This window comes from Uloborus diversus, chromosome 4, assembly GCF_026930045.1.
Source record: "Uloborus diversus isolate 005 chromosome 4, Udiv.v.3.1, whole genome shotgun sequence".
Taxonomy (NCBI): Eukaryota; Metazoa; Arthropoda; class Arachnida; order Araneae; family Uloboridae; genus Uloborus; species Uloborus diversus.
In genome coordinates, this window is record NC_072734.1 from 17,640,421 (window position 1) to 17,712,509 (window position 72,089).

A 72,089-nucleotide genomic window follows, 5' to 3' on the forward strand; every position below is an offset into this window, starting at 1 on the left:
CTATTTATTTTTTTTAATAAGGCACTTAGCGTAAAATGAAAAGAAAATTCTTATCAAAAACATTCTGCTCTGTTTTATTCAAATACTCATGCTTCCTAATGCTTGTTTTTTTATCCGTTCTCATAATTAGCAAAATTAAATAGCAAATTATTTTTCAGTGCTGTTTCTGATTATGAGCCCAAAAATATTTTTAGAAAAGATCATTACTGCTCTTTCCAACTTAATATAAATAAATAAAAAGGTAAATGGACCACCAGAAACTAGTGCTGCTTGGGAAATTACTAACTAGGTTAGTCTTTATTTAGCAATCATCAAACAACCCGTAGTTCGCACTATAATTTCCGCTCTTTCAAGAATTTTTTTTATAAAAGCTGATTAATGACTTCAAAAAAGTAATTTTGGCAAAAACTCTACCAAAAAGGAAGGGAAAAAAAACAGATATTTATCAGTCTAAATGTAACCAATATGAAATGGACAATTATGTAAAAAAAAAAATAAGTAATTTAAATTCTTTTTTAGAAACTGTTACTGTTCTAGAAATGGACCTTTAGGGGGGGGGGAACAGATTGCTCTTAGATACTAGAAAAAGCAGTTATGCAAACCATGACGGACAATATTTCCCCAGAAGTTACCCGCAATTTTCATAAGGAAAAAAATATAAAAACTTACAAATTTCATTTTGATCCTCATAAGTTTTTCAATTTCTATGGATACCTGGTTTCCTATCCAATACATGGTTAAAACTTCAGAACAGGAAGCAAAAAATTTAAAAAGAGCGCCAAGAATGAAAAGAAACAGTGGCGTCATCTATCGTGCACGCAAGAAACCTTACGCGAATTACCGCTTGTAAGCGCTAACAAGTAATTTCTGTTTACTTTTTCCCCCGGTCATCACGAACGGGACTTCCCCTTCGTGATGTCGTGATCGTTGGGTGTTTCGGTGTTTGTTCCGCTGCTATAGAAAAGATTGTCGCACTGCGGATGAGGCAAGTGTATTATTGTTCATAAGGCAGGTTGCGTTTCAAGTTTAAAATAAATTTGAGAAATATTTTTTTAGTAAATTTATTTACTTATAAAATTTGAAGAACTTTTCCTCGTACAACCCTAAAGTTTTATTCCAAAAAGTAAAGATAAGGACAGCTGTCTCACCTTATAGATGGCAGCACTATATAGGTATCTGACCAATGGAAATTAATATGATGTTATTAAAACTAAACTAAAACTATTTTGAGATAAAAAAAGAATTATTCTTAATCAAGTGATTTTGGTCGTATTCGCAACTCCAACGAACTATAGGGGGCACTGCAGTCACTGTCTAATGGCGGAATTGAAAACTAAAACAAACGCATGTGGTAACGAAGAAAATGCTAAAAGTGTTGTGATTTTTGTTCGTATGTATGATTTTTTCGCTTTATTCATTTGAAAAGATTTTTCAAAGTCTTTTGGTTATTCTGACCCATATAGAAAGAGATTAGAAACCAAAAAGTATTACGAAAGTAAACAATTAATGCAGAACACACAGTAAGTTGTTCTGAAGCAGCCATTTTCACGATGTTGAATTCGGAATTCATAAATTTTTGGTTCGCTTCGAACGGCATTTTCATTTTGTACCATTTTTTCTATACATTAGTACATATTAAGTTCAGTTTCGTGACATTTCCAGCATTTGTTGACATTTTTGTCACATAGTGCACATACGTGGCAGACTGTCAAGAGTAACGTTTAACACTAGATAATTTATTTCTATGACTATATGATTGGATATCCAAAGAAATCATGCATTTAATTCATTCGTCATGGAAATGATTTACCTGATATGCGAAATCTTGTCAAGATACATTATTCTTTCACACAATTTTAAAACCATAAGCCTATAAACAGATTTTTGGCGAACTTTTATTTTTTATTGTTCAAATTCTTAACGTTCTTTCTGGATTTTTCAATCTGTTCTGCGATAAATATTTTCAAGAAAATTTATTTGCATACTGGCTATTTCAGTAGGATACTGTAGTAACAAAGGTTATTTAAATCATTTATGTGGAATTAGGTTAAGGAAAAGTGTCCAGTCAATGTTGTTAAGTTCGTTTTTTTTTTTTCCATCGAATTGAAAAACTGATTCAAATTCACTCAGAACAAAATAAATAAAATGTGTACTCACAGTTTATATATGGTGGTAGTTTTCTTTTCAGTTGATTGACCATTATTTCTTTTTGCTTATCGAATTCTGTAATCTTACTATCATTTTATTCCACTCATGATAAAAATTAAAAATGGTTTAACTAAAAATGCGAAAACTCGCCAAGGCTACTTTGCTTGCACAATACTAAAACTACTATAACCCTAAACAAATTTGGCGAAACCTTTCAGCTGAGAATAAAAGGAATAAAGTAAATTCTTTCTCGGTTAAACATTTTTCATTTTGTTCTACGATAATAAATTCAAGAAAATATTTTGCATACTGTCAATTCCAACTAAATGCTGCTGTAAAATATGATTAGTTAAATTAATTTAAGATTAAAAAAAACTCATATTCTTACAAATTCATACAAAACAATAAAAAATTTTACCTGGTATTACGTTATCCAATTTTGTTAATCCAGACTTTTCTTGTTTACGCTTCCACCATTTAATACTTTTTTGAAAGAAATAAGAAAAACTAACATTATTTTGAGAAGCTCGAGAATACTACTAAGGGACGAATTAATTTCTGTAGCTGAAAGCAAACTAAGACACATCGATTGCGTTAATAAATACTCAGAACAAACTGCCTGTGTTTACGTCAACAGACACACGTGATGCGCAACGTGGCAATGTTTTAGGTGCAGACGCAGTTTTATAAATCACCGCAAGGTAGCGTATTCGAGCGCTGGAGTTCCGAATTGTATTTGCACTACTTTGAGTCATGTACGCGGGGTTTTTTCTGTCGAAGAATTGAGAAGCATAAAACGGATTGATCCAATTCAATCAGGTAAAAATTATTCTTATTTGCTCATTTTTAAATATACATGTGAAAATATTGTTGTAATATACGCTCCATTATCCGGGAAGGTCCCAAAAATGTTACCGATTAATGAAACAAACACCCATAATTTCATTTCTCCAAACAAAGTAAACTAAATTTCTATTAAATGTAGTTTGTAGAAGTAGATCGAGATGAACATTAAATGTTCTTAATGTTTTTGAAAACAATTCTTTTGTGAAATTCTTCTTTTGTATTGATACTTTATTTTGCATTTTATATCTTTTTAAAAAATATTTCGTCATAAATGGATTCTCCACTGTATTCAGTAGCAAAGATACCTCTGAATGGAATTTTATTCTTAGTCTGCATTTCGATGCTTTCATTTGATTTCAGTAGGGGGGGGGGGGGGTATCGAAACAATTATTTGCAATAAAAATCTGATTTCATGAAGGTCGTCTTACTTTTTCGACAGAAACTATAGCTATACGACTTAAAAGCAGTAGTAAGAAATGACAATATAAGTCAAGTTTCCTTCTCTGCATATATTTTCAAATTTCTTCCAATTTGCCACAATTAAAGAATTTATAGTAAGTTACAGCGAAATATTTAAGATAGGGGGAAGGGGGTTCATGCTGTCCCCATATGTGGATTTAAGACGGAGTTCCAGAAGGGGGGGGGGTGATTTTTTTTCTTTATTTTTTTTTTTTTCTTTTCTTTTTGTTTCAGCAGTTCCCAACCTTTTCCCCTTGCGAACCCCTTTCAAACTTCGAAAGAAGTTGGCGAACTCCTTGGGAACTAGCTAATAAGTAACAAGCAAAAAAGAAAGCGTGCACACGCACATAGACAATAAAATTTGGGAGATTTTTTTTTAGTTTGATGCTGCTCCATAGTGAACAACAGAAGAACGAAAACATAATTACAAAATGTAGAATTACAAATATTGCTACGAACCGAAATGATCGCTAAAAATATTTTGCAAAACAAATTCACCAAAAAAAAAAATTTTTTAAACGGAAGTTTTGTGGAACAAAGAGGCTCAAAGTTTGGCTGAAATTTTTCTGACACAAGGTTGTATTTATCTCTATCACTAAATCAGAAGTCATTTAAAGAATGATCTTTAAAGTACTTTTCAGGGAGCTGCCCCAGGGACTCTACCCCAGATTAACTAAATGAACTTCTTTTCTTACAGTAAAATAAGAAAGATCTGTAGGTTTAAGTCTTCCAGGAATTTTTTTTGGGTAGCGGCCCGGATTCGCTCATTGAACTAACACACACATATACAGGGTGTTCCGTTTTATCCTGCAAGACTTATTTTCACAACCGTTTGTCCTAGATGTATACTTCCAATGGCAAAAATGTTCAAAATCAGATGCAGAGTTAAGATATTGAAATTTTGAAATAAAAATATAAATAAGTCAAAAAATACAAAATTTAACTTTTTATACGGGCCCCAGGTCCCCTTACTTATATTTAGGGAAATTTTTTCCCTTGAAAATCATTCCAACAGAAAAAGTTTGACATTAGTACGACCAATATTCACCGAGTTATGAAACGCAGCGTTTTGTGACTTACACCACTTTACATTCCCATCAATAACACCTTTTGGGGGAAAATATAGCAGTTAACAAGGATTTAAAATTATATGTGTGCATATGTGAGATTTTTCATATTGTTCGAGGTTTCGTAGTGTGCTTTTGCTTATCATGGCATAACATTTGCATTTATTTTGGACTAGTGGTATCCGCACGGCTTTGCCCGTAAGAAAAAAATTAAAAGATCTTTTGGTTCGCCTGTACATTTACAAATAATGTATGGTGAATTTTCTCGCCAATTGGCTTGTACCCATGTTACGGTTCCACGTTATGATCATTTCGTATCTCGCCAATCGGCTTGTGCCCATGTTACGTTTCCACGTTAAGATAATTTCGTAATTTACTCGTCCATCTTATGATATTTTTGTTCTTAAAATTGGAATAGAGAAAAAGCCACATCGAATTTTCGAAAAATCGCTTCGAGGTGCACACCCCCATGCTACAAAATAACTTTGTGCCTAATATCATGAAAATCGGCCGAACGGTCTAGGCCAGTGATTCCCAACCTGGGGGCGATCGAACTCTTCTAGGGGGCGATAAATTTCTGGGGGGCGACCGGTATTCGGATACCTGGTAATGGGAAATTCTTGACCTTTTAAAAACTATATTTATTAAAACAAATCGGTGCACAATTCAGAAATATCTTTCAGAATACCTATGTTGTGTAATACCGAAACAAGCATATGGCACTTCAAATCAAAGGAAGTCGTTCCCAGAAAATAAGGCATGTATGATTTACAGCTCAATCAAATCTGTTCGGATTTAAAAAAAAATCCCAAAAGCGAAAAATAATATCTTTTATTGTATTGCCGTTTTCACGAGGAAGAAAAAAAATCTTGTAAGCGCTGTCTGACCATTGGCGCCAGCATATATTTAACGCATGAAAAGTGGATGGATATGTGTAGGAATGGATTTTTGCATTTACTTATCAGTTGTCATTCAGAATCTTGCAATCAGCGCATAAACCTCCTTACGTAGTTTCTATTGTTTGATTTAATTTAGTGAATTTCTGTTTAACTGTGCATGTTTCGTAGTGTAGAAGCTCGATATGAATTCGAAAAAGAAGTGCTGGCAGTATTCAGCAGAGTATTTAAAATTTGGTTTTGTCACGTCACAGCAAAATATGCAGTTTCCGCATTGTCTTTTGTGCGATAAAATATTTTTTAGCAATGAAGCGATGAAGCCCTCGCGAATGAAAGAGCATTTGTCAAGAGTACACGGTGACAAAGTAAATAAATCTCTTAGTTATTTTCAAGATCTCAAAACAAAAGCGGATAAACGGCCAAAGGTGGGTGAATTACTTAGAAGACAAGTAACAGATCTTGACAAAGGGCTTCTTGCTTCTTACGAAGTGTCTCTTTTGATGGCAAAATGTGGTAAGCCTCATACGATTGGCGAATCCCTTATTCTACCGGCTGCCAAAAAAATAGTTGAAATTTTGCTTGGTGAGGGCTCCGATAAGTCATCTCTGATTAACAACACAGTTTCCCGGAGAACGGATGAAATGGCTGCTGACGTTGAGTGCAAACTCATAAATGTTTTGAAACAAAGTAAATTTGCACTACAAATTGATGAATCAACTGTGACAGATAACAGAGGTATTTTATTAGCTTACGTGAGGTTTATTAATGAGCTGAAAGAGATAACTGAGGAAATGTTCGCCAGAACTTTGATTACTGATACAAAGGGATCGTCGATTTTTAAAGTGGTGAAGGATTATTTTGAAGAAAAAGAAATTCCATTGACAAATGCAGCAGATGGTGCCCCTGCCATGGCGGGTCGTCATATTGGGTTTTTTGCACACCTTAAAAAAGGAGTGCCAGAAGTGATTACCATCCATTGTGTCATTCATCGTCAACACTTGGCTGCAAAAAAATTGAGTGGTGTTTTACATGAAACCTTACAATTAGTTATTACTGGTATTAACAAGATCAAAGCTAATTCTCTCAATGATAGCCTGTTTCGAGAGTTTTGCCATGAAAATGATGAAAAATTCGAACGCTTGCTTTTACATACATCTGTGAGATGGCTTTCCAAAGGAAATGGTGTGCGCCGTTTCTTTGAATTATTCGATTCTGTAGCTGAGTTTCTCGACTTGCATGATCTTGCTTTAAGTGATAATTTGAAACAGCGCAAATTGGAACTTGCGTATCTCACAGATATTTTTGAAAAAATGAACGAATACAACATTAAGCTTCAAGGAAACAAGATGAACCTCATCAAGGCCAAAAGCATAATTTCAGCATTCATTGCCAAATTCGAAATCCACAAGGCAAATATTGGCCGTAAAGAATTTATCCTGTTTCCGACTCTAAAAAAAAAGTTTAATCGTGGATGATGAACTTCCTGAAGAAAAATTTTTAATTTTTTTTGATCACCTTGATCAGTTGTAAAAGAACATGGAATCAAGTTTTGCAGCTTTGATCAACTTACAAATTCCTGACTGAATTTTAGACCCATTTTTGAAGATGTGGATGAACTGGAAAACTCTCTGCAGACAGAGTTTATGGATTTGAAATTTGATTGTGAATCAAAAATTACTTTCAAGCAATACGGTTACGAACTTGCCTGGGTGAAGCTTATGGGTACTTACCTACAACTTTGGAAAAAAGTTGAACAGCTCCTGATCTCATTCCCCTCAACATATTTAGTTGAAAGAGGATTTAGCTCTGTAGTGCAGCTTCTCACGAAGCAAAGAAATAGATTGGACATCTGCCTCAAAGGGGACCTCAGATTAAATCTCACTAATATATAAAGCCAGACATCAAAGCTTTAACGGAGTTCCATCAAGCACAAGGCAGCCATTAAAAAGGTAAAAAAGAACAAATCTTAAGTTAAAATTTTCAATTTTTTCCGCATTTGAATTTAAAAAAAAGCATGTTACTGAAAAATGTAGTAGTCTTATTTTTACTAAGTATGTAAATGACGTTGGTTAATTAAAGCCCTTCAAATTACATTTTTTCTTTTTTTTGGGGGGGGAGGGGTTAAGAGTAAGAATTTAGTTTTAAAGCTAATTATTGCTTTATTATGCACTTTTTGAAGCTTTAAACTAAAATTAGGCGTTCAGTAACATTTATCTTCACTAAAATCAGCGCCATCTAATTTGTGTTTTTAAGGGAAGAACGTGGGGGGCGATAGGTGTAATGTAACTTCCGAAAGGGGCGATGGGCCAAAAAAGGTTGGGAAACACTGGTCTAGGCGCTATGCGCGTCACAGATATCCAGACATCCTCCGGACAGAGAGACTTTCAGCTTTATTTATTAGTAAAGAATAGCAATGAAAAATATAAATACCTATTTTATTAAGCTCGACAACCTGACATTCCTCTGAAAAGGCGATAAATTCCAATCTCATCTTTTGTATGGTCTCGTAAAACTTTGAACTCGAATATCTCCTTGAGTTTTTGTCGAACAAATGTCAATTTTTTTGTGCACTAATAGTTTTCAATGGAGATTATTTCTCTGAATATTATTTAGGGGACCTGGGGCCCGTATAAAAAGTTATATTTTTGAGCAATCACGATTGCTTATTGTTCTCATTTGACATTTTTTGATGTTACGGTTCCTTTTTCAGCTTGGACCAGGGCCTCTGCAGCACCACCGCCCGCCGTCCTCCAGGCGCGGCTGTCCCGCGGTCTTGAGCTATCCGCTTCTCCTGGTCGGAGGCGTCCATATCCTACGCACACAGGAATACACACATACGCCTACACACACATACACACACTCATGCCTGCACACAGACACAAACACATATGCCTACATACACACACACGCGCGTACACACAAAGCTCTGCATACACAACTACGCACACACATGCATACATACACACACACGCGCACCCACACACATGCGCCTACACAAACACACACGCAAATTCATACACACACACGCTCGTGATTGCGAAAACCAATTTGAATTCAAGATGTCAAAAATTCAAATTATTATTTTTATTTTTCTATTTGGATTTTTTGACTTATTTTTATTTTCCCTTCCGACATTCAATATCTTCACTCTGCATCTGATTTTGAACATTTTTGCAATTGAAAGTATACATCTAGAACTAACGGTAGCGAAAATAAAGGTCTTGCAGGTTAAAACAGAACACCCTGTATACATATAGACACACATACACGCATAAAAATATTTAACATAGAAGATGTTTTTTGTCTTGATTTTTAATTTTTCCACTGTTAGACTGTTGTTATTTTTATTTATTACTAGTGGTACCCGCACGGCTTTGCCCGTAGTAGAAAATTAAAAGGTCATTTGGTTCGCCTGTATATTTACAAATAATGGATGATGAATTTCTCGCCAATTGGCTATGTTTATTCGCTCTCCCATTCCACGTCATGATAATTCCGTAATGTTCTTAAAATTGAAATAGAAAAAGAACAAAATCGAATTTTCGAAAAATCGCTTACTGCGAAATTTTCGGATTTTTTTAGTTTTTCCTTCATAACTCCTAAACTTTTCAACTTTTGATGCTAAATGTGAAAACCAGTTTTAAAGCACATTAAATTTTGAACACTAAGCTCAAGTGGGGTTCTGTACGACCAATAGTTTATTAGATATCGTACTTCAAAACCTGGTCATTTTTGGCAAAAAATGAAAAAATTATGCTTCGATCACATTCTACGCCGAATATGGACATGAATTCCCACTTAAATCGAAAAAAAACCTGGATACACTGTTATAGGACATTTAATTCACTTTCATTTAAGCCAAAAAAGAAGTCTGTAGATGCAATAGTTTTTTTACAATCGCAAAACAAACAAAAATAATCGGAAAATTCGATTTTTTGAAGAAGTGAGACAAAACACATTTCAATACAATATGGAAGATCCTATTCTAAAAAGGGGGCAACGAATGATATAATAAGATTCTAATGTGTGTTTAAGTTATGTGTGCTGGCAAAACAGGGTGGTTATAAAAAAATTAAATAGGCCAATAGTTGACAGTCGTCCTATGCAGGTAACGCAAACATTCCTTCCCTTACTTATCTATGCCTTTCACATTGATGAATTTTCGGCCGTAATTCGTTTTTCGACTGGAAAAATATCTACCGAGTTTGGTTTTGAATACATAATATTTTTGAACAAAAGATTTTCAAAGTACAAAACACTTTCCATTAGAACAGGAGAGATATGGACAAAAGAAAAAAAAAACAGAATGGTTTCAAAAGGGTGAAACTATTTACGTGTTAGTTTTATCATTAAAACGCATCTTAAAAATTAACTACACATAATGTCTTGATTGGATGGTGTCTTTGATAGGTACGATCGTACTCTGGAACTGGAAAAAAGAAGATTTTTTTTTCATTTTATCATTTTTCTTTTTTCATTTTTGTTGGTTAGAATGGCAAAGATGTTGTGTGCAGTCTTTTCAAATGGCAGATTGCACAAAGCTGAGCAGCTAAGATCAGTTCTACAACAACAGCATACTCCCATATATCCCTTCTTGCACTAAAATGAGAAAAATTTGAAAAGGACGGGTGAGGCTGAATTGTTTAATGAAGTGGTTGGGGTGACGAACCAATATCAAAGTTTATGTTAGTCTTCAACAAAACTCCGTTCTGAGGCTTCCTTCTCCTCTGCCAACCATTTGTTTACTTGTCGGTACCTGCGATACGAATGGAATGAAGCTACTCTTTTGGTTGAAGACTAACAAAGACTGTTCACAGTTGCATTACATGCTGTTTTGAGGAACATATGGAACTGAATACTGTCGCGGAATATCGGGGGATGCCTCATTTCCATACAGAGCAACCAGCTCCATCTCTACAGCTTCGGCTAAAGCTTCGGGACCAAGGGCGGACTGGCCACGTGTGAGATGTGGAAAATTCCACATGGGCCGTCCTTAACTCTGGCCGTTTTCTGTGCATTCAATGTGTACGTGCCGTTTTTCTCAATTTTATTTTAAAAAAAAGTTTTCAGCTAGGCCGGCCGTTCTTGTGTCGAGGGCTGCAGCCAGAACAGCTCTTTTTTGGGTTGGGGGGGGGGGGAGGGAGAGGAGAACGGCCGCTCCTTTTCCAACGGTCACTCTCAGGACGTTACTCTGTTCTTGCCTAACTATTACCGTATCTTGTTACGTAGAGGACAATGTCTTTGTTGGGTGGTCTTCGTCCGAAGCGAAGCCTTCAGGGTCCATGGGTGTCTCTCGTATCTGTTCGGGATTGATGTTTCCTGGAATTCTGGTAAGGAGTTTTATTGGGGGTGGGGATCTTTTTTTGTGGCCACCTGAGACGATCTGATCCGAGACTGTCTGGGAAAAGATTACATTGAACCTTTTTCAAATGAAATAAGAGAAAGGCGCCATCCTAAGAATAGAATGAATAGGAGCAAAACGTCTGCTAAAAAGCTTTTTTTTTTTCCTTTTCATCCTTCGTTTTTTTTTTCTTCTGTTTCCCAGCACTTTGCAATAGATAGATCCACGACTTTCTCAACCAATTAGATAATTTTGAGAACTCCACAATTTTGTCTCCGAGGAAAAAAACGAGTCATTTGTTATACACCGTGTTGACTGCTCAATGGGATTGCATGTGTTTTAAATTCAAGGGTGACAAGAATTTTTTTTAGGTAAGTTTAATATTTTTAATCATCATGTGTTTTTTAATTTTTTTTTTGTCATCAGCACTTTAAATAATAAGAACTTGAACTGTCAGTTATAATTATAACAAATTGACGGTGTTACACAAAAATGGGTCAACCCACCAAGCAGTACTTTTGAGTAAATTGAGTTCTAAACTATCTTCATAGATGGCATATTAATAGAAATCGTCTTTGTATCCCCGTAGTGTATCAGTTTATCTGCCAAGCTATGTGAATAACTCATTATTTTTTTGAAAATTTTTGTTGGATAACTCATTTTTGTATAACACCGTCCAATTCATCTATTTTCGTTTAGCAAAGATAAAATTTATAAAAGAACAAACAGTATAAATATTTAAAACAGTGATTTCCAACATTTTTTTATCCGTCGCCCCCTTACCTTTTTCCTTGAAAAAAGCAAATTTTAGAGGAACGTAAAATCGGTATTAGGTATTTTTTGCATACAGTGAAACCTGTGTAAGTTGACCACTCGCGGTGCAGTACTTTGGTGGTCAACTTTATAAAGGGCAGTAATGATTTTTTGAAATATTTTTTGTCATTTCTCGCACCGTGTATTCATTTTTCGAGGAATTCACCCTTATTACTCTTTCTGTTCAACTAACTTTCATTGTTTAACATTATTGAAAGTGAAACCATAATTAAAAATACTATTCAAATAGTTTTATTATTTTTTCCTTGTTTTAAACTATATTAGACGCCGTAGTTTTAGAAATTCCATATGTGCCAGCTAATTTTCTCTGGCTTTCTCCTTTTTGAATTCATTTTAATATTTCATAGTTCTTATTAATTTCAAATTCAAAACTTTCTTTTTGGAGCCTTCAATTCATAATCTATTACTTTTAAGGAAAAAAATATAAGTTACATGCTTTGAAAGAAATTTTTTGATAAAATTAAAAAGGAATGTTGAAAAATTTAAGTAATTATTATGTCTTAAATACTGTAAAATTTTGTTTCCCTATCTTTTAAAGGGATACACAGAGTTATAGAAGAAAAAAAAAATTAGGTTCTTTAACCATATTTTAAGTATTTAATAATATTTCATCAAATAATCTTTATTTTTGAAGTTTTTTTTCCTGTTAACTGATTTGTAATGCTTGTTTATAGATTTTTCTTTCTTAGCTAGATTGATAAGTGTAATTGCTTTAAGTGTTTTTGCCCATTTTAATCATAAATAATGTATCTATTTTTACTTATATTTTTAATGTTACAATCTTAAAAGCAAATCTAAAATTTCCGAATCTAAAATGCAGTATTCCCAGAAACTATTAGTTTTTAATTTATTAGTAGCACTACCATATTGCAACTAGTACGAAAAGTACATTTTTAAAAATCCTATCATCATATACTTTTCAATTTTAATGTTATTATTCAGTGTCAAATTGATAAATGCAATGTTGAAATTCGTTAAATAGCATACTTTCAAATTTCGGATAAAATTTTTCCGGATAAAATGATAAGATTTAGCACTAATTTGAAATTTACAAAGTTATTATTAGATTTTTCAGTTTGACGAAATTAGGGCCTTGTATGAAAACATTTTCACTGATTCTTGAAGAGTAATATTAATTTTGTCATTTTTAGTTTATTACTCTTGAGTAACTTTTTTCAAATATTATTTCGTTTTCATTCATTTCGTTTAATTTATGTCATTAAAAAGGTTTAAGTCGGACCATTTCTGTGTTGTGCTTTCTTTTGTTACTCGATTATTATTTATTTTCAGCAAGCATGTAAACTCGTACAATAGAAGTATAAATTGTTATATTTTTGGTTTAAGCGGTTGAGTTTCACTTTGTTGAACATCTTCGTAGGTTAAACTCTAGTTGAACATATTTACTTACGAAAAAGAATACGCACATCTTATTGCTTTTCCCAATCCATTTCTTCGTTTTCATTTTAAATCTTGGAAGCTGATAAATAAATTGTTCTTACTTGAAAACGTTGTGTCAGTGGAATATTATTATTAAAGGCAAGTTAATATGTAGCATAGGCCACACATATACCATAAAGCACAAGCACTGCCAGAACTTGCTTTCTGTGGAGAGGGGAGTGGAGTTTGGTCATAACCATCTTTACATGCATATAAACTACCGTATTAAAATTATTGGCAATATAAATCTACGTTAAAACCAAGGACCTTGGGAGGAGACCGCAATCCCCCCACCCCAAGTGTATATCCCATGATTTTCACTTTAGTTCTTAGAACCTGACAAATAAATTTCACTCACTAGATAACATTTTGAGAGATACCTTTGAAAATCAGTTTTCTCACTGAGACAAATGGCGACTTTTTCGGACGAAATTCTTTTTTTTTTTTTTTTTTTTTTTTTTTTTTTTTTTTTTTTGTAGATTAATTCGGGCTTATCCGATATTTCCGATCAGTTCTCACTGTCTCATGATCTGTGATGTATTCATTCTGAACGGATATATTACGTTTGGTTTACATGAAAATTTTCATTAGTTTGAATACGTACAATACAATTTTAAGAAAAGACTTAAAAAAAAAAAAAAAAAAAGAATTTTTTTTAAGGGTAAATAGTACCGCTCATGGCCATATGAGATAGGGAGAAGCAAGGGATGAAAGAGGAAAATTTGGAGATAACCAGTACAAATGGTAGGTGGAGCCCTCCTCTGTCTTGGGGCAAGAGATAGTACCAGCAGCATAGGCGGATTTAGGACTAACTCCTGGGGGGGGGGCAGGATTTCTTTTTTTTTTTTTTTTTTTTTTTTTGAGCAACATTTTTATAGCCCCCACCCCCATGTTTTTGTCTGTTTTCTGTGATGCATGTCCATGCTTTACTTTTTTGTGTGTTGTTTTCATTAATATGTGTTTTCATGCTGTCCTTTTTGTATTGACCTTAAGAGAGGGGGCTGGTATTAAGAGAGTGACGCAGGGCTCCCTTTTAAGTGGGAAATAGAATATCTCCAATTTTAGGGGTCCCGGGGGTTTCTACCCCGGAGGAAATTTTGTAAAATGGATATAAAATTCTGCATTTTAAAGCCTTATAAAGGTTAATGGTACAGACATAGAAATTGATAACTAGATTATACAGTTGTACAGTATTGTTCAAACTTTGTAAGAAACAGCCATTTTAAGTTTGAAAGAAAAAATAAACTATAGATTTCTCATTTCAAAAACTTTTTTTAATTATAAGTAGTGCAGAAAACGAAAAGGAATAGAGTTAGTGTATCATTTTTTTTTTCGGGCTGAACAGATTAACAATATGCAGTAGAAGTAAGATAAAAGCAATCAATGCAAAAGAATTTCCAAAATACTGCATTCGGAATTGAATATATAGCAAGATATGAAGCATGTGAATCACAAAAATTTATTTCGAATAATATGTTACAAACGTGAGAACCATGATTTTTACATTTTTAATGCAGGATGTGGCAAGACGCTGATTTTGACAAATTTTAGCATTCTTCTCCCTCTACCATTTGTTAGAAATTTTAAAATTTAAGGTTTGTAGCCACATGTTTCCAAATATTCAACGTTTTCAAGCACTTGAAAATGAAATTAGTTTTTTCAACCAATTTCCATTTTTTAAGGAACGAATCATGCAATTATTTTGGGAGTTAGGGACCCACTTCAAAGCAAGGGCCCTAAGCAATAGCTTGTTTATCTTATAGGCAAATTCAGCCCTGTTTGTAATTCACTCTTACCTGCAGATTTTTGCTTCATTTTTTTGTAATTTTTACAAAAATTCGTCAGTTTTTACGATTAAAGGATTTTTACGCGATTTTACCTATCTTTGTTAAGTTTTTATAGATTTTATAAAATTTTAGCAAATTTTTCCAAAACTTTTGATGACTCAATTATTTAGATTTCAATAATGACAAGGACTGACTCACTTAGACTTAGATGATTATGACTTATCTTACTTTTTAAACAGTATTTATAAAGTAAGTAAAATTGTACTTTCCCTCTAAGTAAAAAGATTCAGTTAATCAGAACACTCAGATAACTGAAGTTTATTCAGTTTGTGATAGAATTTAATTTCTCTCTCTCTCTCTCAAAAAGAAAAAGGAAAAAAACTATTTTTTAGAATCTCTCAAAAAGCCAATTAATCTACTAAGAACATAAATATTATGGACAATTATACTTTAAATGTGGACACAAATCATAACTAGTAGATCGTTCTGTTAGCGCGAATGGGGGGGGGGAGTTTTCCTCCCTTTGTTTTAGGTTCTAATTTGTTAAAATAATCGTCAATTATTATAAGTGTTGCATCTTAAGGTATAGCTTGTTTAGCCTATAGTTTCATACACTTGCCTAAATGGTTTTCAGTCCGAAATAGTGAATTTAGACACATTTTCAGCACCCCAGTGACAGCTGCACTATTTGTATTTAATGTTCGTTTTTTTTTTCCTTTTATTTTCTCCTATCAGAAAAGGACATTCGCTATTCTCTTTATTTTCACTAAACTATTCAAAAAAGAAAAAATAATGATTTTTTTTTTATTTTTGGAAGATGTGTTGTTACTATATAAAGTTCTCTCAAAACTGGGGGGCATTGCCCCCCTCTGCCCCCCCATAAATCCGCCCATGACCAGCAGCCCTGGTAGGTGCCGCTGTACAGCATGATTTAGAAAAAAATTCAATGAAAGCCTACCTAGGATGTAATCTTTATACGAATTTTACTCAAAACTTGAAAATGTCTGCTTACACCCCTTTGCTTCTCACTGCCTCAAATGTATTACGTTTTGTTTTAAATAAGATTTTTATTCACTTTTACATAAACGAAATATACTCTTAAATGCGGCTTTTCAAAGAAGCCACACAGTTTTCACAGTGGTTTTTTTATTGCGTAGAGCAATTTAAGCTTGCAAATATTTTTGAGAAAGTTAGATCCTTGAAATATCATCTGTATATTATGGGCGTTTGCTGTATGCTTAGTTTAAATCAATCTGCCCACTAGTTTGCTTGAAATGAAAAGTTAAAGAAGGATTTCTGAAAAAAAAAAAAAAATCTAGGTATTTCAGCGGGGGGAAAGAGGTGAGGGCTGCTGGGAGGAACCTTTTTTTTTTTTTTTAAACACACTAGAAACTTTTTAGGTTTGGAAAACTACAGCCAAACGTTTTTGGATGGGGCCGGCATGAATTTTTTTTTTCCACATTAAAAGTTTAGGGCCAGTCCGCCCCTGTTCGGGACTCACATCAAGAAGAAAGCTATGGTGGCCTGGTCAACCTTATGGCAGTTCGTTTGAATAACATCGCGCAGTTTTGCTTTTCTTAGCCAGACATGGGAAAATGTGGTATTACATCCACTAACTGCGTGAAGAAAAAGTACGTCTCTGAGAGTTATTCCATTTTTCCTCTGTTGAAAAAAAAAGTATAAAACTGAATACAAATTAATCGGATGGCACTTTTCATCTTGAATGTTTGAGACAAAAACAGCAACAAAAAAAAAAAGTAGATCCACATCCTCTTCATTATCGATTACAATCTGTTGAGATGTACTTTATTCAATGGTGGTTCAGTTTTTCTAATTGTTTTTATCTTCTATGCCCTCAAGTCCAAACCTAGGGAGCAACTTATCATTGATGTGTCGTTTATTACACAAATTGGAAAAGCGTTTCCTCAGGATCACTCTGATGTTGAGAAGTCAAATATAATCATAATCCGCTAGCGCGCAGTTGTTTTGTTGTATCCGAAAGCACGTCCCTGAGTCATTCCAGCTCTTCAAAATAATTTAACATGAACATAATTCATTAAATTCACCGTAAAAGCACACAACTGAATTGTTTAATATGTTACAATTATGGATTAGTCCTTTCAGGCTCTCCTTTAGTTTCATTACAAGAAGTTCTGTCTAGAACTAGGCGAGCCTACTTTCCAGTATACCCATACTACTTTCTAGTACCTGATCAATATTCTCAAAAATAGCTAAAATCGCAAATGTTTTCAAACATATTTTTAAAATACTTTAAGCTGATTTCTAGGAATAAAATATTCCTCACTCATCTAAAAAAATTAGACGCGTAAAAAAAAAATACTGAACAAATAAAATAGCAGCAACTTTTAAACAAAGCAGCTAATACACTTTTTTCCATTAAAAAAATATTAAACAGCTTTCAAAACTAAAAAATAATAATTAAAATTAATAAGCTCATTAAAATAAAAACATCATATCAAAAAAAAAAAAATCCTCCGGGAGTCGGAGTCAAGTGCCTCTAAATTCTCGGAGTAAAATTTTGAAAACGACTCTATTAGCACAAAAATATCGATCGACGTGTAAACGACATAGGCCGACGTTTGAATATCGAACAATAACGGATAAGGTTCAGTAACATCGTATAGAAATTGGAAGCAAAATAGAAAATTGCAAGCATTGGAAAGCGTCGTTTTGTGTTAGAAAAAAATATTGAAACACTGAGACGTACTTTTTCTACGTTAATCGTTATGTTGTGCAACCTGCCGACAGCAGGACGATGTGGTGTCATCTATTGGCAGCATTTTCAACGTTTTTCAGAAATTTGAATTATTTTTTACTTGAAAAAAAGTCCGCCGCACCCGTTATTAGCGCCGCAGCAGCATTTTTTTTTTTTTTTTTGCTTATTTTCTTGTATGCGCCATGGCGCCTATTACCGAAAATACGGTAAAACTGGTGATGAGCTAACAGCGATCAAAACCAGACAAATTTGTAGATTGTTTCCAGGGATGGAACTATACAGATTGAACTGATAGTGGGTTTTTTTTTTTTTTTTTTTTTTCATTTCTCCACATTTAAAATCCGAATGTGACTTTATTTGGGTGAAAATTGGATTTTGCCAGAAAAGCAAAATTAACTAGTTTAATATTTTAATTTCAATTGGTGTATTTTTCAGATTTATTTAACCATGTCAAATACCTCATCGGAAGACGACCAGTTGATGGAAGAAATTGCTTCTCGATGTTATGAGAAATTGCAAGATTTTGAATCCCTAAGTGTAGAACACTTGAAACGCCGTTTGACAAGAAGGCAGAGGAATTACATAAATGATTGGTTTCCTGGAAGCCTGTTTTCTAATTTTTTTCAAGAATTCCCCGATATGTTTTTTATAGAGAATGACAAGGTGACTCAGTATAACCATCTTCTTGAATTCCATCGACAGTCAGCTGTGAAATATTTTGAGCAAATATTGAATGATTACCTCGAACCTGTCAGCGTTGGGAATCTCAGAGGTCATATAGGTAAGTAAATTTTTTAACGCGGTACGACACTGCTTAGAAAAGTAAAGGTTGTAAGTTTCCTGTCCTACCGACAGCGGTGTTAGTGGTTAGGCGTGTGGCCGAAAGGGTACTGGTTCGAACTAGGGATGTGTGTCTTTCATGAACGAATCCTTAAAGTGAACGGATCCATTCGTTCACTTAAAAAATGAACGACCGTTCTTTTGAACGGTGAGCAGTTTGGAACCTTGTATTGATGCACGTACTAAATAAAAATCGCATTTTTTTTTTTTTTTTTTTTGAGCAATGACGATTGCCAATTGTTTTCATTTGACCGTCCTTGATGTTTGGTTCCTTTTTCAACCCCACCGCCCTCTGCAGGCGCGACTCCTCCCGGTAGCCGCTGCTCCTGGTCGGTGGCGTCCATGTCCTACACACACGCACGCTCATACACATACACACACATCCACGCACGCGCCTTTACACACATACACACACGCTAACGTGCATACACACAGGTCTACGCACACACGCAAGCCTACACATACACAACTATGCACACGTAACCTCCCAAAAGGAGGGACAGGAACCGTTTCTAAAACAAGTGAGTGGGTTAGTAACCAATGTGTAGGGTCCTGTCGCAACTCGTGATTGCGAAAAACACAATTTGAGTTCAAAATTTCAGAATTCAAATAATTTTGAAAATTCGAAAGTTTTTTTTTGAGCAATCACGATTGCTTATTGTTCTCATTTGACCGTTTTTGGTGTCCGTGCCTTTTTCAACTTGGACCAGAAGCCGCTGCAGCAGCACCGCCCACCGTCCTCTGCTGGCGGCGCGGCGCGGCTGCTCCGGTTTTGAGCTATGCGATCTCCTGGTCGGAGGCGTCCATGTCCTACACACACGCACGTTCACACCATACACTCACACACACACACGATTTCACACACATACACTCACACACGCCTACGTGCATACACACAGGTCTACGCTCACACACAACTATGCACACGTAACCTCCCAGGAGGAGAGGCAGGCTTGGGGGGGAACAGGAGCCGTTTCTAGAAACAATAACTCCAATGAGTAGGGTCCTGTCTCAGTTCGTGATTGCGAAAAACATAATTTGGATTCAATATTTCAGAATTCAAATTAATTTTTTTTTTTTTTTCAGCAATCACGATTGCTTATTGCTTTTATTTGACTGTCCTTAATGTCTGGTTTCCTTTTCAAAATGGATCAGGGGCCTCTACTGCAGCACCGCCCTCCACCGGAGGACGGAGCTGCTCCTCTGGTCCTAGCCGCCACTAGCAGCACTGTCCACCGGAATTCCCTCCTCTTAGGCGGTGGCGTCCATGTCCTGCATACACACTCCTACATACACACACGTCTACACACACACACACGTCTACACACACACACACACGTCTACACACAAACAAGTCCTTACACACATACACACACGTAAATGCCCAGGAGGAGGGGCAGGCTTGGGAGGACATGAGCCGTTTCTAGAAACAATATAGCCTCCAATGAGTAGAGTCCTGTCGCAACTCGTGATTGCGAAAAACATAATTCGAATTCAAAGTGCCGGAATTCAAATTATATATATATATATATATATATATATATTTCATTTCATTCATCTCCAAATGTTTGATTTTCAATTAATCTGAAATTTCCTATTTCTCAATGCAGTACAATATATTCACTCGAACTTTTTTACTTTTTGCTTTATTCATCATTTTAATTAATCGTTGCAGTTCATTTGCAATTTTCCAATGTATCCAATAGTAATGTTTTGTGTAACTTGTTTGGGCTACTAACTAAATGTTTGAATATCCCACTTCCTGTCCCATGCACCTGCTAAAGTCCTTCTCACGCTTTCTGTCGCCAAAATAATTTCTAAAAATAACTTTTATGTATCACTTTTCTGGCGATCTCTTTGTCTTTTATAACATCCCTATTAACTAAAATCTATATTGATTGGCTTTATTTTAACTTGTTTTATGACTTCCAAGCAGCTTGTTTACATTCAATATCCAGAGATTTTTGATAAGAATTAGTACTGTCGATTTTTTTTCCGCCCAATTAAAAAAAGTGTTGTGTGTGTTTTTTTTTTTTTTTTTTCTGTTCTTATCGGTACTGTGAAATTATTTTGAAGCAGGTGATACATTTATATTTAGGTGAGTCTTTTTTTTTTTTTTACTGAGTTTTCCGGTGCTTCAGCTGAGCTACCGATACATTTGACTGACCCCCGTTACTGTTTTCGTTATACATGGCTTATTAGTAATTCTATGTGTATATATACAGAGCTGTAGCTGGAAATATTTAATAACTTAATTTTTTGAAATGCTGAAATGGAACCTGCGATTTTTGGAATGGAAAAAATATCTTACCATTCGGCAACTGAGAAATATCTCACAAAATGCAGCATAATTGAAATTGCTTTATACATTTAAACCTGAATAAATTTTTTTTATTATTCATTTTTCATAGGCATATTTTCTTACTTTTAGATCATTTTAGTTATTTTTACTTTAAAGAATATTACTGATCTAAAGAAACATTTTGAATGTACTTGAGTATGTCGTTCAAAGAGATCACCTGCAACTTTTTTAAATGAACGAAGTCGTTCAAATGCACTAGTTGAATGAACGATCCTCTAATGAAGGGATCATTCTAAAGAACGACATTGCCCGCCTCTAGTTCGAGCCTAGCTGCAGTCGGTGGATTTTCAAGATGTAGAAAATTGACAGTGTCCATTTCGCACTATTATGCGACTTGTAATAAAAGATCCCTCGCGGAGTTGTTTAGCTTTGAATGCTGTTGTAAAAATTAAAATTCTACTGCAGTTTCGCATTGGAGAGGGCCCAGGTGACTCCATCTAGTGGAAAAACTGGGAGTAAAAATTCTCGTTGTAATCTCCCGTTGCATCCGCCAATAGTGGTGCCACATCAAAGAATCGATGCTATATGAAGGTATCGCACTCGGTCTACAAAAGGCAAATTCACTAACGCAGCCCCATCAGAAAAGAAAAGTTTTCCGTTGAAAAGAGCTTAACAATCAGGACACTTAAAAAGAAAAATTGCAAACGCGTGTGAATATAGAATAGTGTTAAAAATGTAATTTTCAACCGTCGATTCGTGTACTTTATGCTTCAACAGTCGTTTGACGTTCAACAGGCTATACTCTGCAAAAATACGAACATGGGCGTAGCCAGAGGGAGGCAGGGAGGGAAAACTGGAAGAGAACTTCTGATCCCCGCGTTCCTCCCTAATGTCACCAAAAATTATTTAAAATTGCATTTTTAGGACTTCAGTTTCAAAAAATTTCTGGTGCCTCTTAACTGCCCATGACTAATTTATTATTCTTATTAATTGTTCTTATTAATTAATCCACTTTCGCTCCAACCATGCACTCTTGGGAAAATTTTTAGCTTTAGCAATTCTGGAACGGAAATCTGATGTTGAAAGTGGTATATCCGCTAATTGAAATTGTTGAAAGATGAGACCGGGCCATCCATGATTTTCGTATAACTCAAAGTTAAGGCGCTGAAAATCAATAGAAAATCCTTGCTAAAAACGAAAGTAAACTTCTGTTAAGTGGTAAAAGTCTTGTTAAAATACAAAACTTGTGAATACTTACGAACATATCTTTCACGATTAAAATAAACTCCTTTTTCTAATGATAAAGAAGATAACCAATGAATGTAAGAACATCCAGGAAACGCTTTTTCTCCTTTTTTCAAAGAGAAGAACAAAGCTTATGAATAAAAGAACATGCATAAAACTCACTTCTTTTGCATTGAAAACTAGTATGTTGCGGCCATCACGAAACTTTCTTCTATATCTTTCTTATGAATTCTGATCCCTCCCCATGCTTGAAGAGAAAGCAATATTCCCAGCAAAAATAAAACTACGCACATAAAAACTTGACGACCGTACTATTTCCGAATCGCAAAAGCAAAGCAAAGAACGAAAATTGAAAGGTATTTTAAAGGCCTTGATTGAATTAATTATAAATATTTTATTTGTTAACAAGCATGAGATGGCAACAGTTAAACATTTTAAATCAGTGAGATAATATTTCCGCACGTGAAATACGCAGACGATAGTCTATTACGATTATCTTTCATATTGTTGATTAATAAACTATTTTTATTCGCACAAAAAAAGAAAATCAGCCCCTCTTGGAGCGATTAGCGCCGAAATTGAACCAATGCATGTGTAGGAGGAAAACGAGAGAACATTCGATTGTGTACCACCCCGTTTTCAGCTATATGCGTGAAAATAGAATCAGCTTTTGTACCTTTTAAGGACTACTTGTAGATAAATTTTTGTGTGATTCCGTGCATTATTTCTTGAGATATAGCAGTCACAAGTGAAGACAAAAACGTTCTATAGCTCCTCCCTCGATCGAGCTATTGACAGCAAAATTGAACTAGCACCTTTACATTTTAGGGGCAAAATATGGACTAAATTTTGTTTGATTCCGCCATTAACGTTTTGGGGAATAGCAGACCAGCATAACTCAAGAAACGTCCCATTACTCCACTCCCTAGGAGAAATTCGCGCCAAAAACTACTGGGCACAAGGGGCACATAAGTATATCAAATTTCGTTCAATTTCATGCGGTAGTTTTTGCTGTAGAGCGGCCACAAAAAAACTGGTCACATACACACACACAGAGACTGACAGACAATTTCCAAAAATGGCCGAAATGGACTCGGCACACCTCAAAACGTTCGAATCCGTCGAAAATTTGCACGAATCCAATGCTTTCTTCTATATACTATTAGATATAGAAGAAAGTAAAAATGGTTTCTAGTATTCCAAAAACACGTTTCTGCAACCATTTACAAATCTTATGCTTAAACAACATAATAACCTTATCTTTAAACGCGTTTTACTCAAAACCACTTGCTTCTCACCGCCTCATTTGCCGAATAAGAAATTTTTGAAAGTTCACAGTGACCTCCCCTTAATCCCCCCCCCCCTCCTCGTTCAGGTGCACTAATTCTTCCTTTCTTTTTTTTTTTTTTTTGTTATGTAATATTCTTATTATAAATGTTTTTAATTTTTAGGGCAAGCAGAAGATTTTGTGATTAAATTTGTAAATACGTTTTACCCTGCAGAAGAGTTTTCACATTTCCTCCAATCATATTCAGACGTTTTTGTGGTCTACGAGAATGACACGGCATGGTCCGTCTTCAAGGAATCTGTTCGGTTCTACGAGCGCTTGCTCACACTGATGGGGCAAGATATTTACTATTACCACTTGCTGATGAACAGCAATAGTGCCTTGCCGCAGACCAAAGCATTCATTCGAAACAATTACCCGGGAGAGCAGTTCCGAGTTTTCCTTGAAGAGAATTCTGACTATTTTAAAGTAGATGAGGATGGATTTGTAAGTTTTGGCGGAAACGAAACGTCCAGCTCGGAAGAAGATGATTACAGTGATAATGACTATGAGTATGACGAGACGGTGGAAGAGGCTGCTGCGAACTTTTTCCATGCTAAACTTCAAGGTTGCTCTTATTACCCCCATTACATGAAATTACGGAATTTTATCTGTAAGTATGCACATTTTTTTTTAAATAATTAAAATCGGCCTCTTTATATTTATATATATATATATATATATAGATATATATATATATATATATATATATATATATATATATATATATATATATATATATATATATATATATATATATATATATATATATATACCTTCGCAATATTTTTTTTTCACCAAAGAGAGCTTATAATTTGGTTTTCAAAAAGTTCAGCGAGAGAAACCTTCTGATGGATGAGATGGACTAGAATTGACTTCAGGTTTGAAAGGAATTTGGGGAGGGAACCTCATCCCTTTTTCTCTATCGTTACCAGAAATGGACCTTTGATTGCGTCTGTAAGCTTTCACTGTCGAAAAATTTTTGGAGGAAAAAAATTCGAGAGGGAACCTTCCTCCGCTTGTCGTAAATTTCTGAAAATTGTTTGATTTTCGGCGTCAATTCTGAACGAACCTTTAGTTCAGTGAAAAAAGGCCACGAATTCCCTGCCCCCACCGACCCTCTTCGCTTTGCACCAATTAAATTTGCATTCTTTTTCTTTCTTTTTTCATTTCAACTTGGAACATTTTTCCTGGATAATCCCCTGCTCGGTGGGGGGGGAGGGGGAGATATATCCATAAACCTCTCAATTTCGCCCCCCCCCCCCAGGAAGTCAAGATAGGCGCCCTAGTAGAAGACCTAGTCTACCCCAGACAAGGAGCTGTAATTTTAATCGTTTGATGTTTATGCAGTAGAGCAAGAGCTCATGAGAGACAGACCTACGTCAACAAAGGCCCAAAATTTTTCTGCATAAGGACATCACAGCAGGTAACAGGGTTCCGACGCTCCTTCAAAACTCCTCCAATACTCCTTCATTCAGGAAATTTCTTTAAAGGGCCCTTCATACTCCTTCATTTTGGTTTTAACTCCTTCAAAACTCCTTCTTTTTTAGTTCAAGACTACACAATTTTCCTCAATGAAAGTAACTTAAAATACTTCGATCGACAACTTAACATTGTCACAAGGGCAAAGGTATAAGGACGATTTTGATGTAGTAATTTCGCATATTTATTTTTTTTTTTTGAAAAAATGTTATTTACAACTTGATCATAGAAGTCGTACAAATTGAAAGTGAAAATATAATTAGATGACTAAAGCATTTCATAAGTGAAGCAAAACATGCTTTAAACGGTGATTGGCTATTTTCTCAAGTTTTATGATTAATGCTTTTCCCTCCATCAAACTCTCAGCAGAAAAAGTCAGTTTGTCTAATTATTATTTATATATTTAAAAATAAATAAGTAGATGTACTATATTAAGTGATTGTGTTAAAAAAGCAATTGTTTAAAAAAACACAGTTATGATAGTACAAAAAGGGACATCCACCTCCACAAGTGATGTCATGCCTTGAGGAGGAACCAGGTTCATGAAATTTTGACAAGGGGGAGAAAAAGGGTGACAAAAAGTGACATCACATAGTTATCATAATAATATGACATGTGACAAGAGGAGTAGTAAGGTGAAGTGTGACACTTTGTGACAAAGGGGAAGGAAGTCAAATATGTTGGGAAAAAAAGTGCGACATCATTTAAGAATAGCTCATTAGTACTCCTTCAAAACTCCTCCAAAACTCCTTCATTGTATTTCTGAAATTGAGTACGAACCCTGGGTAAGAACGGTTTGCTATTATTCAAGCTGAGTCGCGCTGGCTTTGCCAGGACACAGTTGACAAAAAGTGCGTCAAAAAATGAGTCATTCCATGTCAAGTGACCTCGTGGTCTCCACACGACCATCCCTCCGATTTGAACGAAATTTTATATAGGTGCAGACATGCCTTTGAAACTAAACTATACCAAATTTCAGCTTCCAAGACCCAAATACTGAGGATCTAGGGTCAATAAAATAAAGGGCTCCAAATTGGCGGATCAGTTTTGTGCAGTGGTGTTCCCATAGGGCAGCGGTTCCCAAACTTTTTAGGCCACGGAATCCTTAGTGATTTTCTTTTACTTAAAGGAACCCCATTTTTGTTTGTGACTAAAAGACAAAATGTTAGCGATCTAAGGATCAGATGATAAGGATGAAAAATTATCATTATTCGATTACTTTCTTCTGCATTGAAGAAACTATAGATTACGTGAGAAGTTTTGTATTTTCACAGATTAACAGGTTTTAAGGTTCGCTGAATTGTTTTGCATTGACAAGCGGAAGAAGTTTTTAGATACAGCTTCGTAATTCAATAACGGTATTCATTTTCAACAGCAAATCAAAACTTATTGAGTGAAGCTGAATCAGAAAATTGGCTTCCAACAGATGACTCTGAAGTGCAATTATGATTCATACTCGGGCCTGGACAGTGTCATAAGTTTCTGAAATGAACAGTAATGGTTTTTAATATCATGAAGTATGTCGTTGCACTGCGTTTTCTTCATAGAGATTGTTTCTGGCAGACATTACATTTAAGAGAGCAATACATTCTACATTGTTATTTTTAGGCAAGGAACACAATTTTTTTTTTCTTTTTAACGCTGTTATTTTGTCTCTCACAACAAATGTGGCTACAGTTTCCCCTTGAGTTAAAATAGTCACTTAGTTCAGTTCACCAAATAAGTCGACAAAATATTTATCCGCCGTCGTTCCTTATGTAAAACATTGAAAACAGCTCAAAATATTGATGCGTTTTGCTCCAGTTAAAAAACCCTCATATCATGTGAAAGTTCATACAACCTTTTAAAAACTTTTGTTTTGGATAGCCAGCATATATTATATGAAAAAGTCGTAATTTTTGCTCCCTACCCATATCTTTAAAAATCTTGCTAAGTACTCTTGACTGGAGAAATTTCACAAAATAAACTATTTCTGAAGCTTCATCAAGAACTTTCCTCGAGTCAGCGAAATTTTAGTTCCTTGATATTGATTATTTGATTTATCTTGAAACTAAGGGAAAATAACTTTATGCAAAACGGCTAACACTTACAGCGGAACCCTTCTTATACTTCGGCGGAACCCAAGGGTTCCGCGGAACACACTTTGGGAAGCGCTGCCATAGGGGTATACTCCATATACGCCGTATACTCAAGCATTTTTTGGACACATAGCGTATACCATCAAGCTTCAAAAATGTTCATATCAGGACATGTTATGTATATGATCGCATATACACATATTGTGCGTAATGGATTACTAGGAGTATACCCTAAGAAAAGTTGATGGAAGCATCACTGGTTTTGTGAAACGAATTGTCATGTTTATCGCGGTTTCCCCATTGGAACCCATATTGGAGCCTACTGTTTGACCATCGATTACATGGAAAGGCTAACATCCGGTTTATAGGCGGAAATGGACGTATCTATTAGTTTATAGGGGTATTAGTTGGTTTGTTACAGATGTGCACTTTTGCCTCTCTATTATTTAGCCTTAGTTTTGTAAAAATGAGACTTTGCTCTCAGCAACGTTTTTTTAATGTAAAGTATATTCGATCTATATTCTCACGGCAAAATTTAATTGAATTATTTATTCACAACAAAGTTTTGTGCTTACCATTTTGCTTTTACGTTCCTGAACGAAATGAAAATATTTTTTTCTTTTTGTTTCCATGGTAACTATTTTTGTTTTCCCTTATTTTATTTTAGAGAATGCAATAAATGAATAAGGCACTAGTGATGTTATAAAACGCGTGCATCAAAATCCCATCGTTATTTTCCCTTCTCCCCTGTTAAATTCATTCAGATGGAATAGTCTTTACTTGGCAGATTGCCAAATTACATACAATCCGCGGTCAAACAGTACTTATTATTTTTCTTTTTGAAGTATCCTAGATCCTCATGATTTGTGTCTTGGAGGCTGAAAATTTGCATAGGTTAGTTTCAAAGGCTTGTCTGCACCTCTAAAACGTCCTACAAATCGGAGATGGTTGAATGGGGACCACCAGATCACGTGACATGGGATGAATCTATGATGTTTAGTTTTAGCTGCAATTTTACGCACCTTTGCTACCTATTTCCTGCCAAAGCCAGCGCGACTCAACTTAAATAGCAGCGAACCTTTACGCAAAAAAATTTTTTTGGTCTCTATACTATGACTTAGGTCTGGCACTCATGGATACTTGGACTGCAACATGTTATCTGCCAAATAAATTTCACTGTGATATCTCTGGTCATTCTTGGTGTTACATTTTGTGCAGACAGCAGTACGTTTACTGCCGTGTTAAGCACAAAAGTCGTATCTGCACTTATTGTCAAAATTGAGGTATTGTCACCAGGTGGTTCTTTGTCACATATTTGACCCAAATACAGTGTTTTACGGTCATTTGTCAATGGGGAAATATTTTTCAAAAAATTCTGAAAAAGTCTCATCTGAATCAAATACATGGAGGCGCAAAACTAAGGGGTACCTCAAAAATGATGAAACGATCAAAAAAAATTTTATCGCTTATTTCAAAACTAAAAACTATTCTAAACACAGGGGAAAAGTTTCATTGCTTTAGTTAAATATTTAAAACGTTATGCATGGTTTTAGGCCATGCTCGCAAAAGAAAAACTTTAAATTGCTTTTTCTCGATGATGTTTTTTTTTTGTGTTTTCGTGTCATTAGAATCCCTAAGGATTTTTTCTATTAAAGATACAGCTTTAAAGTAATACTTTTTGCAATTGGGATAACATATTTGACAAAACTGTGCATTGGATAAGCATTTTATAAATTACTCAAATGTTTAGAGCATGTTAAACCTTTAAAAACCAATTTATTTTATTTTTTTTAACTTCGATTTTTTACATAATTACTCACAGAAAATTTTCTAATAAACTCATAAGCAAATGAATGCACAGATTTTTAGAGATGATTATAGTGATCGTTTAGCAAAAAACTTTTTTTTAAATTAGTGCAAAAATAAACTAGTATGTTGTGGCCATTACGAAACTTTCTTCTATATTTTTCTTTTTTTTTTCTGATCCCTCCCCATGCTTGACGAGGAAGCAATATTCCCAACAAAAACAAAATTACACATGCAAAAATTACTGCAAAAGCAAAGCAAAGAACGAAAATTGAAAGTTATTTTAAAAGCCTTGCTTGAATTAATTATAAAAATTTTATTTGTTAACAAACATAAGATGGCAACAGTTAAAAATTTTAAATCATTGAGATAATATTTCCGATCATTTCCATACAATTAAAATCACGAGAAATAAGCAGACGACAATCTATTACGATTTATCTTTCTTATTGTTGCATTAATAAAGCTATTTTTATTCGCAAAAAAAAAAAAAAAAAAAAAATCACCTTGGAGCGATTGGTGTCAAAATTGAACCAAAGCCTGTTTACATATGGATTCACATATATTCCAAATTTCAACCAGAACGTAGCATTACTTCTTGAGATAGGGCACTCACAATGGAAAAAAAGAACGGGTGATTGCGCTACCCCCCTTTTTAGCTGTTGACACAAAAATAAAATCAGCTCTTATACCCACTAAGGGCTACTTGCCGATAAATTTTTCTTTCATTCCGTTCATTATTTCTTGAGATACAGCAGTCACAATTGACGACAAAAAACGTTCTATAGCTCAACCCCCGTTTGAGTTATTGACACCAAAATTGAATCAGCACCTGTTCCTGTTAATACCAACATATGGACCAAATTTTGTTTGATTCCGCCAGTAACTTCCTGAGGAATAGCAAGCACGCGTAACTCGAAAAACGTCCCATTGCTCCACCCCCTTGGAGGAATTCGCGCCAAAAACTAATGGGCACAAGTTCACATAGGGGCACATATGTGTACTAAATTTCGTTCGATTTCATGCGGTAGTTTTTGTTGTAGAGCGGCCACAAAAAACTGGTCACACACATACATACACACACACACACAGACAGACAGACATTTTCCAAAAATGGTCGAAATGGACTCAGCACACCTCAAAACGTTCGAATCCGTCAAAATTCGAAATTCGAAAATTTGCACGAATCCAATACTTTCTTCTATATATTAGATATAGAAGAAAGTAAAAATAGTCGAAATGGACTCAGCACACCTCAAAACGTTCGAATCCGTCAAAATTTGAAATTCGAAAATTTGCACGAATCTAATACTTTCTTCTATATATTAGATATAGAAAAAAGTAAAAAAAAGCTGAGGAATTTTAAAAAATTGAAACTTTCCTCATTTTTTTGAATTTTTAAAAAAAGTAAACAGTATTTTTAAATTTTGAAAATAAATTATTGATTAAGAAATAAGTATGCATGTTGTGGTTTCAAAGAAATATAAGATTTACTTAAATTAAAAAAAAAATTGCTTGAAAGGTACTGTGATCCCTTAAGCGGGAATTTCTCATTTTGAACTCATTGCAGATACCACTTTTGCGCTAAGCAAAAGTCATTATAATGTACTATCATAGCGATTTTTTCCCCCTAGGTCAAGCCACTAACTGGGTTAAGGATTTCATAAATGCAAACTATCCCGGAGAGAGATTTAAAAGTTTTTTACTGTCACAAACTCATTATTTTACTGTTCAAGATGACGATACAGTAAACCTTACAGAAGAAGAATGCGTTTCATTCCTCGAGAAACGACTGAGAGACTTGGGCGGAGGCTTACACCACGCAACATTATTAGTTCATGTCGGGCAAGCGCATAAAAATGTAAGAGATTACGTGAACCACCTCAACGAGTCGTTTGTATCATTCCTAAAAAAATATCCAGCGCTCTTTTATTTGGATGAGAATGAGTCGGTCTTTTTATGTGAAGAAGAAAGCGAGTCGGTATCGACTGCATCGTGTTCTGATGACATAGAAACAAGTGCTGCTGAATATTTTGAACAGTTTTTGAGTCGTACCGGCTCTCCTCCTCATTATATGAACTTCAGAGGACATATAGGTAAGACAGTGTTTGATAAGTCATTAATTAAACGTAAGTTATGTTTTATCTTCAAGTCATGTTTCTGTCACCTATACAACAGGGTGAAGGATAAAACTTTTTCTTTTTTTTGAGCAATCACGATTGCTTATTGCTTTCATTTGACTGTTTTGATGTGCTATGATTTTATTTTCCCACCAGCACCCTCTGCAGCACAACCGTCGACCGGGTGTCGCAAAACACGATGCTGCTCCTCTAGCGAAAACCGTCTCCAGGTTGCGTCCATATCCTACACTTACACGCATACATACACGCACGTACACACACACACATACATACATCTATACACAAACACATATATACATCTATACACAAACACATACACACACTCAAACACATACACACACATACAGACACCTACACCTACACACAACTACCCACACATTCATGCCTGCACACTGACACAAACATACACATTCCCCCCCCCCACACACAAACACTCATACACACAACTACCCACACTCTCAAACCTGCACGCAGACACAACACACATGCCTACACACTTACACATATCCCCCTACACAGTTACCCCCCGCACACGCCTACATACACACACAAACTTGTGATTGCGAAAAACATAATTTGAATTCAAGATGTCAAAATTCAAATTAATTTTTCTTTTTTTCGATTCTGTTTTTTACCCTAATGCGGTAAAGTTTGATACAGATGGGTGCGTTACATGTGCAACATTTCAAAAACAACAACAAAAAAAAAAAAAAAAAAATCTTCCGCTTTCATTTTGCAGGTGAATTTTTTGATCATCACATGTTAAATCCAACAACAAAGAATATTTTTTCTCAATTGTATCATCTCAGATTTTCATAAAAGTTTCAGAAATAATAGTAAACGTTTTAGGTTTTTGACATTTTGTGTTATTTCAGGTAAGGATGAAAAAATAAACTTTAAATACTGTCTGTTGTTCACCAGAAAAGCTCGTAAGTCGTAACTACAATGGTTAGGGGTCAAAACTTCGCTGCCAAAACTTCACCGATCCATTACTTCGCGTGAACAAAACTTCGCCGATTCATAACTTCGCGTGTCGAAAACTTTGCCGATCCATAACTTCGTGTGTCTAAAACTTCGCCTATCCAGAATTTCGCGTGTGTTGAACTTCGCGCTTTCATAACAATGAACTTCCATAAACATATCATAAAAAGCAAACAAGTAAAAATGTGTCTTTTGGTGGGGGGGGGGGAATTGTTCAATGGGGGGGGGGATTTCCAGGAACGCACTAAACACACACTGTATTAAAAACTAATTTTTCATAATGAATTACTTGATTGCAAGTTAATTGTGTAAATCCTAAATGAGTTTAAGTATAGCAAGTTAATGAAGTAATAAATTGATATCAATTTGAAGATTAAGATTAATTGATCACTTTTCCAAAAACAATTAATTGGTTTTATAATAACAATTTAATGTTCTATAGCTAACTCAATGAAAAATTTTTGACGGTTAGAAATTTTGTATTTCATTTTAAATTTTTTTTATCATTTATTCCTAATCCTATTTAAAACTAGTTTTTCAAAATTTGTGAGTAAAATTCAGAAGCGATCACCCCCTCCCCTCCCGACTTGCTTTCCGCGGTGTTACTCATAATTAGCTCGCCTCTCCATTCGAGCAAGAAATTGAATGATCGAAAAAAAAAAATTTCGAAATTTTAAATCCTAATTATGCAGAGAAGATGTTCTATATGATGTATGGATTCATGAGAAAATGAAATAAAACATAAAATTTGAAGTTAAGAACTTCCACAAGAGAGATGAATTTTAGAAATTTGAGGGTTTTTTAGCAAAAAGTAATCTTAAATAAATTTTGACATAGAGTATATAGAGATAAAGTTGGGACTTTTACCAGTAGTCGTTACAATGGAATGGTCTTTATAATGTGTGTGGTCGTTATAACAAGCGTCGACTGTTTATGTAATTAAAAAAAAGATTCACATTAAAACTAAATAATTTAATTTTAAAATTTTTTATTTCAGATGCGAAAAGTAATACACGCACAAAGTTTTGTTTGTGCAAAGTATTGTACGCACGAAATTTGGAATGTGCGAAGTTTTGGCCGTGCGAAATTTTGACCATGCGAAGTATTGTCTGGCGAAGATTCGGTCGCGAAGTTTTGACCCATTGCCAACTACAATACACAAGGTGAATCTGAACTCTTGGGCCTGAAAACATATATAGTCGCGGAAGTTTCAAGCCAACTTTGCCCGTTAAGCAAAAAGCTTTAGGTATCAATTTAAGCTTCCAATCCCGAATCTCGCGGGGTTTCGCATGATATTGGCCACTAGAGGGCGCCTGTGATGCAGGGAGTGTTATTGCTGCTAATTTGATAAGTGTTTTTTTACTATAATTTTTCATTATTACTGTCTAGTTTTAGGTTTTTTTACTTCACTTTATCATGTAATTTAGTTTTATTGTGTTTTGGGGTGTCATTTTTGCTGTTATTGTATTCTTGAAGTGTTTTTGCATTTTTTGGAGCTAAGCCTAACATGTGGTGATCTCCTGGTTTTTGATCTTGTGTGCTTTATTGGGTGTAGCAACTCTGTTTATTTACTGCTGTTTTTAGTATTTATTCTGTGTTTTTTTGCATTTTTATCTTTCTGTTTTGCCTTTTGGAACATATTCACTGAGTAGAAATGGGTGTTATATGCATTATGAAAGAGGTAAAGAGTGGGAAGGGGGACAGGTGGATCTCTTGTGATTTATGTCATATGTTCTGCCTGTATAAGGGGGAAAATGAGTCTGTTTTTGAGGAGGATTATATTTGCACTAAATGTGCTGAACTCTCAGACTTAAGACTTAAGATGCTAGTTTTGGAAGCCCAGTTAGCATTAGGGTGTAAGCCAGTTGTAGAGGGTATAAATGTTCCAGAGATTCGGGGGGAAGTTTCAAATGAGGAGTTAGATTGGGAAACTAAGAGTGTAATTTTGGGGGACTCTATGGTAAGGGAGGTGGGTAACACAGTTGGGAGAGTAAAGCGTAAGGTGGCTAGGTGTTGTTTACCAGGGGCTCGGGTAAAAGACGTTAATATGGTTGCTGAAAAGAAGGGAGTATTGAATAAGGAGGATATGGTTACTTTGTGGGTGGGAACAAATGATGTAGGCCACAGTAAAAATGAGGAGTTTTCTAGGGAATGGGAATCCCTGTTGGATAAAGCAATCAGCTTTTCGACGAATGTCCAAGTGGTTGGTTTGCTTCCCAGGTATGGAGTGCATAGGAGCTGGCTAATCAACGTGCGAGGTGTATGAACTTGCTACTGAAGTCAATTTGCGAAAAGCGCAGTATCAGGTTCATTGATGTATGGAGTCATTGTAAACGGGATTGGATTGCTAGGGATGGCCTGCATCTGAGCTCTACAGGAGTCAAAATGGTTAGTGGATTAATTTTAAGGGCTTCGGAGTCAAAATGGTTAGTGGATTAATTTTAAGGGCTTCGGAGTCAAAAAACTAAGTTGGAATGGGGGGCATGGTTCAAGCATCAGGTATCGAGAGAACGAAATTTTTTTGGGTATTGCTAGGAATGGAAATAAAGTGACGAACAATAGTAGTAATGTTAACAATTGTAATTTAGGAAATTTCAGAGTGTTAAATAAAAGCAACTTAGGCATGCTTAAAGTTTTCTATACCAATGCTCGCAGTATTAGGAACAAGATGGATGAATTGAAAAGCATAGTTATGGATGAGAAGTTGGATGTTATTGGAATTACAGAGACATGGGCTACCGAATCTGATGCAGGGTTATTACATATTGCTGGGTATAATTTGTTCAGACAGGATAGAGTAGGTAAAAGAGGTGGTGGGGTTTTATTTTATGTTAGAGACAATTTTATTTGCAATGAATTGGTCATAAATGATAAGCCTACTGATATTGATATGGTTTGGCTTGAGTTGATGAGCAGTAAGGGCAAAAAGCTACGCTTTGGAAACATTTATAGGCCACCTAATTCAAACCAGGGACAAGATGAACAGATGTACCGTATTATAAGTGACATGTCCAGTAAAGGATCCGTTATCATAATGGGGGATTTCAATTTTCCGGGTATTGATTGGAATAATTTTTATCCTGGTAATAGCAAAGAAGAGGAATTTTTAAAAGTAATTGGTGACTGTTTCTTAGATCAAGTTGTAACTCAGGGAACTCGAGAGGAGGCCATTTTGGATCTAGTTTTTTTGTGACATAGGTAGTTTTGTTCAAGGGTTGAGTGTAGGGGAGCATATTGGAGATAGTGATCATAACAGCATTAGGTTCCGGGTTCAATTTGAAGTGTGCAAAGATGATAATTTTAGGTTTGTGCCCAATTTCAGAAACACCGATTTTGTTGCACTTAGGCAGAGCTTGAAAGAGGTTTTTTCGTCAGGGTTGGAAAATAACGACGTCGATCAGCAGTGGACGGAATTTAAGGATAAACTTGCTAAAACCGTTGGGGACTATGTTCCATTTAGGAGAAAAGGTGTTAGTACCAAAATTTGGCCCATGTGGTTCTCCAGGGAGACTAAAGAAGCTCTTAATTATAAGCAAGCCGCTTTTCGTAAGTTTAAAGAAACTGGTCAGAGTGCGGAGAGGCTCCAGTATGGTAAGGCAAGGCGAAATTTTAAGTATTTGGTACGGATTCAGAAAAGGGAATTGGAGCAAAGGCTGGCAGATGACATTGATGGGAACCCTAAGAGGTTTTTTGCTTACGCTAATTCTGGGAAAGCTCGAAACAGTCAAATTGAGCCTTTGGTTGATGAGTATGGAAATTTAATCCAAAACGATAGGGATATTGCAAATGTTCTAAATAACTTTTTTTCCAGTGTGTTTAACGATAACTGTATCTCAACAGTTGACACTAACAAGACACAAGCGATTATACAGCTTGAGGATTTTGTATTTTCCAGGGAGGAGGTTTTATTTCATTTGAAAAAGATTAAAGCAACTAAAGCTCCGGGACCAGATAATATCTATCCAAAAATTTTAGTTGAATGTGCAGAGGAATTAGTGGATGTTATTTTGAATATTTTCAATGCTTCTTATAACTCGGGGACGGTGCCAGAGGACTGGAAGCTGGCTAACATAACGCCACTCTTCAAGAAGGGGTCTAAAGGTATTGCTGGGAATTATAGACCTGTAAGTTTGACTTCGGTGATTTGTAAGATTTTCGAAACTTTGATCAAAATTAAGATCATGATGTTCTTAGAGACTAATAGTCTGTTGACTAGTTTGCAGTATGGTTTCAGGAAAGGTAAATCCTGTACTACTAATTTATTGCATTTCTACGACAAGGTTACCTCAGCTTTAGATAACAAAAAATGTGTGGATGTTGTTTATATTGATTTTCAAAAAGCTTTTGACAAGGTACCGCATGTTGCTCTTCTCAGCAAGTTAGCTGACATTGGAATAGGAGGAAAAACTTTACTTTGGGTTAGAAATTGGCTTACTGGTAGGAAACAAAGAGTAGTTGTGAGAGGAAATCATTCTAATTGGAGTGATGTTTTAAGTGGGGTTCCTTAAGGATCGGTTTTAGGGCCTCTTTTGTTTATTATATTTATGAATGACATCAATGAAAATATTTCTGGAAGCATGAATTGTTTTGCTGACGATGTAAAAGTTATGGGGATTGTCGAAAATGAAGAACAAGTAAAACAGCTGCAAGAGGATTTAGATCATATTACTAAGTGGGCAGATAAATGGGGTATGGCAGTTAATGTAGGGAAATGTCAAGTGCTACACTTAGGTCATGGAAATAAGCGTATGAGATATCGTTTACAGGGTTCAGTCATAAATCAAGCAGAAAATGTTATGGATCTGGGTGTCTTTATAAATCAGGACTTCAAGTTTAGTCAACAGTGCAGTATTGCTAGTAACAAAGCCAACAAAATGCTTGGGTTCATCAATAGATCTATTTCAAACAAATCTAAGAAAGTTCTTCTGCCTTTATATAGGAGTTTAGTAAGACCTCATTTGGAGTACGCTGTTCAGTTTTGGTCGCCTTATCTGAAGAAAGATATTTTTGTATTGGAAAGGGTTCAAAGAAGGGTAACTAAATTAGTAAGGGGACTCTCAGATTTAGATTATGATACAAGACTTAATAGGCTTATTATGTATAGCCTGGAGCAAAGGAGAGTCAGAGGGGACATGATTCAGTTATTTAAATTTATCAAAATGAAAGATGTAAATGGATTAAATTTTTGCGGGGAGAGCAGGACAAGGGGTCATTGTTTTAAGCTATTTAAATCTCAGGCTAACTTGGAAATCAGGAAAAACTACTACTTTAGCAGGGTCGTGGGCACTTGGAATAGCTTACCGGAAGAGGCGGTAATGAGCAAGGGAGTGGATAGCTTTAAGAGGGCCATTGATCTTCATTGGGGACTAATTAATTGACTAGGACCAGCCTAGCTGGGCCCAGAGCTTGTTGCTGGTCGTCACATTTGTATTTGTATATTTAGCGTAGGGGATTTCCAATCTCCTTGTTTTTTTCCCCTGTGAACGTTTCGCAATTTTTGTCGCTCAAAAAAAAACGAGTATTTTCAATATCCTCCTCTAAAGTTTGAATCACTTTCCTCCTATAGAAGAGCAAGAAAAACTTTGCGCCTTCATAAAATAAATGGTGGTTTAACCATTCAAGAACACAATTAAAGTAAAGTATATTTTTCTGAGAATGAATTGGTATTCTTCTTCTAGGTCTCAGTTCTCATAAGATCAGCAATTGAGAAAATGCGTAAAATGTATAAACGTTTTTCGAAAACCATCACTAAAATTTAAAATCTCGAAAATTACGCTTTAGAAAAAATAGAGAAATGAATTAGATATATTGATAAATCCGCTGGAGTAGCCAGAATGCAATGTTGGAGCACTTCTGTAAGCTTAAAGAATGCGCTCAAAACCTTTTAACATAAAAAAAGAGCACAATATTTTATCCAAAGAAGAAAGCAATGAAAAACCAGACATTATTTATATACTCGGCACAACTCTAAAAGAGGCGACAGAAACTTGGATAAAACACAGGATGACTCGCATGACAGTGCAATAAGTTAAACTGCTCAAGTTTTTGAATATCTCTTCAAACAAAGTGAGAGTTAAAATTAGCAAAGTTATCCAAAAACTTTTTCTGAGACTGGGACTTCTTAGTATTGTTGTAATGAATCAAATGCCCTGATACAATGACCAACGTTAATGAAGCAACAAGAGTATTCTCAGGGGCGGATGGGACAGCATGAACCGGCCCTGGCATACCGGCCCCTTAAGACTTGCTCCTTGAAGAGGAGACGCACCCCTCCCCCCTTAGTTTTTTCAGATGTAAAGGCGAGAGCGGATACATCTTCTAGTTTTAGGAGGGGTCACCACTAGAATTTAAGGACTAAAATTAGAAGAATAGCGTTTACATATGTGAAAAAAAAAAAGAATTTAAAATTAAAAAAAAAAAACACCTGCGTAGTAAAAAGTGTAATGTTTGTGCAGATGATGGGGGGGGGGGGGGTTCGGCGGCACTCCCCCGGAAAAATTTTGAAATTACAGCTTCAAAAACGTATTGCTGGACTATTTCTAAATGATCTTGGGTGATGTTTGCGGGAGGGGTATTTGAAGAATTCCCAAAAACGTTTTCGAAATCCGAGCTTTAAAACGTATGTGTAAGCTATGTTTGGAAACACTAGGAGGAGGGAAAAGGTTCAGGAATACTTTCTGCGCAAATTTCTCAATCAAGTTCCCAAAGTGCCAATTTAGGTGCAATTGACGCTCTTCGGGAAGAGGGCGATGTTTTTTTTTAAATCGAAGTTCTTAACAAGTTTGTTATCGATAAATCCCCCCCCCCCCCTGCTCCCAAGTCAGTATCTGAAGGTCTTATGTGCAATAACGATTGAAGAGGAGGAACTTTTCACGCGATATCGCGTGAAAACAGAATGTATAGTTTTAATGAACGTCTTTAGACATCTTTGGCAATGTTAATGAGAGCAAAGATTCGGTGCCCTCCCCCCCCCCCCTCCAGGGAATTTTTTATTTGTTGTCTTAAAAATGCATTCTATGTGATCTTAGGTAATGTTAGGGAGAGAAAAGGTTCGGAGTACTCTCCAGGATTATTTTCGAAATTGAAATATAACGAAAGGGATTGTAGGTCTTCTTTGATAACGTTAAGGAGACCGAAGCTTAAAAAACTTTATTTTAGTCGACTTTCAATGATGTGAGAGGGAGTAGTTTTCGGGAGATAATTCGGAATTGAAGCCAATAAAACGAAATTTAAGACGACTTTTAGTGATGCTGGCGAGCGTGTTGCGCACGGTCGAACGAAAAATTTTCGAAGTTAGCTTTTGAAACGCAGTTTTTGGCGATCTTTGTTAATGTTAGTGTGTGAAGCTATTCGGGGACCCTCTTTCGATAATTTTTCGAAATTTGAATTCTAAAACGCAGTTGTAGATCATATTCGCTGATGTTATCAAGATCAAGTGTTCGGGGGTTCCTCCCAGTTTTCGGAATTGAACCCCTAAAAAAGAAATTTCGGACCATCTTTGGTGATACAAGGGGGAGGAGAGTTTCGATGACCTCTGAATTTTTTTTAAATGGAAATCTAGAAACGAAATTTTAAATGATATTTAAAGATGGTGTGGAGGCGTTTCTGCAGGATTTGGGTGATCACTCTCCTGCAAGCTTTCGAATTTGAAGTCCTAAATACGATTTTTTTTTTCTCCAACTGATACTGATTGTTGAACACGTCACTTGACATAACTTGTATTTTCGAGATAGACCGTACAAAGCCGGGCAATGCATCCAGTGATACATAAAAATAAAGATAAACTGTGAAAGGTTTTTTTTCACTCACAAATGTTCGATGTGTGCGCCTTTCGTAACGCGACACACATCTATAACGTACATTTTGGAGTGTTTCAGTGTCATTTTTCGTAATGCTACACATATGCAATCTTTCAGTTCTTGTAATGTTGGTTGGTTCAATTAGGTTTTTGGTTTGCAATGTTGTAATGTGGTGCAAAAATAGTCTTTGAAAAACCTCGTAAAAAAATCACATTGGTTAGGTTTGGATATCTGGCTGGCCAACGCATAAAGGGTAAATCACATAGACATGGGAACCGGTTCCCATGTCTATGGTAAATCATCATCACCTACACGGTCAATCCAGCGTTGCCGAGCTTCAGTAGGGCAGCAAAATGGGAAAGGGGGGACCCCCCCCCCCCCAGAGGTCTTGGTTTTAACATTGTTGCCAATCCTAATACAGTAGTTAATACAAGTTTAAAGACTGTTGTGACCAAAAAAACTCTTCTTGAATTAATTCCTGGCTGTGCTAGTGCGGAACGCAGGGGCGGCATTTCAGCTTTTCATTTGGGGGGGTCGAGTTTCTTAAACATGTATAACGACAGTGTGATACCAAACACACATTAGCTAACAGGAAGTGCTCATAAAATCGGTTTAATATGAATAAAAATTTGTTCAGAAACAATTAAAATTTTGATTCGTTTTCTAATAAGTTATCATACAAAACATCTCGATACTAAAGTTCTTATACCTTTTGGAAAAATTTTAATGCATGATTTTTGGAAAAATGGAAGAGCAGGGAATCGTGTTACTAATTTATCTGTGCTCAGTGTCGAGCTGTTTTGCCAGTACAGCTAAATAGAAAAGTCCCCCCCCCCCCCCCCCATTGTACTTCGAAAACATAATTCTCTAACCTCCTGAGACATACAAAATCATTCTCTATTAGGAGCTGATTGGAATAGCTAAAAAATAATTGAAGCAACAAAGTTAAGTATGAAAACACTTTTTATATCTTGCTCTTGAAAATCACCCTAGCAACTTCAAAAACTGTGAGGGGCTTAATTTCTCATCATTGAATAATCTAGTCTTGTCGGCAATCTCAGCTTCAATGAGATGTCATCTACCTCCAGCTCTGTTATTCACTATTCCAGACTGATGAGCTCATAACAATGTCGAAAATGCATTCTCTGGATGTGATAACCAATCTGTCAGTATATTGCTTGTAATTTTTCTTGCCTCATGCTAAAAGTTTTACTCATAATTGAAACATTTTATTTTTCGTTTTCAAAACCCAATCCAGATAATATAGAGCCAACCATACAGAAAAATAATTAAATCAATGTTTGACTGCACATCATCATGTGAATTTTTGTCACTTTTTTTTTAATTGGATGGGAGGAAGAATTTTTTTGAAAAGTTTTACGATTGATTGAAATACAACAAATACATCTATATAAAATCTATTTTCAGTTTCAATTGTAGATTGAACTATGGTAGTACGAACGCACAGATCAATTGTAAATTGAACTATGGCTTGAATGGTCCGAAATTAAGGGTAGCGGATTGAAGATGTTTTGATAGAGTAAAGCATTTTTCAAAAACTTTCCTCAATACAAATTGAATAAAAATTCGCACGAAATCATACATGCCAAAGGGCATGAGCTTTTTCACCATTGAAAGAATCGTTTTGCAATAATTCTTCTAGTCGTCAAATCGCTGCTTTGAAGTTATCGAGAAATGTTTCTATGGTTTTAACTCTTAAAGACCATCTTGTGTCATTCCGAGATCGCATAATTATAAAGCCCCATAAAAGGTATTTGTTGATATGTTTTTTTAATTCAATAATCACATGCATTTTAAGAAGTTACATTGAGCAGCTGAAACGTGTTTCTAGCAGAAGAAAGCGATGAACACTCGTTAAATAAATATACACTTAAAAAATGAGCGTAAAAGTGAATGTAAAATATCAAGGAATTTTCTTGTGAAAACCATGCAGCCACATCACTTTGCACGGGCCTCTCCTATTGGGCGCACAAGTATGAAATATTTAGCCTATATTAGGAAATGTCTTCTTTAATTGAAACTAGTCGACCCGTGCGGAACTCCGCACTGTGCTTCGAATCGTTTCATAAGCTATTTCGCTCTTTCAGAATTTCAAAGGAAGAACATTATGAAGAAGAACCGAAAAAAAAAGTAAGCGTAGAAGAGAAGGCATGTAATTTAAAGACATCAGTAACAAAACCTCGTTAAATATAACGTTGTGATAATTTGATCATCGCTCACCCTTTGGTCGTACATATTTTCAGTTCAATCGTAAATATCATTAAAAGTGTGGCTGAGTAGTGACTCGTGAAAAAGCAATAATTGTGCATGTAAATAAAACAGGTTGTGGCAAATACAGTCCTGCCCATGTGAGCATCTGACGGGAAAAAAAGAAATATTAAAGAGATATTTATTGGCACGGTTTTGAATTGGCGCCATTCTGATTAACAGCCCGACACCCCAACAAACCTAGCAATTGCACCTTCCTTTTCGAAAGCTACTCATTGAAGGAATGCGCAGTAAAAAACAGCAAAAAAGCTTTTTGCCAAAAAAAAAAATAATAATAATAATAATAAGATCATGCTTCTATGTTTTGTCATTAACCAGCATGATACGATTTAAAACTATTCGAAAAGCATGGAATTTGATTAAAGAATGACGAAGATCTCACGTAGCGATTGTAACGAACATTCTAGAGAAGTAATAAATTAGATTGAAAATAAGTGTTTTTATCTTTGAATGTTGAACTATTTCACATAGAAGGTTGCTTTATGAGTTACGGCTTAAATGCCCGCACATGTTTCTCTTTTAATCGAACACTTAAAATTCAAAACCAAAACCAGGTGAACTGAATCCGTTTTTTAAGTGTAATTTTTCGAACGTAGACAAAATGTTTTTTTTTTTTTCAGCAGAAAGCAGAAGAGTAGAAAATGATTTCTTGCTAATGAAGTTGATAACAATTTTAATGCTTTATATCGTATTTGCGCGAATAAAAAATTAAAGGTTTACTGGATGAAACTCGTAGTTTTAATTTGGCGTAGTATTTTTTCATTTGTACAAAAGGTCGAACACTGCTATTAGAAACATCTACATTTCAGCATACAATGAAAATGTTTTTCTGCACAAAAAGGATTTCCTTTAGGTAAATCTAATACTTTTTTATGCTTACATTATGCTGAGTGGTCTGGATGTAGTTAAAGCTTTAAAAAAAGGAAGAAAACTCTTCGATTAACAGTCAACTTATCTGAATGATAACTGTAGCCTGTATAAAGGAGTCGAAACACCAAGTAGCATTCCCACTGCATTTATTTTATTACGTTTGTATGTTATGAGTACATGTAATGCGTAATACTAATATAAATTTGATATTCTCTCGGACAGCCCAAACTTGCCCGAAGTTCGGATAGTTTATAGCCGAACGCTCTACCGAAAAAAACTTATCAATTTAACCGAACAACTAAGTCGAGTGCATTTAAGCTTTATTAAAATATGAACACACACACAGGCTATTTTTTTTTTTTTTTTTTTTTTTTTTTTTTTTTTTTTTGCCGAAAGCGACGTAAAAAATGGAAAACTGCTTTAGAACTTTGCTTTTAAAAAATGCATAAGAACTACAGGCAGCATCAAGGTTTTGAAACAGCAAGGGGCGTTTTCGAAAACTTGATTTTTCGACCGTAAGTCTATTTTTCTTCATTAGTCAGCCTGATAACTTTTAAAATGAGAAGGGAATAATATATAAGTTAAGATATTGAAGAAACATTTTTTTATTCTTGAAAATTTTTACAATTTGTTACCGGAGGCTGCTTAAACCGTTATGACTTAGATGGCAGCACGTGTTCATCCTTCAACAGCACGGTTAAAATACAAAATAAATTGAACTATGCTCTTTTTTAAGCGTAGCTTTTCGAATGTAGTAAAAATGTGATAAGCTGTGTTTTTTTTTTTTTTTTTTTTTTTTTTTTTTTTTTTTTTGCAAAAAGAAGAAAAAAATATATATTTTACCCTTCAAATTGAGATAGTAATTTTTTTATTTGTACAAAGAGTCAAAAACTCATTAGAAGAATATATATTTCAATATACGATTTATTATTTTTTTCTGAACAAAAAACAATTCTATTGTAGTCTGAAATCTTAAACCTGTTACTTATATTTTCGCTTACATTATGCTTTAATTTTCTTACCAGAGCCAAAGCTTAAAAAGACGAAAAAAAAAAAAAAAAACGTACAATTCCGAAGTAATTTAGCACAAAGTCACTTCAAGCTTCCATATCAGCAAGGAGCGTTTCCTTCTTATTTATTCTATTCCTTCACAGTTGTTATTCACTTCATTAAGTGTTCATATAATGCGCGATATTTCTCTAATTTTTTGTTGCAGATTGTCCGGACGTGGGCCCGAACACGCATTCTCCTGGTTACGAAGAGAACGCTCTGCCGATCAAGCTATTCAGCTCTGTCGGTCATAGCGCAAACCGAATACCATTAACCGAAAACCTCATTCTGGTTCTTTAAAACGGGTTTTTCGGCTGAAAAAAAACAATTTTTAGACCGTGGGTCTATTTTTCGTCAGTAGCCAGCACCATAAGCTTTAAATTAACCCGTAAATCAAAGAAATCGGAGTTGAGGAAAATCTGGCGTAGAAACCAAAAACAGGCTACAGAAATAATATATAAGGATTAACCACGCTTCTCTATCAAGTTTTCAATGTTCTGAAAAGGCCGGAAAATACTTCATGAATTTCTAAGTCATCATCCAAATAACGCAAAACGCTTTTTCTAGTCTGTATCGAATTTTATCAAATAGTTACTGAGAACCAGCGAGATTTTTTAAAAAGAACATTGATTTCCGACTAACATAAATTAAATTCATCCATTTTCTATCATTCTGCTCAAAAAATTTGGGGGAGCGACCGCCCCTTCTTGACCCCCCTATTTGCCGCCCCTGGCGGAACGTTCACGTTTAAGTCGTTACGTGCGTTAAAAATAACTTTCAGTTTATTTTTGTGTATCATTTATAGTGCAAAGTGTAACAGATTATGAAATATAAATTTTTAAAATCGGGCTATTCTTCTACGCTAACTTTGCACATCTAACACTTTCTTTTAGATTTTGAAATCTTCGTTTTTTGTTTTTGCTAGGACAAGCAAGTGACGATGTGCAATATTATATTAATGATTCTTATCCAAATGAATCATTCAAATCATTTCTGTTGAATCAGCCGAATTTTTTCGTTGTTAATGACGATGAAACTGTTTGCAGTACAGAAAATGAGTGCATAGATTATTTTGAGAACATTCTCAAAGAAATTGGTGGAGAGATCTACTGGTACAACCTGCAGCTGCATTTAACGCAAGCAGCGCCCTGTTTAAAAACTTTTTTCCGGGACAATTATCCTGGTGAAGAATTTCAGGCCTTTTTCCGAAACAATCAAGATGTATTTGAAATCAACATTGACGGACTTGTTTCTTTAACTTCTGAATAGGACGAAGGAAATGATTTTTAAATGTATGAATAGCTTTCGATTAAACACGCCAACAAAACAAGAAGGGTTGAACACTGTAATTTGAGTTTATGTTCAAGTTTTGTTTTTCCTAATGTTGTGAAAGTATTTTTGAATGAATATTATACTATTAATAATTTGTGATGTACATTAATAATAAAAATATATTTGTTGGTAGACTTGGTATTGTTTTCATAGTGCAAATGCTAGAAACATTTCTGATGTGCCGAACACTTTGAAACATAAAAAACCTTACAACTGATGCATTCGCGGCACACCAGTAGAGCTAGGGCTCTTCGAAGAAATAAAAAGTTAAGGAATTAAAATAGTCGACATGTTTGAGTTTATTATTATTTTATTTATTTATTCATTTTTGTTTTGAGCAATCATGAATTGCGTATTATCCTCACTTGACCAAAGTTGATGTTTCTCTGATTTTCCAGATTACCATATCAACGCCAAAAGGGTTGTTTTTAAAATTTATTCACCGAGTAAAATTTTAGTTGACATAGTTACAAATCATCTACGGTTTCATTCTTATTTTTTCAGCGCCTTACTCAAGCAAAGTTTACATTAAAAGAAGAGTTTTTGTGTGAAATTACGTTTAAAAACCTAAAGAGTAAAACTTCATTGAAATGCAAAATTTCCAGATTACTCATTCCCATCATTTAAGATCGATAACAAATAAAAATACATAACGTTCAACGCTATAAATAATCTTTCATAAAGTGTACTGGTGGATATCGGCCATAAAATTTTTCCCTTTATCATAGCATCCTATCACAATTTCTTTTTTTATGGATATGCCTCGTATTAGCCATTTCAGAAGATCACCAATCATGCCAATTTCTTGGCCATTTTCATCCTATTCCATTTGTAGAAACAAGAAACTCAAGGAGTAAAGTCCTATCGTAAGTCATGATTGCAAAAAAAAAAAAAGAATTCAAGTGAATGCTGGGCGATGGATGTTCATTCTTTTAAATTGAAAAGCATTTATGTAAGTAGTTTGTTGCATATAATGCGCGATCTATCCAGGGACTAATTTTATTTATCTCGGTAAACCCGCCCCAATTTCAAAGTTCATTTAGTGTTTAGAAACAACCAGTCCGTCCTCCATTTCTTCATATAATGGGGTTGTTTCCTTCAGTCAAAAGTAGTACTTTTAGTCACTGAAATTTAGAGAATAAGGAAACAAATTAACATTGACCCAGAAAATTCTTTCATTTTCCCAACAGCTATTTTTTAATTAATTTTTTTAACTGTCCAATTTTTCAAACAATGCGTGGTCCAGATGACGTCACAAATGATGCTTTTTGGCGCATCTTTGTACCGCGTTTCCACGTTATGATCATTTCATCATTTGTGATGTCATCGGTAAGAAGTGTAAACAATAAAAGATCATCGATTTAAGTAATTTTTTTTAAAAATATTAAACTTAAACAAATTATTTTAAAAATGGTTAGATCCTATGTTTTTAAGCATATTCTTACAAAAAATAATACTTTTAAAATATTGGAAACGACCCCATTCTGTACATTTAGAATTCGGAACTTAAAATTTTCGTTTATTTTAAAAACCACTCAAACGCCAAAATTCACATTTGGAAACTCAAATTTCCAAAAGAGGGGGGGGGGGAGGAAGCACGTTAAGTCACAAAGCTTGCAATACTTTTTACTAAAAGTAATACAAAAATTTAAGTATGTTTCTTTCAGTATAAAGTATCTAATCTCTATTGAACAATTTGAAATGATAAGATTATTTTCTCAAAATTAAACCCTAAATTTTGTTTTTTGAAATAAACGATTCAATTTTCGAAATTAAAGAAATTCTATTAAATAAAACTCAGAATATGATATGTCATTTAAGCTTGAGCAGGGGCACCTCGAACTTGAATTTTTGGGAGGGAAGTAATTCTCAATTTGCCTAGTGGAATTTCAAATTTTGCCGAATGGAAATCCTAATTTCGTCGAATGATGATAATTTTTCCATAGACTAACAATAAGAGTAGACCGAGCTATGGCAACCCTTTTGCTGCTCATAAACCAAATCATGTGACTGGTGGATATCCTAGCAACAGCGGGCGTTGATCGTAGCAGACGATCAACGCCCGCGAGAAATGAAATAAATAGAATTGATGGAACACGGAAGAATGATCTTTTATGGAGTCCGATTTGTAAATTTGTTATTCTAAGTTGTAAATATTTCGTTAATATAGTGAGTTTTTCGTTTAGATCGTATTGTGCATTTTCTTTAGTCAATTTCAATAACTCTATAAGCAATTAAATATGCAAGCGCCCAAAAAGAATCGGCAAACGGTAAGATTTTTACCTAAAATTTCAATTTAAAATACTGATTAGTACATTTTTGCGTTAACGCAAAACGTTTACGCCATTACGTTCACGCCAACGCTGACGTAGCAGTTCCAAATGAAATAAAAGTTACTGAAAACTGTGATCAAAAACTAATGCCAAAATAATGCATAACTAAAAGAAAAACAGTTCAATCTCAGCACCTGGAAAAAAAATTATAATGAAAATACATTACGTCTTAAAATACATGTCGAGTGCCAAACTATAGATAATGTTGCCATCTAGCAACCATGCCGCTAAAGTTTTCGCCAAGCCTTCCACCAGTCACATGATGTATCCATGAACCAATTTTTTCATCAGCAAGTCTGGGAAAGCTCGGTCTACTCTTATTATTAGTCTATGAATTTTTCCGAATAGATCTCCAAATGTTGCCGAAAGATGATGATTTTACCAAATTGTCGTAGAGCAGACAAAAACTGCCAAATAAGAAAACTATTGGGAAGTCAAAGTGATCTCCCGTCGGGGCGTCCCTGAGCTTTAGTATGTTTAGTATATCAAGTTAAGAATTAAATATGTGCCCAGTAGAAGCAATTATTTAGAAATCTGCGAAACGGATTAAAAAGTCCATAGTCTGCAAGGTAGTGCTGCGAGTGATGTCGATGTTTAACTTCGATATAAGATTTAACCACAGAACAATTTCAATATTGCTGCATTGTTAATCTAATATAAAATTAAAAATAATAAACAAACATTTAAATTGTGTCAGTTTAAGCAACGCCTCCTATATCTGGAAGCCTGCTTACGGAGGTGAGTTAGAGAAGGTCACGTGGTTACCATGAGGCCATGGAGAGGAAGGAAATACGTTGGCTACGCCAAGTTCGGAACTCGTGTATGATGAAATTGTTCTGTTAATAATTGGTACTTGATTATTTTGAATGAATAAAAATGCTTAATAAACGTGCAGTTTATCGCTGCAAAGGGAACTATGTTTCTGGAGAAAAAGTTTCTATTTCCTTCTGGAGTAATAAAGTATAAGGGAGCCAACTCTCTCAAATTGTATGATGAAATTGTTCTGTTGATAGTTGGTATTTGATTATTTTGAATGCATAAAAATGCTTAATGAACGTGCAGTTTACGGCTGCAAAGGAAACTAACTATGCTTCTGGAAAAAAGTTTATATTTTCCTTAACTATTTTACTATTTAAATTTCAACCCAAAGAATAGAAACAGTGCAACGCTGTGATGTACATCGCAGATCATTGTGAAAACGTAGAAAGTTTTATTTTCAATTAGTTGCAGACTATGGAGTTTCTTAGGCTATTGTATGAAGTGAAATGAACATTTTCTTCCCCCTCCCCTTTTTTTAGGAAAAAAAAACCTTTCATTTCTCAAGTTATTCAATATAATTTCATCATTACCTATGCTTTTTAACAAATGAAAGCAGAGTCAGTTAAATTAAACTGTGCTCTAAAAAAAAAAAAAAGAGAATTTATGGGTGTTGTAAAAATTGTAGACCACCACCTCTGCAAATGAAGTAACATTATGAAGTATTAGTGCCTGAACGTTAGTTTTTGCATATTAGTTTTTGATTGTGAGTTCTTAATAACTAAATGATTAGAGCGTTAGCTCTTTTTGAACCTCATGCGTAGCATAAATGGTAATAGGTGCTTCTTTAAAATAAAAAGTTACAAATAAAAGTTACTGTTCTTAAAATATTGTCTTTGTTGGAGTATCACATTCATAAAATATTTGAAAACATAACGTATGCTAAACATTATAAAAAAATTTTCTTTCAAATTATTTTAGAACCTTTTCCATAAGAAAGGATTATTTGCATGAAATGGACCTTAAGAAAAAATACATTAATACGTACAAAAACAAACTGTCTTTAAACAATTAAAACCTTTTTGTGCTAACAGATATGTTATATTTAAAACATATGAGGATTTTTTATTCATTTATCAGTAGTTATGACTTAATTATTTCCCTCTTGAAGCAATTATAGCATTTTGCCAAAGCTGCCAAGTTCCACCCAAAGGTTTTAAACTAGTTGCGTATTTTGACATTTATAGCGAAGGAACAGTGTGTGTACCAAAGTAGATAAAGTTGGAAAATCAGAAATAATTATTTATTCAAAATAATTTAAGGAAACTTCAAAGAAAATAGCAATTTTTTTACAAATATTTTCTATTTATTTTTAAAACTGCATTAAAAATATTACAGCTCTAAGTAATTTTGCTATAGTTAATTTTCGGATTACTGGTGGGTTTTTTCCCCCGATGTCTATTTTGAATTCAGAAAACGTATGAAAGATAAATTTGAAATTATTTTGTTTTCAACCCTGAAACACACACTAGTTTCTTTTATAAAATCAGTGCAACAATTGGTTTTGAGAGGGGAAATAGAAATGCGCAGTTAAAATTCTGTTAGATCAGTGATTTAGTTGTAAGCAAAAGATATGCGTTGATTTTTACTTTCTTCTATATCTAATATATAGAAGAAAGTATTGGATTCGTGCAAATTTTTGAATTTCGAATTTTGACGGATTCGAACGTTTTGAGGTGTGCTGAGTCCATTTCGACCATTTTTGGAAAATGTCTGTCTGTCTGTGTGTGTGTGTGTATGTGTGTGTGTGTGTGTGTGTATGTGTGTCACGTCTGTGTGTGACCAGTTTTTTGTGGCCGCTCTACAACAAAAACTACCGCATGAAATCGAACGAAATTTAGTACACATATGTGCCCCTATGTGAACTTGTGCCCATTAGTTTTTGGCGCGAATTCCTCCAAGGGAGGTGGAGCAATGGGATGTTTTTCGAGTTACGCGTGCTTGCTATTCCTCAGGAAGTAACTGGCGGAATCAAACAAAATTTGGTCCATATGTTGGTACTAACAGGAACAGGTGCTGATTCAATTTTGGTGTCAATAACTCAAACGGGGGTTGAGCTATAGAACGTTTTTTGTCGTCAATTGTGACTGCTGTATCTCAAGAAATAATGAACGGAATGAAAGAAAAATTTATCGGCAAGTAGCCCTTAGTGGGTATAAGAACTGATTTTATTTTTGTGTCAACAGCTAAAAAGGGGGTGGCGCAATCACCCGTTCTTTTTTCCCATTTTGAGTGCCCTATCTCAAGAAGTAATGCTACGTTCTGGTTGAAATTTGGAATATATGTGAATCCATATGTAAACAGGCTTTGGTTCAATTTTGACGCCGATCGCTCCAAGAGGTGTTGATTTTTTTTTTTTTTTTTTTTTGCGAATAAAAATATTTTTATTAATGCAACAATAAGAAAGATAAACTGTAATAGATTGTCGTCTGCGTATTTCTCGTGATTTTAATTGTATGGAAATGATAGGAAATATTATCTCAATGCATGGCCCCACTGAATGCGCTGGCGCTTACCAGGCCTTGACAATTTTTGACTTTCTTGTGTTAAACCGGGGCAACTATTCCAGCACTTGAACATGGCCACACTAGATGGAAAAACTTCAAAACTTCATATTTGCCCATTCTGACCGCAAGGAGGCGCCACAAGCCACGGTTGCATCTACCAATCAACGACAAGTTTCAAAGCTTGTTTATTTTAAGTAATAAATGGAACATGTAACAAACATCAATATTTCGCAAGATGCTCAGAAATATACCGTAAAAACCAATTCGAATCGAATTAGTAAAGTTATTTAGCTGATTATTTAATGCGTAAATGGTGGATCTAAAGTTGGTTAGGCAATTTCTTTTAATTTAATTTTACATGTTCATTTATAGCTTGTGTATCATTTGATGGATTATTTTACGCTTTATGGAGAAACATAATTATTCAGAGGATTATTTTTTATTTTAATGGACTTTTAGATCTTGTTTCTAGGGCTTATCGCTTCGCTTACAAGTCTTTGAAAAAGACAAAATAGTTTATGGTATCGCCAAATAAATACTTCATATGTAACTTGAAATAGTCCCCGACAATAAATAAAATTGAAACTAATCGCCAGATTAAAAAATGCTCCGCTACGTACCTATCACGGAAAATTACCCCCCCCCCCACACTTTTTTTTATTTTAAGAAATGCTAAATATCTAGAGCTGCTCCTAATGCTATACTATTAGAACAAGATTACAAAAATTTGTAAGCAGATCTTAGATTCCTGCGGATACTTGACGGTCTACTGTGTGTGTGTATTTCATTTTTCCAACAGAAAATTCATATCCTAATTTTCGCCAAACTTGGCGATCAAATTTCCTGCAAAGTTTCTAGTTTAAAGCTCCTTTCTCATTCATACTTAAAGTGTAGAAAATAGTTTTTTATGACGAATTCAATGTTTACAGGATTTTACATCGCTAAATATTTTAATTTTCTTAAAAGTACAGTAAATTTGCGATACTTCGAAGTCCGATAAATCGAATATTACTATAACTCGAAATTTTTATCAAGTCTTGACAACTTAGTCTTTAATTCCATTCTAATTATTCTGAATAACTCGAAGTTAACTTCTTTCAACTCGAAGTTTTTTCCAAGATTACTCGAAATTATTTCGAAAGAACGAAAAAAAGAAAAAAGAAGAAAAAAAAGTGACTATGGGAGAATAATTATTTCACCTTCACTTGCAATCCGAATTTGAAACGAATGAAGATGTGCACATTTCCTGAAGTAGAACCAGCTCTATTCAAGCGGTTCCAGCATGCTTTTGATTTTTTTCTATCAATACATTTGATTAAACTGTGCATATTGTGCTAAAAAACTTAAGTTCTGTAATTTTGTCTGTTATATGTACATATTAATTAAAGTATTCGATGGTTTTTAATATTAAAATATCAAAAACCAAAACTATCGTTAAGTCAAACTTTCGATAAGTCGAAGTTTTCCGTCGTTTTTTTTACATTCGAGCTATCGCAAATCGAATGTATGTTTAAAAGTATCATAGAAATGGCAAGTAAAAAAAATCATATCATTGTTTTGCTTTTGCAACGACAAAATAAATTTTGTACGGAACTCTCCCCTGCTAGGATTTTACAAAATATCAACAGTGTTGATATTTTGTAAAATAATCTGTTCCCCATTTTTTTTAAAAAATTAGTTTCACAAATTCATGTGTAGATATTTGAGGAATTTCTTTCCCTGTTGCATGTATTTGTTAAATGTTAAAAATAAATTAAAAAAAAATAATAATTTGAATTTTGGCTGCTTGATGAGTTTGAATTAAGTTATTCACGATCATGAATTGCTATCACGATCATGATTACGCTCTTGCCGATGACATCACAAATGATGAAATGCCATTCACTGATGCCACTCACAGAGCACAATATTCAATTAGTTTCTTTACTCATAAGTGTTGGCAACTATATGATTGATAGTAAGCGTAGAGTGCAATATGTAATTCGCTTCTTGATCATCATAACGTAGAAATGCGGTAGACAGATGCGCCAAAGTACATCATTTGTGACGTCATAAAGACCACGCCTTATTTTCAAAATCGGACATTTAAAAAAATTAATTAAAAACTAAGCTTCGGGAAAATGAAAGCTTTTTCTAGCTCCATGTTATTTTTATTTAGTTTTTGATTATGCTATGAATTTCCTTTTGTAAGAAAAAAAATCTGCACTTTTTCGAAATAGCTCTTGTGCACTAAGCGTTTGTGCATCTCTATGCGTATTGTGCACTAATATACTACTAAAATCTACACTAAAGTTATTATAACATGAGATGTGCTAAAAATGGAAGGGGAAATAGATAAATGACATTATTTTGGTGTCCGTACAATATTGGTGCGAGAACCACGGACCCGTCGTAGAACCATGTATTAGTTACACTCTGATTTTAAATGTTTTTAAAATTATGTTAATGGTTTATTTTCTTAAATTACCATCATATTTTTAACTTTTCTATTGTTCTTCTTCATTTGAAAAAGAATATTCCTAACCAGGCCTGTCAAGTGGGGATATCACGGTGGGAAGGAGGCAATTATGACACCCCTAAATTTTACAAACATACTAAAATTAGGCATTTTGCTCGTATCTTGTTTTTTCCCCTACACAAAACCTTTGCCCCCCCCCCCCCCGCGAATTTTTAAATGTCGGGCCTGTTCGTACGTTTTTAATTAGATTCTGTTCGTTGTAAAATATACATTACATTACGAGCGAAAAGAATGGCAATTGTTAACGTAAATTCCTATAACCCCCCCCCCCCCCTCTAATCCCCATCAGGGTCAAAAGGAACAATGAATGACCCTCTCAAGTTTTGAAAAATGAATGTATTTACAGATTGCGGAGCGTGTTTTTTTTTTTTTTTTCGATGTAATTTATTGAGCAGAAAAAATTCGCATGTAAATGAGCATGTAAAATTAGAAATGAGGGCTGCCTGCCATATATCATCAATCTTAGAACTGTTGTATCCAAAAAGGAAACCCCAAGGAATTTTCAATAAAAAATTTGAAAATTATTTGCAAAGCTTTAAAAAAAAAAAGTTTGAAAAATATATTAAGAATCACGCATAATTATTTAAAAAAAAATCATATGTTTTCTGTGTTTAGTTAAAATTTTTATTACACGTAATTTTTTATGATATTAAAATAACAATAAGAAATGCTCTTCACCTTTGTAATACAATGTTTATTCAGCACTTTTTCTCTTCATTCCTTCTTTTGAAATTAAAATTTTCGTCAAATGACGTACACCCGATAATAAGTCGAGAAATCACGTATTCACAGATGCCAAAGCGCCAACGCTCACAATCACGCCAAGTGGAAACAAAAACAGGGGTAGCCAGTGGCGCCCTCTTTGTTGCCATGAGTTTCAGCGATTGCCACGGCCGTTAAGTATTCAGTGGGGCCATGCTCAATGATTTAAAATTTTTAACTGTTGCCATCTTATGTTTGTTAACAAATAAAATATTTGTAATTAATTCAAGCAAGGCTTTTAAAATAACTTTCAATTTTCGCTCTTTGCTTTGCTTTTGCAATAATTCAGACATTGGGATAGTCGTCAAGTTTTTGCATGTGTAATTTTGTTTTTGTTGGGAATATTGCTTCCTCGTCAAGCATGGGGAGGGATCAGAAAAAAAAAAAAAGAAAAATATAGAAGAAAGTTTCGTGATGGCCACAACATACTAGTTTAAATTGGTGTAACTTTGTAAACACGGCGCTTTTCAGGTCACGGCGCGAGTGAACTGGCCTCATGTTGACCATGTGTCTCGCCTGTGAGAAGGCTTCCAGATATAGGAGGCGTTGGTTTAAGGGCAAAAATTTTTGGAATTTAGAGCAGGGAATTTATAATGTAAAACACAAAGATCTTCAAAAAAAAAAAAAAAAAAAAAAAACTGGATTAATTTTCAAATAGCCAAAAACTCCCAATTTGATACCACATTGCAATTAAACACAGAACTTTAACCTTTGTGAAACCAGTAAAGAACTAGTGAATCGAGATACAAATTTTTATCTATTTTTTTTCCTGCTACTAAAATTGTTATACTATATCATTACTCCTTTTTATTTAGAGTAATTAAAATCGATAACTTGAGATTTTAATTATTTCTTTGTTTTTGAGCAAGACCCCTTTGACAAAACATTTTTACCATCGATACCAGCAAAAGTATTTTCTGTCTTTCATCACGTGTAGTTCCCTCCCTCTCATTTTAGCTTTTTTTAAAAACAATATTTGCTATTTAGTTATTAAGCTATTTTTAAGCAATCACGAACAGCCAATGGCCGTCACGTGTTTGAAGTTAACGTTTTGGGTAACTTGACTCTTCGTTGGAGAAAGCGGGACGAAGTGTCTTCTCGTGGAAAACGGGCATTACTTGGAACGTTGTTGCTGATTCCCTTGGTCTAGACCCCTTCACCAAGTCCAAGAGATCATGTCGCACTAAAAGATCGAAGATAATCCCACTCTCATCCGACAGTTGCCCCACAGAGGCACGGATACAGCAAATAATATGAGAGAAAGCTTTGATGATGTGAAAAAGCTTTGGTGGAACCGTCGAAGACCAGACTTCTAATGTGGCCAGACCTCAGTCTAGCTAAGGCAGTTTGGGCAAGTCCTAAGCAGGTCTTCTGCAATCCAAGAGATCATCTTCTGCAATCAAGAGAGTCTTCTGCAATCCAAGAGATCATGTCGCACTAAAAGATCGAAGATAATCCCACTCTCATCCGACAGTTGCCCCACAGAGGCACGGATACAGCAAATAATATGAGAGAAAGCTTTGATGATGTGAAAAAGCTTTGGTGGAACCGTCGAAGACCAGACTTCTAATGTGGCCAGACCTCAGTCTAGCTAAGGCAGTTTGGGCAAGTCCTAAGCAGGTCTTCTGCAATCCAAGAGATCATCTTCTGCAATCAAGAGAGTCTTCTGCAATCCAAGAGATCATGTCGCACTAAAAGATCGAAGATAATCCCACTCTCATCCGACAGTTGCCCCACAGAGGCACGGATACAGCAAATAATATGAGAGAAAGCTTTGATGATGTGAAAAAGCTTTGGTGGAACCGTCGAAGACCAGACTTCTAATGTGGCCAGACCTCAGTCTAGCTAAGGCAGTTTGGGCAAGTCCTAAGCAGGTCTTCTGCAATCCAAGAGATCATCTTCTGCAATCAAGAGAGTCTTCTGCAATCCAAGAGATCATGTCGCATTAAAAGATCGAAGATAATCCCACTCTCATCCGACAGTTGCCCCACAGAGGCACGGATACAGCAAATAATATGAGAGAAAGCTTTGATAATGTGAAAAAGCTTTGGTGGAACCGTCGAAGACCAGACTTCTAATGTGACCAGACCTCAGTCTAGCTAAGGCAGTTTGGGCAAGTCTTAAGCAGGTCGTCTGCAAGGACAGTCCAGGATGCTCTGCGGTGTACCAATCGTGTTCTGGTGGATAATTCAAGTTGATTTTATTTCACATATCACAGAGCCTACCTCCGGACAATGTAGCCAATTTGGTAACAATATCTTGCCCCAGTTGATCATAAATACATGGCCAGTCTCTCAAGAATTGAATGAAACTCTTGCTATCAGTCAAAATCTACACGTCACAAATACCAGTGTCCAAGACGAGGCCCAGAGCTTCATTTATGCCAATGAGTTCCGAACGGAATACAAAACTAAAATTGGGATAAATAAATAAGTTCTGCTGGAGTGACCGGTTAATGGCGGCTAAAAAAAGGTTAAATCAAAATTGACCCTATTGATGTAGCCCAGATACAAATTTACTGCCAAAAAGAAATATAAAATGCAAGTTTTATATATGGTTGTTTGTGTACTGTAATTTACAAAACAAATTTCAATTTTTTTTCCTGTTGAAAAAGGTAAGTTACTGTCTGACCCAGGGCCGCGCCGTCCCTATGTGCAAGGTCGTGCGGCGCACGACGGTGCCTGAGTCAGAAAGGTGCCGAGCTCTGCCAATCAAAAATGCTTCAAAGGGGGGGGGGGGGGTGATCTCCAACCAAAAAAATAAAATTGAACTTTTCATTATGTCTATCAAAGTAGCGGTGAAATTATACTGCTCATTAAAACAAGCAATCCTCCTTGCTACCCATCTATCTATAAGAAAAAATTATTGCCTTGTTGTGTCTAAATATGCTATTTGCACTGAAAACACATGATGCTAATCAATGCCAACAATAGCAATTTTTTTCATGTGTGGAGCCATGAATGTTATTTCGGTATGTTTATAATTTCACAAGGTTGAGCATACGAAGCAGCATAAGAAATTTGCTATTCCCCGTTTTGATTCTTGCGGAGAATATGATATATTATAATTCGTTCAATATGTCTTTTTGTGATTGTTAGCTATTGTTCTTGGTATTTCCACTGCATCATGTTATCATACATTAAAAAATATGGTAAGCACATTTGCATATTATTTACCGGTGCGTAATATATACATATTGTAACGGATTCGGTGCGACTTCCGCTTTCTTGAAATGAAAACACAGTTCTTGATAAAAACACAGGAAATTTATTTACACTATGTACAGGAAAGATCTTCGACAACTGCGAAATTATTCATCAGCAATTAAGCAATTAGCACACAACACCGTAAACTCAACGTTTACACACGTATTTACTTCCAAATACGAAAACAACACAGCGAAATGCCTCGCTAGAAACAGAGCTAATACACACACTCAGTTCGAAATCTGAATCGAAACTAACTGTTTATCCATCGCTAACGGCTTAAATACACCGAAAAGAATTTTCCACAACATTCTACACGTTTCTTTCGGCTTCCCGAAATGCGTAGACCGTTATCAATGAAAAGAAAAATAAAATAGGGGTCGTATACTTTAGCCGAATGAAAAAGGGATTGTATATTCATTACGGGAAACTATTTACAGGTTACGTTACTACAATAATTACTATTTACAGGATTTGTAACATTGCCCCCTTCCTAAGGACTGCACGTCCCGGGCAGTACAATCCCCAGAAAGGGTGCCAAACTTCTATCACAAGTTTACAAATATACACATTAATTAATAACTAACAGATACAGAAAACACAATAATAACAAGAAATATTACTAAACATTAAAAGCAAAAATTATCTACAAATTTTATGTTATCAACCATGGTCGCTATAAACAGAGCTAATACACACTCAGCGCAAATTCTCAATCGAAACTGACTGTTTATCCATCGCTAACGGCTTAAATACACCGAAAAGAAATTTCTCAAATATTCCACACGCTTCTGTAAAGTAGTAGACCGTTATCAATGAAAAGAAAGAAAATAGGGGTCGTATACTTTAGCCGAATGAAAAAGGGGTTGTATATTCATTACGGGAAACTATTTACAGGTTACGTTCCTACAATAATTACTATTTACAGAATTTGTAACAATATATTGTATACAATATTTTAGATTAGCTTTTGTCGGATGTCTTTTCATCCATAAGCTCATTATTTTTTGCATTGAAAAAGACGTTCCCTGTAACGCCGAAACATGTGTCTGCTGTTATTTGCAAATTTGTGCTTCATCTAACGTTGTTTTGTCTTACTTTACTGTTCAGCAAAAAGGTATTTATTTATCTTATAAACGTTTTATTTCCGAAAAGTAACGACTTGACCATAATTACTCAATTTCACCATTCCCCCCTTTTTTTTCTTCACCTATTTGTGCATTAAATTAAAGAAAGAGCTTTGGGACAATGTGTTTGTTTTAGATATTGAATTTAATGCCGATTAACGATTTTCTGTTTTAGAATTATTCGTTTCACCAGCAAGTTTCAGATTTTGAAGTGGAATATCCTCTACAATATTATCCTTCAACTTAGGAATATAATCAGTACCCTCCTGCTCCGTGGCGCAACCTGAAGGGGTAGGGGTCCGCAAGGCACCCCTCTGGTTGCACTGCCCCGTGCCCCCGTCCACAATGCTTAGTTGAATACTTTTTAAAAATATTTACTATTGAGGGGGGGAAGCGTCTTTGGAAAACAAGAAAAATTAATGATGTTGGGGTAAAACTTTGTTATTATTTTTTTAAACTTAATGCTTTTAAAATGAAATCTTTGAGTTAAAAATTCTCAATAGTTTCAGCTAATTGGTAAGCTACTCCTCCTCCGTCCTGTTTTTTTTTTTTTTTTTCGTTTTCTTTTTTTTCTATGAGCCTGAAAATAAGAAAGTTTCCAAAATGCAACTCCCCGAATCCCATACCCGCTAAAAGCATTACGGAGCATCTCAATATTCATTTCCTGATCTTCAATTTTGGAAAATTTCGCGAAAGCTCACGAATACGAAACTACATTGCTTGAAAATCACTTAAATTTGCGTTTTTAGAGCTTCAATTTCGAAAGATTGCCGGCCTTAATGTTACCAAATATGGTCTTACAATTACCTTTTTAAGACTTTAATTTCAGAAAATACACTGCTCGACATTGAAAATGCAACACAAAGAAGGAGTGTTCAGAAATTTATGCAAATTTTAGAGTAGACGTACAATCACTGAGTTATGTAAATGATGTGAAATGCGCAACTCTTCGACGCACGTGAAGTAAGATATAAGGGAAGGAACTTGCAGAATGGGCAATATTCGTGTCGTTATTTCTGACTGGAGAATTATCGAAGAAATTTTGTTTTTGTCTTGGAGGATACGTGTAACACGAGAAAATGCCTGACCGCCGTCAACGAAGGCACTTCCAGCAGATAGACGATTTTACGAGGGGCATGGTGATCGGACTGAGAAGGGGAGGTTGGCCCGTACGTCAAATCGCAGCTGATACCCACATGGATGCGAGCTCGGTGCATCGGCTGTGCTGAAGATGGTTGAAACAACAAAATGTGGCAAGATTGAGGGGTGCAGGGGCAGGCAGCCATAGTGACGTCAGAACGCGTGGATCGACGCATCCACCGACAAGCTGTAGCAGACCAACAAGTCACTTGTTTCTCGATTCTGCAGCAAGTGTAAGATACCCTGCATGTTCCCGTGTCAACCAGAACCGTTTCCCGTCGTTTGGTCGCACGTGGTCTGCAATCACGGCGTCCGCTAAGAAGACTGCCATTAACCCCACAACATAGACAGCAACGTTTAGCTACAATGGTCAGCCACGTCGCTCTAGTGCCGGACTAGAGCGACGTGGATGTCAGAATGGCGAAATGTCGTGTTCTCAGATGAATCCCGCTTCTGTTTATCAAGTGATATTTGCCGCATACGTGTGTGGCGTCGACGTGGAGACAGATCTAATCCGGCAGTAACTGTGGAACGTCCCACCGCACGACAACGTGGCATAATGGTTTGGGTGCAATTGCGTACAATTCCATTTCACCTCTAGTTCGTATTCAGGGCACTATGACAGTGTTGCCAGATGTTCAAATCCAGATTTCCCCAATTCCCTTCCAACTTTTCCCCAAAAAGCGATGTTTTCTATCAAAATTCCCCAAACTCAAAAATTATTTTTCCACTAATATTTTCATAAAATGAGTCGACTTCCTCTGATATTTTTGTCTCTTGAAATTTTTTTTCCCCAAATAGCCAAATTTTCTTATAAAATTCCCCAACTTTTTTTTTTCTTCCCATTTTCGCTTTTTTTTTTTTTTTTGTCTACTTTATCTTTTTTAATTTTTACTAATAATAAAGCTGAAAATCTCTCTCTCTCTCTCTGTCAGGATCTCTGTGACGCGCATATCACCTTGACCGTTCGACCGATTTTCATGAAATTTGACAAAGAATTAGTTTGTAGCACGGGGGTGTGCACATTTAAGCGATTTTTCGAGAATTGGATTTTGTTCTTTTTCTATTCCAATTTTGAGAACATTTTCCCGAGCAAAATTATCAAAAGATGGACGACTAAATTACCAAATTATCATAATGCGGAACCGTGACGTGGGCAAACCAATTGGCGAGAAATTCATCATGCATTATTTGTGAATATATAGGGAAATCAAAATACCTTTTAATTTTCTACTACGGGCAAAGCCGTGCGGATGCCACTAGTCATAAATACAAGCGCTTGACCGAGACATAAGAAATAACGAAATATTTTTTTCTACTCGCATTTACTTACTCTGCTTCTGTATGTACATTTAAACTATGATTTTTGTATATATTTATGTAAGAACATTCTTCATCACACTTATTTTTGCCTGTTTCACGCATCAACTAGTTACTCACGCAGAGCTATTAATGCGAATTTAATTCCGTAGCATAATATTCCACATAATGCGAAATGCGAATTCCATAAAGTTGAGAAAAGCTAAACCAACGCTGTTTGATACAAACAATGTAACTACCAGATGTCAAGACGTGAATTTAAATACGAAAAAAAAAAAAAAAAAATCCCCAGGTTTTCCCCAAGGAAAAACTTTTTCCCCAAAGAATTCTCCTCAAAACCCATTTCCCCAGAGAGCATCAGATTTCCCCAAAATGGGGAAATTTCCCCCAATCTGGCAACACTGCACTATGACGGCCCAACAATACTTGGATAATGTGCTGCCAAAAATGGGCGTTGCCAAACTACAAGTTTCAAAGTTTTTCCAGGAAGAACCCCCAGACCCCTCTTATTAAAAGAAATATTTTTTTCAATTTGTACCCCCCATCCCCCAACTATTTTCTAGTTGCGCCACTGCTCCTGTTGTCATGTTTTGACAGGCATAAAAGTTCACTGTTATTCATCACTTAGAGATTAGATAGATATTCAAAGGGACATTAACTTAGATATGTATTAAAATACACTCTATCCCAAAAATTATATGCTTCCAGAAGAAATTGAGCTACACTCACGAAACTTGGCAGACATGTAGTGTGTAAAGAGATAAGAAGATGATTAAAACTTCAGAATAAAAGATAATTTTATTAAGCAGTTAGAGCATATAAAAGGTTACAAACCAGTAAGTTGTAAAGCCACCTCTGGCATCTATACAAGCCGAAACACGAGGTGGCATCGAATCAGTTAGGTCACTTATGACCCCCTGCGGAAGATTATGCCATAATCTTTGCAACTGCGTCGTTAATTCCCCTGTATCCTGGGATGGGGATGGCTGCAGTTGCTTCCCAGCACGTCCCAGACATGCTTTATTGGCGAAAGGTCTGGTGACCTGGCAGACTATGGGAGTACGTCATATCCCTGAAGACAATGTTGAGAGAGTCGCGAAGTATGTGGACGTGCATTGTCCTGCTGATAAATGGCACCTGGGCGACTTGATAGCATGGGTAGAACAATCGGCGTTAAAATGCTGTCCACGTATCTGCGAGCTGTCAAAGTGCCTCAGAAAACAACTAGAGGCGATAGTGTGTCCCAAGAAATCGCTCCCCACACTATCAAACCTTATGAAATGGCTGTATGCCACTCGACAACAAATGCCGGATCGGAGCGCCGGCCGGTGCGCCTCTACACACTTGTACGGTGATCAGCAGCACTGAGACTGAATCAGGATTCATCGCTGAAGATCACACGCCTCCAGTCTGTTACACTCCAAGCTCCCCGAGGTCGGTAAAAATCCAGTCGACACTGCCAGTGATGTGGGGTCAGCCGCAAGCGTCTTAATGGACGTCGGCTCCTTAAGCCAACTTCGGCCAGTCGTCTCCTAATGGTTTCCCTTGATACCACCGGATGCCTGGAAGGAGGTAAGTGACTTTGAATCGATGCTAGCGACGTTGTCGGTGCCGACGCGGCCGCTCTTCTGAATGTGCGATCCTCGCGTTCATTTGCGTTCCTGGAACGCCCTGACCAGGGTTACCAGACGTCCCGGATTTCAAGGGACAGTCCCGTATTTTGAAAAATTATCCCGCGTCCCGGGAAACTTCCATACGGGACGACTAAAGTCCCGTATTCTAGTTAATAACAATATTTAACAAAACGAGACATTATTTTAAGGGGAAAAAATAAAGTAAAACGGAAAACGTGAAACAAAGAGCAATAAGAAAATCATGTGGCAGCAAACACAAAAATTATTTTGTTTTAATTTAGTTTTTGTTTTGGTGGCAGACCATGAGGAGCCGAATGATTGCTTCCTCTTTGCTTATTGACTAATGTTAGAAATATATCGTCAATCGCAATGAAAACAATTTTTATGCTTTGATCGGCGACATTTTGTAAGATTTAATGCTTTATTACGAACACGATTGAATATTTCAGATTTATCATGAAGAGACGTTCTACGTTGGAAAGCACCCCTTAAAAATACACCATATCCAGTAATTGCCTTCAACCTCAAAAATATCCCCCCCCCCCTTCATTCCTAGAAGTCTGTCCCGTATTTACTGTTCTTAAATCTGGCAACCCTGGCCCTGACCCTCCGCGACGGTTGACTCTCCCCACCGTAATGCCAACACCGAGCAACTACCATATCACTCCGACCGAGGTGGCGACCGATACTCCTGTTTGACTAACCTGCTTCTCTGATGCCTATTTTACGGCCTCTACCAAACTCCGTCAGCAGTTTGTACTGCCGCCGGTTACGTCTTAAAGGCATCTTAAGTCACAATACTGAAGTCAACAGATTCGATTGAACAGCCCTACGGCACAAGTACTCATGCTTTTAAACTCTCCCATCTGTGCAACTCACATGCTCATAACGCGTTTAGCCTTGTTTCATTGGCGCTGAAATTTTAATCATTTGCATATCGGCTACCAAACTGTCTTTGTGCCGAGTTTAAGATTGTGGCTCTAATTCTTCTGGGTGCATTTTTTTTTGGGGGGGGGGGGGGACAGAGTGCATTTTTTCCCTCCGAAACACATTATTAGCAAATCAAAGGAGCTGCTGAACTCGGAATAATTTCGAGATATGAAGTAAAAACGTACACCATATTGCGAAATTAAATATTCACACATTTATTTTGTATAAACTAAATGCCAAACTTTTTTTTTTTTCATTTTATATTTGTCTACAAAACCTCCCTACTGGTGTTAACTATAGTTTCCTAGAACGGCAGAGCATAAAGGCGCTCAAAAGACATTTTTACGACGGCGCCGATCAGGTTTGGCGCGGCCCTGGTCTGACCACGGACTGTATGGAAAGGAATTATTCGGTCTACAGGCGGAAATGGACGCATCTATTCATTTGTTAGGGATGTCAGCTTTTGTAGATGTATGTTAGCCTTTAAATTAAGCAGAGTCGCATTGAAATGAGCGGTACAGGTGCATTAAATTGTTACTTTTCCCTCTCATTCAGATAAACGTGTCTTAACTGGACGTTTGCCAATTCCATACAGTCCGTGGTTGGACTGTATCTTAACTATTTCCCCATATTCTTTAATATTAAGCTATTAAACGTAGGACTTCAGGATTTTTTTTAACATAATTTTATTCACTCTTTTTATAGAAACATATAGCTACATATATTTATATTTAAAAAAAAAAGTGAAAAATATTGATATTTACATGTACAATTTATATTTGCACTTTACACGTACAAATTGAAGTGATACTATTTTGTACAGGGAACATACAAACATATTCTCTGCTCTATTGCTATAGATTTATTTTTTCTCAAGAATTGATAAACTATAGTTAATTTATTCATTCGCTGATAATTGCATTATCTACCAATTTATATTCATTCATTCTTTTATTTACTCATTCCATTGATAAAAAATATTTTTTTACAATCAAATAAAAATATTTTATTAGGTTAATATATTATTTTTCACTTTGCCCCCATGGAAAAAATTAAAAAATGAAAATTTTCCACTTTTTTTGTTAAGATACAAATTTACTGCCAAAAATAAAATAATAATGTTTCAATGCAAGTTTTACTATAAAATACGTTGGCTGTTTCTTTGTGTGCTGAAATTTTCAAAACAAATTTCAATTTATTCCTTTCAAAATAATAAGTTATCTTACCTCTACCCCACATTATCCAAAATCAAGCCATTAAATATAGTACTTCAGTTTTTTTTTTGGCATAACTTTATTTGTTCTTTATAAACAAACATATAGCTGCATATATTTATTTAAAAAAAATCATATTGATATTTTCTTGTATAATACACTTTACATTTGTATTTTACACATACAAATTAAAACGATAATATTTTGCTGAGAAGTGAATCTTTCTAACCTCAACAAAAATACTCCACTGCGAATAATGTACAATAAAATTTAACATTTGACCAACATTAACAAGCTGGTTAAATACATGTCAGATGTCAGCTTGTTTATACAATTATTTAATTTAGTTTACAAAATTATTTAATTTTTAAAAAATCAAATCAAATCACACACAGATTGCATTGCTATTACACTTTTACACTTAGATTTTTCCAGATTTGAAAAGCAAAATGTCTTTAATTTATGTATAACAAATGATTGATTGAAGTTGTCTTTATTTCAAATAAATTAACCTTGCGTTCGACGAACCTCACCGGTCGACCGGTAAGTAACCGATTACTAACCGCAGTGTTCTATAATCAACCGGTTACCTCACCGGTTACCATTCTAAGCAGTTGGATTGGAGCACGTGATCATTAGCTGTCACGTGATTAACTAACCGGTCGCCACCGGTCGTGCTCGTCGAACGTAAGCTAAATCAACTAAATAACAGAAAAACTTTGAATTTCTTTATGTGGAAGAAAAGAAGATAAGTGTTTGATAAGTGAATGAAATACATTAAATTATGGGTCAATAGCAGTTTTATTCAAGTAGGATCTTAAAAAGTCAAAAAATATAAATGTAATCATTTTGCGAAAATAGCACAACTTTCCAAATAACATATTGTGGGGCTGTTCATAAATGATGTCACACACCTTGTTACATGCCACGCTATTTTTCATAAACACATTATATATATATTTTTTAAAGCACAATGTCACTTTTCGTTTAGCCCCTGGTCACAAAATGTCACAATTTCATGCAAACCTCCCCCTACTTCCCCTCAAAGAGAGACATCTTTTGTGAACAGCCAATAAGTATAGAAATTCATGAGTACCACTTACTCAAAACCGAAATACAGTCTTAACGAACTCTTCAATGTAAAATTCAACAAAAATGAGTTTTTCAACTGCATTGATTCCAAATATATATATTTATCTGAAACACAATGTTTAGCTTTTACTTAATGAAGTATTTACAAAAAATCGTCGGTTTAGAGGAAAAACGCACTAACTGCACTTTGATTAATTTCTGGAAATGTGGGGGAAATGTAAAAAATAATTATTTAAAAAAAAAAATTGTGGGCGATTTTTTGTTGTAATATTTTTTTGCTTGATGTTCAAGTTCTGATTTAAGCCTGCATTATTGTAATTTTTGATTAATCAAGTGCTAATTACTCCAAATGTGCTAACACCTCAAAATCAACCTAAAGTGCACTTAAAGAGTTTTTCTTCTAAACCGACAAAATACTTGTATTATAAATAATAATATGAAATTCATAACCTAATCCTGAGTATTCAAAACAAGTTCATTATCTTGGCACATAAAATTTACCAAAATAAAAAGTGTATTTGCAATACACATTACATATATATTGTACACATTCTCTTTGCTCTCCGTTCAATAAAAACAAACAAAATCAAAGACAAATACATTCTTTTTAAAGAGACTTTATGAGGAAAAATAGAACGATTTATATTAATTAGTGATTTTACTTCAATCACCATATTCCTCTGAGTCATTTACATAATATGTTTTGGTTGCATTTTAATTACTCTTTGCAAAACAAAATCACATCTATGCAGAGCTTCTGTATAGCTTTTGTCTAAATTGTAAAATTACAAATAATAATAATAATAATAATAATGAATGAATGAACAAATAAAAATAAAACCGAAAGTCATTAAAAAAAAAAAAAACCTTCTGCCAGTAAACGAAAAATGGCATCTTTACATCAACTGAAGTTGAGGGCAATTTAATGTAACAAGACATACACTAGAAATAGCAATTGCTTACAAATTTTAGAATTATAGTTTTATTATACAAAAACAAAAAGGTAAAAATATTAGCTTTTCTAGAAATTTAGTTATTTATTCAGTCAGTAACACCGGTACAATTCACAGCTACATTGGTTTACAATAAACCCAATGTAAATATAAAATTTATATATAAAGTGATGAGCATTTTGCTTTTAATTTCATTTTCAAACAGACACACATGTAAACATGCAATAATATACTTTCTGGGAGAATTTCGACCATGGAGCAACTGGTTTAATTGAAAATCTACCAAGCCTTCCTACCAGCACCCATGAGGTTGCTATTTTTGAATGCTACTGCCCACGTAATCAAACATTTCCCCATCTTAAGTAAGACTTTCAGTTATTTGAGATCCAACAGACAGAATCTTTCCAAATTTTTAGGGGGGGGGGGGGAATGGCAACCCAGTTACACTACATGCAATATACCTACACTTTACTTTTTTTCAATTTGTTCCGTATAACACTCTTCTAACAGATGACTGAAAATCTCATACCTTTCAAAATAACACAATTTTTTATTTTTTATTTTGGCTGTTTTCCGAAGGCAGCAGGTAGCCAACTCTAACAAATACAAAATAAAAACGGTATTTTACATAAAATGTAGTGGATGAGTTCATATTTAATCTTCATATTTTGATAGGTTGAGGAGTCTTTTTTTCCTTCTAGACACGGAAGTGGTTACAAACGCAAGTAGTTTTGAGATATTTACAAGAAAAAAAAGCATTCAGGAGGTATTTAAACTTGTTATAAATGGAATTAAATTGGAAATATATTTGATAATAGGATAACATTTTTCTCATATCACAGTTAGTCAGAATATATCTCGTTCAAAATCATAAAATTCTGCTAAAGAAAAACTCATTGTTATAGAAAGAAAAACTAAAAATTGTTTTGGGGATTTATATTATTTTTATTTAACTGCAATCAAGTGTGCTAAACAGAGCCGCTATGTTTTTGCAAGTTAATTTATAGTGAGCTTAAAATTATTCTGGAAAAGGGGGGGAAGGGGTAATGATGCTTAGTAAACAACTCTACACATTCAAATGAATATTTCTCTGTTTTTGCAGCAAAGACTAAAAAAATTAATTTCATTTTAACTTCCATTATTGATTCTTAACTTTTAAAAGAAAGTTTCAGTGCAGTGCAAGTACTTTTTTTTTCTTCTAGTGAGTTAGTCTGAGGTTAGAGATTGAACAAATAACAAGTTAATTTTAAAAAACTTTGCTGAAAATAAATATTGAGGGTTCGTTGGGCTAGCGCCAGATGTTTTTTTTAGGTGGGGCAAATCTTAAAATTCCCGCCCCAATCCATTTTTTTTTCTTTTTCAAGTTATTATAGCACATTTCAATGAAAAAAATTACAGAAATAGGGAGAATTTGCCACACTCAGAAGTTACTGCCTGGGAGAAGGGCCCGAGCTTGCTCTCGCCTAAATCTGGAACTGCATTGGGCAGACAATATGCAGAAAAAACCATTTCCCTTCATATGTGAGGCAATATTATTCTCTGAATGATGAAAAACATTTTGCAGTATTTCCGCTAAATAATAATTATTTGTCACATTTGGAAGGGGGGGGGGGGGCCTTAAGCTATAGGGAAAGCTAATTGAAAATACAAACTGAGAAATGATAAAAAAAAATTGCTCATCACTAAATTAAAAAGAAAAAGTATTTTTTTTAAAGAAAATGATTGTAACAAATAATGAATAAATTAAATTATAAAATAACACAATTTTTCACTTCAAAACGAAAACAAATGAAAAGTAATGAACACAATAAGTTATATAAATACATATATATATACATAAGCAATTTGCTGCTATTCAAAACTATAGAACGAGTTCAACTGATTCTTAAAACTAAATTAAAAAAAAAAAATAAAAAAGATATTTTGAAGATAGAAAAAAATTAACATTATGGTTAATGAAGAATAAATTCAACGTTGTCCAAAACTAAATTGAAACTAACTGCACAATAAACTCACATTTAGACTACTTTATATCATGGAATATAAATACAGTAAAACCTGTGTAAGTTCATCACTTGCAGTGCAGTATTTCTGAGCTCAACTTAGACAGGAGGTAAACTTACAGAGGTTTACATACATGATAAAATACTAATTCTGTGTCTGACAAAAATGGTCAACTTAGAGAGGTGGTCAACTTACATGAGTAGTCAGCTTTACAGGTTTTACTGAAGAATGAAAATCTACTTAAAAAGGAAATGGAAATTTAAGCACGTAAACAAGTTGTTTTTGGTGAGAATTGTAAATGAAAGAAACAGACATTGTGGTACTACTGCTAAACTGGGAAAAGCAGATCAAACTTTCAGAAAATTTTGAATAATCTTTGATTGTTCTTTTTGATCTATTCTTAGATTTTATTTACTACATTCAATAAATATTCCTCCGTCCCATCGCAAAATTGAATTTTGTATATCCAGATATTTTCAGAACACATATGCGTTAACATATTTGGACTTTTAATCTCTTTTTCATAAAATGTACACTTTTTTTTTGAAACAGTTGAAAAGTATTCAAATTAAATATATATATATATATATATATATATATTGTTTTACATCCCTTGGATGCAGTGGAAGCACTTTCCTTTCAACTGTTGCTAAATGTTTGTTATGTGTTATTTTATTTTAATCTTTGTTACAAAAGCTTTTTTGTATCTTAACCTTTCAATTTACTGAACATCAGTTTTAATCAAACTTATTTTCTGTTCATGAGTTCAAATAGTCAAACTATAAAAAACAGTGCTATCCAAAGTGTATAATAAATAGTGTGAATTACCTATTTCACAGTTTAACAAAAAGGGGAGAAAAAAAGCAAGCATTTATAAAAATAATCATTAAATGTATTACCAAAGTAGTACATTATGTTGTTCACTGCAAAAGGGCACAAATGTATAACGCTAAAAACCCATTGTGCATTTATCACATTGTCGAAATCAAATAAGAAGTCTTAAAAATTAATCTTAGAAAAATACTTTTGAAAAAGAAAGATTTCGATGTCAAAGGTTTAAATGAGATGAATTAAAACAAAACACATGGATGAACTTCTGACATTCATCACAAACTGCATGGTCCCTGGTTGTAAATAATAGAAAAAACTACACAGAACACGAAGGGTCGTTAGGATTTTTAAGACAGCGTATTATTTCTCTTATTGCCATGGTCGTGCCAATTATGCTTCCAGTTAAACCAAACACTATGAGAAAAACATTCTTAATTTTGATGAGCCTCAATTTTCCTCGGCCTGAAACAAAAAAGTTCTTTTAATGCAATAGCAAAGAATCAATGCAGAAATGAAAAGGCAAATAACACAATGTAATTAAAACTGCATTTAAACATAAAATTCGCAAACAGCCATTTTGATATTTTGAGGGTAACAAAGCGAGCTCTTTTATCGGTGCAAAATGGGGAGGTAGACAAGAGTTATGAACTCTTGTATATATACAGCAAAATATGTTTCAAAGAATTCTAATAAAATGAAATATCTTCTTCAAGAAATTAAATTTTCAGTCCTGATTTAACTTCATTACATTGCTTGAATCCCATTGCAATTAACAAAATTAGTGGTCCTTTGACTTTTTTTGTAATTGGATTTCACTGTATCTACATTTATAGGGAGCTCACTCAAGACTTTTACAAGTGTAAAATAACTCTAAGAGAAAGGAAAGTTTCCAAAAAAAAAAAATCTTCAAATGCATAGTTTAATTAGTTTGTCCTTAGGGAAAAAAGCACTAAATTCTTAATAAAAAGAGACCAAAAAGGAACCTCTTTATCACACCTTTTCAGGGTTGCCAACTGCTCTGCATTTTGCGGAGTTGCTCCGCAAAAATAGCGATACTCCGCGGCTCCGCAAAGAATTAATTTTGCTCCGTATTTCCTGCCCGAACATTTCCAAGCTTATATTTTGCTATTGTCATGTCAAACATGTTAATATGGGAAATTATAGATGCTTATACTCAAAGATTAAAATGGTGTTTAAAGCTGTTTTATTAAATTAAGAGTAATTATTTTTATACTCATATTTAAAATGGTTATTAAAGCTCTAAAACAACTTTAGTTAAATGGTTTTAGTTACTTTTATTGATTTTTATACAAAATACCGAATTGCTCTGCAAAATTTCACATTGCTCCTCAAAATCACCACAGATGCTCCTCAAATTGTTTCTCCAAGATTGGCAAACCTGCCTTTTTAATGTTAAAATCAGAGATGCACTGATTAATTGGCAGAAATCAGCAACTTGGTCCTTGGCCAATCACTGATAAAAATCGACCATTTTTTGCCGATTCATATGCTGGAAAATTATTTTTTTACATTAACATTACTTTTCATTGAATAGGAAACTATACTGAATGAGTTTATTACACCTAATCAATAGTTTTGAACTCTAGCAGCCATGTCTTCATTTGGTTCAAAACTTGCAAATTATCTTGGTAAGGGCATGAACACATTTAGATATTTTAGATAAAAAATGCAAATGGATAAAAGTGCTTAAAGGGAAAACTCAAAGCTGAGATTTAAAAGGAAAAAAAGAAAACCCGAGATTTTTTTAAAGGAGCTTTTAAGGGCTTGAAACTAAACTAGGAACTTTCAGGGGGAAAAGGGACCAGTTGGAAGCCCTGTATAAATTATTTCTTTTTGTCTACAGTAAACTCTTGAGTATCTATGGAATAGGTACGGTAACTGTGGATAATTCGCAAAATATAGGTAAAAAACGATATTAGTGTATACAATAGCTTAAAACAATCTTGCTCTTACATACATTTCAACTATAGCTAAATCGACAACAGTACATGTAAAAAATGTACGTAAAAGCAAAAAGAGGATTGCTCATTCTTACTAACATATTACACACATATGAGAACAAATTCTGCAAACAGATTTACTGAAACAGATCAAGCCAGGTTGCACCAAAAATTGGTAGGGTAGGATAGGGGAATTTTTCTCGAACAGACTGGTCCGGTCACTTGTTTACGCATGTATGTATGGTAGATGTAAAGCAGTAAGTAGTGTAGATCTAAAAATCAGTAAGTAATGTAGATCTAAAGCAGTAAGTATAAGTAGTGTTATGAAAAAACCAGGTTTCAACTAGTCAGGTTTTGGTGATGTTGGAAGGTTTAATGTCATTGGAAGGGAGGTGCAAGGAAGAAATATGAATGTAAAAATAGATTTTATACATGTTAAGTAAAAATGGGTGCTTTTATCTACATTCAGTTGATTATCGGCATTTTCTTTTAAAGAGAAAGGCTGCGTATAATCAGGAGTTTACCGTACCTCTACAAATGTACAAAACATAAATGTGTTCATTCAACTGATCTCTTAAGAATATCCTTATCATGATGTAACCTTAACATGATGATGGATGAATCATATGGCCTGTGGTTTCAGTCCG

General features: G+C 34.9%; 2 protein-coding genes across 3 annotated transcripts in view; one reads left to right on the forward strand and one right to left on the reverse strand.

Annotated features, from left to right (window-relative positions):
- The first annotated feature begins 966 nt into the window (after positions 1–966).
- LOC129220450 (uncharacterized) lies at positions 967–45,183 on the forward strand. Its single transcript, XM_054854869.1, has 6 exons — positions 967–1,271; positions 2,878–2,967; positions 17,988–18,333; positions 23,391–23,879; positions 30,267–30,728; positions 44,688–45,183. Exons 3-6 carry the CDS (start codon positions 18,000–18,002, stop codon positions 45,029–45,031), a joined length of 1,629 nt encoding a protein of 542 aa, XP_054710844.1. The 5' UTR covers positions 967–1,271; positions 2,878–2,967; positions 17,988–17,999; the 3' UTR covers positions 45,032–45,183.
- A 24,097-nt stretch (positions 45,184–69,280) lies between these two features.
- Positions 69,281–72,089, reverse strand: part of LOC129219743 (proton-coupled amino acid transporter-like protein CG1139) — a 50,015-nt gene continuing 47,206 nt past the window's right edge. For both annotated transcript variants that reach the window (XM_054854032.1, XM_054854033.1), the window contains exon 11: positions 69,281–69,943. In XM_054854032.1, coding sequence (XP_054710007.1) covers positions 69,798–69,943 — 146 coding nt within the window. In that variant the 3' untranslated portion in view covers positions 69,281–69,797. The remainder of the gene's footprint in view (positions 69,944–72,089) is intronic.

Coding starts and splice junctions, on each gene's coding strand:
- LOC129220450 (XM_054854869.1), top strand. CDS start 18,000: ATGTCAAATACCTCATCGGAAGACGACCAGTTGATGGAAGAAATTGCT. Junction 18,334..23,390: donor GAATCTCAGAGGTCATATAG/GTAAGTAAATTT, acceptor TTTAATTTTTAG/GGCAAGCAGAAGATTTTGTG. Junction 23,880..30,266: donor GAAATTACGGAATTTTATCT/GTAAGTATGCAC, acceptor TTTTCCCCCTAG/GTCAAGCCACTAACTGGGTT.